The 72,089-nt window shown below is 45.1% G+C and overlaps 1 long non-coding RNA gene across 1 annotated transcript; it reads left to right on the top strand.

The window, feature by feature from the left end:
- Positions 1-43,713: 43,713 nt before the first annotated feature.
- Positions 43,714-61,608, top strand: LOC112061474 (uncharacterized). Its single transcript, XR_002890267.3, has 3 exons — positions 43,714-43,826; positions 47,436-47,532; positions 57,420-61,608. It is a non-coding gene; the product is annotated as an uncharacterized LOC112061474 (long non-coding RNA).
- The last annotated feature ends 10,481 nt before the right edge of the window (positions 61,609-72,089 follow it).

The following is a 72,089-nucleotide window of genomic DNA, read 5'->3' as shown; positions in this document are numbered from 1 at the left end:
CTCTACCATAGTTGTCTCTTTTAGTTGTCTCTTTTCTAAGCTGAACAGTCCCCGTCTTTCTACTGGTGCTGGAGTTAGGTGTAACTGCCAGGATCGCCTCTGGAGCCTCTCTTAAAAATTGGCATTCCATTAACTAACATCCAGTCATCTAGTATAGAGGCTGATTTAAGCAATAGGTTATATGCCAGACCACAGTTAGTAGTTCTGCAATTTTATATTTCAGTTCCTTCAGAGCTCTTCGGTGAATACTATCTGGTCCTGACTTATTACTGTTTAATTTATTAATGTGTTCCAAAACCTCCTCTACTGATACCTCAACCTGGGACAGTTTCTCAGATTTGTCATCTAAAAAGAATGGCCCAGGTGTGGGATTTCCCTCCCATTTTCTGCAATGAAGACCGATGCAAAGAATTCAGTAGGCTTCTCCGCAACGGCCCTATCTTCCTTGAGAACCGCCCTTTAGCACCTCGATCGTCCAGTGGCCCCACTGATTGTTTTGCAGGTGCCCGGCTTCTGATGTACTTAAAAGAAAATTGCTGTTATCAAATGACACAAAAGCGCATTGCTCTTCAAATTCTCGTCTGGCCTGCCTAATTAAATTAGGAACTTAAAGTTGCTACCATCTGACAGATGGCAGATGTTCAGTGGTGTGGATGGAATGATATGGTGTTATCAGTCCAGTCCCTAGTGGACAAAGCCATCAGCACTAATTGGCACCCTCAGCAAGATTTTGCATTTTTTAATGGAGACGGAACAAACCTTTGAGCTACAGAAATGGTGTCTTCAGGTTGGCACCGAGGCACATTGACAGGAGCCGGCAGGAGCTGCGCTCTAGTTAAATAGAACGTTTGATTCTCTAAGCGTTGCCAATCTTGCACCTTCCATGAACTGTGAAACTTCAAAGTAATAATCTTTGTCCTATCAGTACAATTACCTTTCCTTGCATTTCACTGGCTTTGAGCAGAGGTGGAATTATTTTACCTCCATAGTCAACAGCAAAAACTTGCTTTTGTGAGCACAATGCCTTAATCAGCCACCTCAAAGTATGTTTTCATATATATAGTTATATATAGTTATATATATATATTTAGAGAGAGAGAGAGAGAGAGCGAGCGAGCGCAAGAGTTCCCAAACTTTTTCATTGCACGGACAGCATTTAGATACAGAGATTGCCTGATGGACCACCTCTCGTCCCATTCACAATTGCACAGACCACCGCCTCTCATTCACAACTGCATTACAAATTTGTGGAAACTATTATCAATTTTTACATAGGAAAGGAACATTAGTAATGTATATAGAGCTATAGTTTAATCCAGGTTAAAGCAGATAAACCAGCACCTTGTGACCAGCTAGGTTTGCAGGCCTCCAGTAACTGCTCTATGGCCCACAAACGTAGATCCTTCCCCTACAGCTCATCATTGAAGGCAACCTATGTAGGAAAGGAAAGCATTTCTGTGCCCAACAAGTGTGACATCCTGCTGTCTACGGAGTCTTTAAGGCAGAGGATTATGTTGGGGATGGTGTAGTCCCATTGGAAGCACAAGGGAGCATTGTACCTCTGAGAGACAGCACACCTGCTAGAGGTCCCTGCTGTGCAGAAGGAGCATGTCAACTGCCCCCTTCCTCCTTAGGGGAGAGCCGTGTGCTCCATTGGCCAGAGCAGGAGGATGGATCTAATGCGGCTCCACAAGGGTCAATGCTGGGTCCAGCACCATTCAATATTTTCACTAATGACATGGATAATGGAGTGAAGCATATGCTTATGAAGTTTGCAGATGACCCCAAGCTGGGTCACTTTGGAGGACAGGATTAGAATCCAAAATGACCTTGACAAATTGGAGAATTGTTCCAAATTAAGAAAGATGAAAATCAGTAAAGATAAGTACAAAGCACTTCCCTTAGTAAGGAAAAATATCAAATACACAAACTCAAAAATGGGGAATAGCTGGTCAGGTGGTAGTATTGCTGAATAGAATCTGAGGGCTATAGTGGATCACAAATTGAATTTGAGTCAACAGTGCGACGCAGTTGCAAAAAAGGCTTCTGGGATGTGCTAACAGGAATGTTGTATATAAGACACAAGAAGTAATTATCCTGCTCTGCTCTGCACCACTGAGGTCTAAGCTGAAGTACTCTGTCCAATTCTGGATGTCACACTTTGGGAAAGATGTGGACAAACTGGAGAGAATCCAGAGGAGAGCAACAAAAAATGATAAAAGCCTTATAAAACCTGACCTAGGAGGAAAGGTTAACTCCCCGCCCCCCAAAACAAACAACAAACTAGGCATATTTAGTTTTGAGAAAAGAAGACTGAAGGGGGAATTGATAACAGTCTTCAAATATGTTGAGGACTGTTACAAAGAGGATGATGATCAATTATTCTCCATTTCCACTGAAGGTAGGAAAAGACAATGTGCTTAATCTGCAGCAGAGGAGTTTTAGGTTAGATATTAGGGAAAAACTTTTGAACTGTAAAGGTAATTAAGCTCTGGAACAGGCTTCCAAGGGTGGAAATCCCCATCACTGGAGGTTTTTAAGAACAAATTGGACAAACGTCTGTCAGGGGTGGTTTAGGTTTCTTTTATCCTGCCACAGCACAGGGGGCTGGACTTGAAGACTTTGAGGTCTTTCCAGCCCTACATTTCTATGATTTTATGACAGAGACTAGTTATTACCATCTAAGATATCCCCCCCCCCTTCTAAAGCCTCCTTCCAGCTAAAGGGAAAGAAACTAAGTGATGTTGTTAAAACGAATGCCTTATTTAATATTTTACATTTCAAATGCTTTAACTGTTTTCCCTTCTTTTTCCGTATCTTTACTAAAAGCCTAAAAGATTTTTAATGATGTTTGCATCATGGTACTGAGGTCTGTATACGAAACCTTGACCCTTGTTTAAAAACGTTGAATGTTGTACAATGACTGGGTTATATTAACACCTTCGACTCTTTGAGCCGACCTGAATAAATACAACTCGTACTGCAGAGTTATAGGTGACACCTCCAAATCCTAGAAGGGGCAAATTTGAATGGCTGATGGAGGGTGCTATTAGTCAATCATCTAATTAGCCAAACCTGCAACTGTTACACGTGTAACTCTTATTGAAGTCAAGTTCTTCATGCACAAGGTCTGTAGAATAAGGCCCCCAATGCTGCAATTCTATAGGTCAGGGGATCCGGAAATGTCAGCATTGAGAGCAGCAAGTTTAACCCACACAGCTTCTGGGTGTGGTGTTCTGTCCCATCTAATGGCACCGAGACCATATAGAGAAGGAGAGATAAAATGAGTCGACTCTACAGCCTTAGCTAAGAGCAAGCTAGCTTTTAGCTCATGTGGTAGAGGCTCATGCACTAAGCTCCACAGGTCCCAGGTTTGATCCTGCCCGCCGACGACCGGGGTCTGTCGGCGTTACATAAGCATCAGTCTCGGAGGATCCGTTCCTCCTACTGCAGCTTCTGCACCCAGTCAGTCTAATTACTCCTGATTTCTTGCCCAACAGATTATGAAATGCTTCAGAGAAAAAGATCAAAATACAGCCTAAACCTCAGGAGGAAGAAGGCATCTGTCAAGACAAGCTCCCACTAGAAATGGTATCAAGCATTCCTGTTCACTAAATCTTTCAGCTAGTTCAAAGACAATACAGAAGTCTCATTAGAAGAGAAAACAACTAAAAAGCCCTCAAAACAGCTAATTAAAAGAAATTGCTGGTGTTGTGGCTTAGCAGAACATAATACCTTATAAATCCTTAAACACCATAACCGGTGTAAGACAAACTTCGTTCAAGGTGATCATTTGGGCCCTATGTTAAGATGTCAAATGAACAAAATGAAACAGATTCTCTGTTTGCTTCTGAGTTGCTCTCATCACCTATAAAATATGTTACCATGCAGAAAACTGTAGACGTCAATATTCACAAGGAACACAGTCAGTTCTTAGGTGTGTTAACATGAGCTATAAAGATCTAAAAGCTCTAAGAAAGCGGTTTGGATTTAAAATAATACTAGCTCAAAAACATTCTGGATAAGTGTATGAGAAGAATTAAACTGGCATTGCAGTCTACTATGTATGAATTGGATATACACAACAATGCAAATCCCAGCTAAAGCCTAGAATTCGCATACATAGAATATCAGGGTTGGAAGGGAACCTCAGGAGGTCATCTAGTCCAGCACCCTGCTCAAAGCAGGACCAAGCCCCAGACAGATTTTTGCCCCCGATCCCTAAATGGCCCCTTTAAGGATTGAACTCACAACCCTAGGTTTAGCAGGCCAATGCTCAAACCACTGAGCTATCCCTCCCCCTCAGGATAACTGAAAATCAGAAACAAAGCAAGGATACAGAACTTGCCATGTTTTTTGGTATGAGTTTATCAAACAAGTGATCCAGACTATCTCCTTCTTTGGGAAAGCCAGTCAGAAGGGAATGGAGGAAAAAACAATCTGCAAGTCTTCCTGTAGGGGGCAATAGATTTTTGAAAGCTGCCAACTGCATGGATCCCAGAGGGCTTGATTCAAAATCTATTGATTTCAATGGGACTTGAGCTTTGGCTCAGGCTCAGAAAGCAGAACTATGTTGCAAGAACGGTCTAGGCCAGCTTGAAAGCAGAGCTCCTTCGGGATCTTTTTTACAGAATCCCGGCAAGAATTTCATCACAAACTCATACCCTCCATTCTCCCCCACCATACCCTCCATTCTCCCTTCCATCATCCACAATCTCCAGGGTTTCCCCAGGCCTCGCTTTTCTCCTGGATGGTCATTTGGAACCGGACTCTGTGCTCCGTGCTCAAGGCAAAACCTTGACACTCTGCTTGGGTTTAGAAATGCAAGGCTGGAGTCATTCTGCTGCAAAATCTTCCTCCCCACTCCCTGTGTTATTTTTCTTTAAAGCCCTTTCACCTTATACTCTGCAAATGATAAAAAAGCATTGCCATTTATAAAAAAAACCAGCTCCCATAACTTCACTTAACAACAGTGGCACAGAAATGATTACTACTGTATATAACGCCTCCTTGTCCCTAAGGGGACGGGACTGGGCAGAGAGAAAGGAAGAGGCTTCGCTATGGAACCTCAGTGTCATTCCCTTTGTGATCATACAAGAGATATCAGCATCTGTGGTCTAATACAAAAACCTCTTTGTCTAGAGCCTGAGAGTCGAGCCTACAGTTTCAAGCGCTTTTCAGAAACAGGCAACAGGCACTCCTTAAGAGCAATTGTTTGAGATGGACAGGAAGCAATGAAAAGAATGCATAGTTAAACCTTTGCCCATACATCTGGGCCTGTGCTCATCATGACCGGGTTACCTTTTGATAATAAATTAGTCAAGTACTTTGTGTGTTTTGCACTGCATTTATTTTTGTTTTGAACCCAATTATCAGCTACATATTTATTAAATATAATCCTAATTCTATGGAAACCCGTAGTTGTTAAGTCATAGGGTGACCAGATGTCCCAATTTTATAGGGCCAGTCCCGATTTTGGGGTCTTTTTCTTATATTAGATCCTATTACCCCCCCCGCCCCCCGTCCCAATTTTTCACACTTGCTGTTTGGTCACCCTATTAAGTCAGCTAAAGTGTTTTGTTTTTTTAAAAAGGCTTTAAAACATAGTTAGATCAGAGACTGAGAATAGTGGGTTTACACTGCCAGTTATCTACAGCAGTGCTTTCTTCCATGCCTATGGTTGCTATTAACTTTGCCCCGAGGTGCTAACCTGATATGTTAAAGGAAGTACATTTGGAGAAAGTGGTGCTCAATCAATCACAGAGAAGCCCAGAGAAAGCTCCCTACAGCCATCTCGGGAAGCTGGTCTGCAAAAGCGCACAAACTGATCTGCTGTTGCCATCTGCTGGATGCCTCCTTGCATATTATTAGTTCCTTATTATGAACACTCTCCCTTTTGCCACATTTGAACGTGGATCTCATCAGCACACGTGGTGTTTATATACGTGCACGTATATACACTGCTTGAAGCAGGTAGTATAGAAACTTCAGTGAAATGGCTTGTATTGCTGCTGTTCTTCCTGCTCATAGTAGTTACTGTACCAGTTCCTGACTCAGCAAAGTACTTAAGCAGATGCTTAACTTCAACAGCTGTGCAGAGTAGTAAACATAGCAACAATACCTTCATTATATGACCCTACTACCAATACTAACTCACTGCTAGATTCAAAAAAAATCTTCTCTGACCTGCTTTTACCCTCTATAAAAAAGGCTGGTTTCATTAAGTTGAATAGCTCTTGAATTGTGCCTTCAGGCATCCATAGTTGTTTGTTTTCCTCAGACACTCATCGTGACATAGCTAAGGCCCACAGAGAAGAGCTTGGAAGTACCAGTCAATCTGTTTTCAGGCTCCTGATTTGTGCTGGAATAACGATGTGTGCAAATTAATTCTGACTGGCTTTCAAAAATCTTCTCTCCGCTACCTTCCAAGAAGGTCTATTTCTTCTGGTTCAAGATCAATGAAAGGTTTTCAACTGAACTCTTAGCACTGGGTTACTAAAATGTGTAAGTGGAGAGCAGCCTTCAAGCTTCCGTGAATAGAAAAAAGTCTCTTGAGTTTGCTGTGTAAGGATAGAGGCCCCACTTCCAAAAAGCTCTTAGGCACATGCTTCAGTGTTTTGCTGCATATGGATGATATAAGCATGTGTTTAAAAGTTAATCATGTCCATAAACACATTGTTGAATCAAAACCATAATCTGCAAACATGTCAGACAGTGCAAACGTATAAGACAGGAGGCAGAGTCATTCTTCTTGCACTTCTGAAGATGTGCTGATACAAGAGCGGTTTGCAAGCACTGATTTATTCCTTTATGTGTTTATTTGTCAATTGTGCCCCTCAGTCATTTTTGCCCCATTTATAACCAATCTAACTGTGCCTATGTATGATTTATAACAATAAACCCATCAAGATGATATGCCAACTACATAAGAAATGATTCATGTAACAACTTGACTCCTGAACCAACCAAGACTTGTCCCACTCCATCAAATACTCCACTCAGGAAGACTGGGTAAATAAATAAAAGTTTTCATCCACCCATACATTAGCATCAGCCTTGGCTACTCCACCAGCAGCATGGAGAGGCACTTGGTCACTTCAACCAAGACAGGGTGGCCCATACAGAAGCACCATGTAGAGTGGGAGACTCTTACATGTAAGATCAGATGTGGCCAGCTCCACCACATCACCTCCCTGATGCTCCCACCTTTCTGACTGACTGACTGCAACATCACCCAGTCAGGTGCTAGCCAAGGACATCATCCATGATCAAACCACAGATGGTGGTAACTTTCTTAATCCGGTCATGAGTGCAGGGGATTGGCCTAGATGACCTCTCAAGGTTCCTTCCAGTCCTATGACTCTGATTCTCAGCGCAGTGTTATAGATATCCAAGATAAGATCAGTGAGACTGGTGTAAACACCATACACCTAGTCTATGCTTTAAATAGAACTTTCCTTGTGTCTACCCTCCCTTGCCCATCACAAAAGGGACCAAAGAACACAAGGCCCTGCAGCTAGTCCTTCCACCAAGCTCCATATCTCCAGCTCATGGCAGTATTGGGCAATCGTCTTAGCAGTCCTAAGGTGACCACCGAGTAAACAAAACCATCGCAGCGGGTTGTATGAGGAAGGCCATCTGTAAACTAAAACAAAGACAGCCTTACAAAAAATTAAAGTCCCCAACAAGCCCTCGACACAAACCCAAATCCCACCCAAAAAATAAAACCACTGGTCCACCTAGCAGTCCACAGTCCAATCAGAGTGCTGACATGAACGTTATCCACGAAGATCCTAGATTCCTGCAGATTTTTTACACCGGAAGCCTTGCTGACCAAAGTGTGTAGCTTTAAATTGCTTTAGCATTGGTCCTTCACTAACCTGCTGTTCAATAGAATCTGCTATTAGAACTTTATACCATTGACTTATAATGTCTTTCCATTTACTTCAATAGGCTTTGGATCAGAGCTGTAGGGCCATGTGGGAGGAGATGCTTGAGTCCTTCTGAGGGCAATGCTGAAAAAGCCCAGTCTGTTTGCATGTGCTGGAATTCTTATTACAGAAAAGGATTTTCTTGTTCTTGCTGCTAGTCTGACCCACCAATTGAGCCAGGCTGATTAAGCACTGTCTGAAGCTATACCTTTTTGCATCCAGTGCACAGGTGCGTGGCCTGTAGGAGGATGTCACTGGCATGGTGAGATGGAAGCACAGGTAAACTAGTTACAACCACCTACAAGGACAGGGGTAGTGATAGGCACTTCATCCTGCATATCCTGTTCCTATTTGCAGGTTGTTCCTACTGAAAGTAAAACTGAAGTTTAGCCTTTGTGGCACGGAGAAGTCTGCATCTCCATTCATCAGAATTTCATGACATTTCAGCCCCGCTTTGGAGCAACGAGGTACATGGGGCAAGCGAATGGCTGTAGTATCTCATGCTGAGGAGAATGTCAGACTGCAGTACCCTCTGAGCCACCAACATCTCCTGGGATCTCTTGTCAGGTTTAAGCAATCCAAGGCCAGCTAAAGGTACTTAGTTTATCACTACTAGAACTGGCCAAATAATGAAAGAAACCTGGGTCTTGAATACATTTGCAAATAAATGACATGCATGCCATTCACTATGATTTGTGGGGGATCTTTACTCACAGATATTGGGATAATCACTCCATGTTCACAAAGCATTCCTGGATCTGAAATGTTTCACTTATTTCTTACTGCGTTACTTGTTATTCTTTAGTTAAAATTAGACTTCAGTGAAATTCCACATTTCCATCCCATCGTAATGAATGACATTTCAACATTTGTTTTCATCCCAAATTGTGACAAGTTGAGATTTTGAAAGTTTTCAAAGGAACAAAACATTCCATTTTGAGTGAATTCAGTGTTAAACATTATTTCTGTATTAGCACATTGCCTTATGGGAGTTGCAGTTCTGGTCCTGTTCTCCCCATGAGCCAGGCTACATCTCCCATTCTGCACCCATAATCATGTGACTCATGATGCGCCACACATAGACCAGAGGGAAATCCACAATGCACTGTGGGAGATGTAGTACTTCAGGGAACCTGGCCCATAGGAAAGAATGGGGCCCTGCATCACAATGCCAATAATGCACTGAGACAGGGAAATGCAGTTGATTGTTATATTGAATTGATACAAAACAAAACATTTTGGGACAGTAAAAAAAACCAAGCAAACAACAAAACCCCCAAAACAAAACAAAAAAACAAATACACTTCCCCCCCCCCCCCCCGAATGAAATGTTTCCATTTTATTTTCTTGATGGAAAATCAAAATTTTTCAGTACAATCATAATTTTCCCCTGGAAAATTTCAATTTTGCAGCAATTGCATTTCCATTGAAAAATCGTTCCATCAGAAAATTTCCGACCAGCTTTAGTTCAAATGTTTGTCAGCCAATCAGGGATCCAAAAGAAATACCATGTCACCAGACTCTGCAAACAGGGCTCAGTCGTGCTCTCATTGAAGTCCATGGCAAAATTCCCATTGGCTTCAGCAGAAGCAGGCCTGTAGTGAACTGGCAAGTGCACAACGTAGTCTGAAAATTATCTGGCCTGATACTTATGAATATTAAATATAGTGTGTGTCTGTCTGTCTCTCTCTCTCTCTCACACACACACACACGCACACACCCCTTTGCTTGACTAGCTATGGGGTTTGCTTTAAGATTTTAAAGCAAATGCCAGAAACATTTCTCTTATCCTTGATTTTCTTCCCTTGGCTGCATCTCATCACAATAGTACGATGCACTGGAGAATCAGACCAACTCTTGTGTTTGTGCCACTGAAAAGGTAAAAGCCATAATTCTTCCCAGTCTCCCAACCTCTGCCCATTGTGCCTATTTAGATTGTAAGCTCTTTGGGACAGAGACTGTCTCTTAGGATATGTCTATATGCCAGATCGGCGGGCAGCGATCGATCCAGCGGGGGTCGATTTATCACGTCTAGTCGACTCCCGAGTGCTCTCCCGTTGACTCCACCGATGCAAGAGACGCAGGCAGAGTCGACGAGGGAGCAGCAGCAGTTGACTTACCGCAGCGAAGACACCGTGGTGAGTAGATCTAAGTACGTCGACTTCAGCGATGTTATTCACTTGGCTGAAGTTGCGTAACTTAGATCGATCCCCCCCCCCACCGGGTAGACCAGGCCTTACTATTTGTATGTACAGCACCTAGCACAATAAGGCTCCAATTTCATTTGGGGCCTGTAGGCACTGATGGAATAAAAAGAATTCCTCTCTCACATATTATATAACTCACCACATCCAGCACGCGAGACATGAATGCCCTTTCCATAGAAAGGCTAAACTAAAAAAAAAAATCTCTGGCAGGAACACGAGAACAATGAGAAACCAAAACAACTCAGTTATCCAAGCAGAATTAGGGAGGAACCGTAGGACGAGCAGCAGCACTGGATCCGTGCCAGGTCTGTGCATGCTGCGGAGATGTAGGAGCAGAGATAACACATCTGTTTGGCTGAGGGTTTTTAAGACTTAAAAATAAAAGTTACACAAAGATACTCCTTAGACGGCCAAAGGCAGCTGTTCTCTTGGGGCAAGGAGTCAGGAAGAGGCAAAGCAGACCAAAAGCATCAGATAACGCCAGGAAAAAGAAGGGGCTAACCCATTCTCTCTTCACCCGTTGTCCCTCCCATTCCTCCACCCCCCCCCCCCCCAATAGCTTTAACAGCCAAGTTAGAAATGCTCTGCAAAGTTCTGTCTCGGAGGAAGTCCAGAGCCAACCAACTAAAAATGATACCCCCCCTCCAAGCAGGGCCACTTCACTGGTTTGATTTCAATAACAACTTCATAGTTCCCATTCCCTGCCTAGTGGCACTACTTCCCTGCTCAGCCAAGTTGCACTGAGGTCTATCAGAAGAAGGTGAATCACCCCATGGGTATCTACTAGTTAGTGAGGGGATGCTCAGATGGTCACAAGATTGCTCTGGAGAATAGGGCCCAGGGAACCTGACTGCAGGGGCTTCCAAGAACCCGGCCAGAGAGGTGGCTCAGCAGGGGAGAGAACCCAGTCCCGTGCTCCCTGGGGGCAGGACCCAAGGCAGGGGTGGGGGGCTAAGAGGGTGCTAAGCCTCTGCCCGGGGGCTGCTGTGAAGCCTGCAGGGCCAGGGCACGAACAGGCTAGAAATTCCAGAGCTTAGCTGAGGGGCAGAGAGGCTTCCCCGTGCCAGCGCTGTGCGGGGCCTTGGCACATGCAGGGCTCAGCTCCTCCTGGCCAGCAGCCCGGCCTGGAGCATCTTGGGCTTTCCTGGGGCACGGGCCCAGCCAGAGGCAGTGGCTGGGGGAAGGAAGGAGCCTGCCAGCCAGGCTGTTGGTGAGCTGAGTGCTCCAATCAGGGGCTGGTTCTCTGCACAGCGCTGGGGGGTGAGGGGGAGATATGGAGGAGCAGCGAGGCTGGGGGGTGAAGGGGCAAAGCAGGGAGAGGACAGCGAGAGGGGGAGTACATAAAGGGCCAATGGGTGGGCAGCAGAGGCAACGTGTAACTGGCCACCTCCTGGCACCTGTCTGCATTCACCAGTCACTGCAGTGCGCAGCCAGTGCCGGCCGGAAACAGTCCCACGCACTGCATCTTTGCCCTGCCACCAGCCTTACTTACCCACCCCGCGTCGTCGGCCACTGGACCCCCACCCCCACTGACCCCTGGTGGGCAGGTGATTAGCGAGCCAGGATCCGGCCAGCAGGAGAACCCACCAGTACTGATAGGGAGAGACATAAAATAGAGGACAATTTGCCCGTTTTTAAGAAAAAGTCGGTACATCTGCATGAGGGCTTAAATACGGGACTGTCCTTTAAAAATGGGATATCTGGTCACCCTAGCCAAAGCAGCAATTGGTGAGAGGGAAAAAAAGCTTTAACAGGCTTTGTGGTGGGTTGGGGTCACCCCGTGGGTCCCCACCAAGACATGGTTTAAGTTTTTTGCAATGTCCTTCTGTTCATCACACACAAGGGGTTCTCCAAACAAAACCAAACAAAGGTCCTTTCCTCTCTCTTCCCCTTGAGAGAGAGGGGAATCAGAGTAAAAGAAGAGAAAGGCCGAGGTATCTATTAGGCAGTTGTTTGGGTTGTCCCTTTGGGGCTTGTCTTATCAGCAGATATAGTATCCAATAATTATTAGGATCTGCCACCAGCCCCTCCTCTTGGGTTCCGTTGCTTTATACCAGGTCCATGCAGTCTCAGGGGTAGTGAGATCAGTGACTGTCTCCCTCGTGGCTGATCTGTCTCTGGGGTACAGCAGTTTTCTTCCTGTTCACCCCCCTTCCTGGGCCAGGCCTTCCCTTTTTAAGCTTCACCCCCTCCAGGCAGAGCAGGACTTACAGGTGTGCCTGGTTAGTGCTGGCTGAGCCCAGAAAAGCTTGTTAGCCTCCTCTTTACTGGAATGAGGGTGTGCGCCCTCACAGGGTCCTATGTCCACAGTACCTTTCCAATTGCAAAACAAACCCACGTTCTACCCAGTATGCAGTAGAAGTTCATTTTTGTTGTCTTTCCCCCCCTTAACTATGATTATTTATGTAACAGAAGGGTAAAGTAAACACATGAAATAAAAATCAGGATTGTCGACATGAGAACTAGGCTGATCCGTCAGCGGGTGGGTCGCGGAATTCACATTAGCTCTGTCTCTAGGGCTCTGGCTACACCCAAACTTGCACAATTTTCACTAAACACAGGCTTGAAAGTGATCTAGCTAAGCCAGTGCAAGTGTGTGGGGTAGCCTCCTTGATTTGGGTTTAACTTAACCCTTGAAATCAAGGTCAACCAGCGGCACAAAAGTTTGCAGGGGCCTTTAAAAAAAGGGGGGCTTGCCATTTCAGTGATCTGCCACAAGGTGGCAAGGAGGTGATGCTTTCTCCTACGCTCAGACCACCCTCTTCCCCCTGCCCCCGCAAGGTGCAGTCTGTTAAAAGTCTCTGCGCTTGCCTTATTCTTATCTAAAAATACAAGAGTACCAACAGGAAAGAGTTATTTTCTTTTAAACGGTCCTGGGGTGCAACTCAAAAGGGAGACATTATTTTGTTGCTTAAATCTCTTATTGATTCACAAATAAAATAAAATAAAATAAAATAAAATAAATAGAAATGGTTTTCTTGCCATATGGCCTGGAAGTAATGCTGCCATTAGAGAGGGGGGAGATTTGGCTCTGTCTATCCTATATGAAGTTGGATACGCAATACATTTTTACCCACCGCTGTTGTTTGGCTCTCACTCCACTTGCTTTCCTATGTCACAGCCAAGCGCCATGATGTCTAAGATGCAGTCAGACTTTCCATCTGCATTTGGAGGGGTCACACAGCAGCATGGGGTGGATAATTTCCCCTCTTCCCCCTACCCCTGGATGAAGCCTGAGGAGTAATTAATTTTTGTAGCTTTAAGAAACCCTCTCCCTTCGGTAATGCAAAAGATGGTCTCAAAAATAAATGAGCCGGACCATTTATGCTCTAGAATGAATTTACTGCATTGAGTTTATATAAGGAAATGTCTGCACACATGGACAGGACCATTTCCTCAACAAATACTTCCCTAAGGGTGAGTTCTTGCAATTTTATGGTACCCAGTCTGAGAAACCACAGGTTACCTGGGTCTGATCTACAGTCCATTGAAGTCAATGGGAGGTTTTCATTTAACATTTTCAAACCAAAATCTAATTAGCAAAAGTATATACATATTTAGTTGAACTTATATACTAACAACATGGTAATAATTAGCTGTTAATTACTTTGTCACGAGTGTTGAAGCAGATCAGTCGTTCATGGGGTGGTTTACCTGACTATTGAAAGACACAAACATGTTTTAATTTGTATTATTGGAAGAATGAATACAAACGTCATAGGAGATGAATTAGGTAACATTCTGTATCTGTAGATGTTGAACCCCTGTAAAGCACCAGGAGTACAGAAAGAATGGCTGACATGCCAAGTTAGCTTAGCATAAATGGCTTTGCAAAATGCTGGCAACTCTCTAAATAGTAACCAGCCCCCCAAGAACTGATGGGATTTTATAAGGAAGATGATGGTATCAATGACACGTGGAAAATGCCTCAGAGCAGGGTAGAGTATGATCTCTAAATGTGTGGTCATTGCAAAGCATTCCACTCACTGAGCACCAGGCAGTGTCTGAGAAGGACACGTTTTGTGCTTCGGCTGTATTCTCCTCCTGTTGCATAACTGGGCTCAGAGATGGGTAAGGAATAATTTGAAGTAGGATGAAATTTGCCCCAGTATACTACCTTGCTGCTGGATGGAAAAATTATGTGAAGCCCAAGTCTGGTAAACCCCATATGCCTTTTGTGGAGACTCCAATTAGGAATGAACCCTCCCTCCCCCCCCCCCCCCCCCACAAAAAATCCTGCACTTTGACAGGGGATTAGATTAGATCACTCTTGCAGTCCCTTCTAACCCTATGATTCTAACATTTCAAGTTCTCCAGGAAGGCGAATGGAGTCCTGAGGCAGCCGCCACCCTGCGATGCCTGACTCTGGGGAAGTCCAAGTGCCCCAGAACTGTGGACCCTGGAAGTTCAGGCACCCCAGTAGCCCACCAGGTAGGCTCCTGTCGGGAAAAGGAGGGGGGGGGGTGAGCTGGCAGAAAACCAGGCAAGGAACTTTGGTGAAATCAGGTTACATCTGCAAAACATTGCTCTACTTAGCTTGTGTTATGCACAAGGTCAGACTATGCTGGTGCACTGCAGGCTTCACAGTATTAAAATAAAATCATCTCTGAAATTCCATGTGTGGCTTTGTCTCTAGAGTTTGTAATTAGACTGTGGAACTCACCGCCACTTGGTGTTATTGAGGCCAAAAGCTTAACCAGATTCAGAGAGCAGCTGGACATTTTAGGTGGATAACAAGAATAGTCAGCACTTAACTGTTAAGTTAAAAATGTTTTTGAATGGATACTAAACTTCTTCAGGGCCTAATCCAATCTCTGACTATTTGGATTTAGGATGAGGCCTTCCTGGGGCCCAAGTTATCCCACATCTGCTGCTGTGGAGGTTCTTGCACCTTCCTCTAAAGCATCTGGCACAGGCACAGGGACAGAACAATATAACTGGAAGTACCTTGGGTCTGATTCAGTCTGGCAATTCCAGTGTTGCTATGGCTACCACATAGAGGCCTCCCTGGTGGTTTAATGCGATATCTCATGGGTTCCCACTAAAGGGATTACACTTCTGAAGAAATCACTCAAGTTGACCTTTGAAATCTACTTCCTCCTATACACCGGGCAGACAGGTGGGAAACCCTCCAGTGATGCATGGGAGTGGCCTTCAGAGGCCATGAAAGGCTAAGATAAGGAGAAGTAAAAGGCCACTTATAACTTCCCTGCCGAATGCCGATGGACTTTTTGGGGAAGCACAGGTCTATGAAGACTCCCAGCTCTTGAGACATATTTTGAATATCAAAAACTCTTCCCAATTCAACTCAGATTTGATTTCTTCTTTATGACCGAACGTCAACATGCCCTGGTGTTTGTTCCTACTGCCCTTCTCCCTCAATGCAATTTCCAGCCATATGAATTCAGACCCAAAGACTAAGTCACTGCCCCATATTAGATACTCCTCCCTCTGCGTGACCCATTACCCAGAATAATTGATTTGTTTCTCTGAACCAGTGTTCTACCCTACAACCAAATGTCTTTATCTGGTTCATACAGATTGGTAGCACAGTCTGTGAGGCCATGAACAAGCAGACCCCACAGAAGTGAAAGCATCAGATTTCACCAGCCAGTAAAGGGAGCAGATATGACAGAGACGAGCAGGAAAATCTAAACCCTGCCCTGACAAAATCCCATTTTTAATGGGGAGATTTTCCACTAGAAGACAGAGATAAGAGGTGGAGACAGCAGCAGATTCGGCATTGTGGTTTGCCTTGGTGTCCTGTGACATAAGCCCTCCTCACCTTCTCCCCCACATTTCACGTCAGATTTTTGCAGATACCTATACAATTGAGAATTCCTCTAGCAAACTCCGTGACCGGCACAGACAAGCAGCAGAGAACTGTTCGTTGACTTCCACGTAACATGTTGTCAAGTTAACAAAGATAGCCGTGCAAAGCTGAGAAAGATATGCCATTTTAGAAGAAAAAAATGATAGATAGATACACACACACACACACACACACATACACACAGAGCACACTGGGAAAGATTGCATTGCTCTTTTCCTTTGACAGTGTACGTACAATATGTTTCTTTACTTTCACACTTCCAAAGCTATGTTAAAATAATCTTGAGGGTCAGACACAAACTCACAATACTAAGGAAATTCAGTCTGTCTGCCTCGTCTCAGTTACACAAGTGCTGAAAAAGCATCTTTAACAGCAGTCTGCAGCTTTTTACATCTACATCATACAAAAAAAAGGGGGGGGCAAAAAAGATTTCTCATTAAATCTAGGGAAATTAAAACGCACTCTTTAGCTGAGATCATATTGCCAAGTTTCAGCCTATGGCTATTTGCAACTGGGAAATAAAGCTCTAAACTATATGGTTGAGTCTGTCAGCATTTCCATTATAAATTTTTGCTTCCCCTCCTCCCCCCCCCCCACACCTTTTTAAGGGATACATATGTCTAATTCACTTTGTGCAGTCTACACCTGGGCAAACTGAGTATAAAGTGCTCCCAATTCAGTTTGGTACTGGTTTACACCCATGTTGCACTCGTGTGAGTGGCTACACAAGGAGCAAGTGTAACCCACTGGTACAAGTGCCCAAGCCACAGAGGACATGAGCCTGCTGCTGCTCTTAGCTAGCAAACCTGGTTCGTTAACTCAGGCTTTTACCTCTGGAAACCTCCAGTTCAATCCCAGATGCAGCTGTCACACAAAGCCATAGTGAATTTCCTAAGCTAAAGCCGACTAATGTCAGTGGAAAGGTTTTATTTGGATCAGGCCCATGATACTTTGGAAAAATGCTGGATGGGCAGCTCTGGAAACCATTGTCTGCTCAAGGATAGATACAGTAGGGGCATGTGACAGGGTCCCCCGGTGCAACCAGGTGGGACTGCTGAGCCCTCTGTCCCAGCAACCTGGACTGGCCCTCACACTGTGTTGCTGATGTCAAGTTACAAACTTCTGGCAGGTACTGTCCTTAGGCCTCGTCTACACTACAGAGTTTTGTCAACAAAAGTTATGCCGCTTTAATTAAAGCGCTGTTGCGTGTCCACACTATGCTCCTTGTGTCGGCCGAGTGCATGCACACTAACAGCTGTGGCATCGACACAGAGCAGTGCACTGTGGGTAGCTATCCCACTGTGCAACTGCCCGCAGGGTGCTTTGGGAAGGGTTTGCAATGCCTCGTGGGGCAGGTACAGCGTCACAGGATGCAGGTGTCTCAATCCCATCATTCCATGGGCATCCAACTAGACTGTCAGCTGCTTTTCAACTGTGGGGGAGGGAGGGAGAGAGAGAATGTGTGACAGGGAGTGTGGGGGAGAGATAGAAACAGTGTGTGTGTGTTGGGGAAGTGAGAGAAAGATTGGGTGGGGGAGTGTATGTGTGAGAGAGAGATAGCGTGTGTGTTGGGGGAGTGTGTGTTGGCATGTGGTCTCTAATTTCAGACAGCAGCCTGAGCAACCAATCCTGAGGCAGGGGGAGGGAGAGACGACCCCACATCATTCCCCAGCTCTCCCTCAGCACAGGTCTCCCCCCTCCTCACCCACCCAGTAGCAGCCCACACTGCCTGCTTGCCATCCACACTGATGGTTTGCTGAGCTTTGAAAGGTGAGGAGCGCATGCCTACATAGCTTGATGCAGGGCAGCAGAGTTCAAAACAGTGAGCTGAGCGGTCACCGGAGGCCAGTTATGTCAACATAGACTGCAGCGTCTACACTGATGCTTTGTCACTAACTTTGCTGCGAAAAGCTTTATGCCTTTCGTCAAGGTGGTTTTACTTTGTCAGCAAAGCAGCAGAGTTTTGCTATCAACCGTAGCTTTGTAGTGTGTATACCTCCACTGTTTTGTCAGCAAAACCATATAGACAAGGCCTTACATGGCTATCCACAGGCAGGGACACACCCAACTGAGTTACATGAATGATCTCCCAGCCACTCATGAACCAACAAGAGAGAGTCTCCAGCCAATTCCCCCAGAGATCCCCAGTCTTGCACCCCAGAACTGTACCATCCTGCTTTGGTCAGAAGCCTGACCAGCATAAGTTCATTACCCAGTTCACCTCTCCCTCAATATGGAGTGGACACACACTAGATTCTGTAAACTGAGCGGATTTCCCCCAAGCACTTCAAGCAAAACACATTGTTTTAGGTAAAACATAAAATCTATCTTTCTGTAGTTAAAAACAGGTTTATTAAGTGATTATAAATAGCAGGCATAGAGATTAGCGTTGGGTACTTAGACTGCACATTTATTTTTGTTTCTTAAGTTCTACAAACTAAACAGGTTTGGATTCAAGCAATGTCTCGCCCCGACAGATGGGTACAAGCAGGTTACAGATAGAGGTGAAAGTAAGCCAGTATGGCCCGGCAAGAGCCAGTACGCCGGGCCAGACCAGACCGGTTGGTGATTTAAAGGGCCCGGGGCTCCCCGCAGCAGCCAGACCCCCCTGGCCCTTGAAATCACAGCCGGAGCCCTGCTGCCACTACCCCAGGACTCAGGAGCCCCAGACCCTTTAAAGCACCACCCAAGCCCCGCCGCCGGAGCCCTGGGGTAGCGGCGGCCGGGCTCCCATGGTGATTTAAAGGGCCCGGAGCTCTGCTGTGGTAGCGGCAGGAGCCCCAGGCCCTTTAAATTGCCCCTGAGCCCCGGGACTCCCAGTCGCCTCTGCAGCTGGGAGCTCCGGGGTGATTTAAAGGGCCTGGGGAATTTAAAGGCCCCGCCTCTTCCGGTTGAGGCCCCGCCCCCTGCTCAGGACTCCAGAGTACCGGTAAGTCCTTTAAGTTACTTTCACCCCCTGGTTACAGATCCTCAATACACAGACTGGACTCCCTTTTCCAGCTTGGAACCACCCTTCGACAGTTCAAAGGATTTATCCTGCAGATGTTCTGCCAGGTGTTGAGTTGGGGCAGGAGAGAGGCCAAGTGATTAGGTCACTTCCCCTCTTTTATATTTTCTTCCAGGTTGCTGGGAAGATCTTTGCTGTGACATGGGAATCAGGTAGTCCCCCATTGGTCAAGCAGTCTCCATTGCATAAGTGCTTTCTCTGAGAAGTCTCTGGGATGGCCATTGGGAGAGTGGCTTCTCTTTAATGTGCCATCAGCACATCTGGCTGGTCCTTTGTTGCAATTGAAAGGTTGGCTGTGGGCATCTCCCAAACTCAGAACGTATTTCAATATTGCATAGAGCAATGCTTCATAACTTCACATATAATGACAGCACATACAATCCAACAGGATATAAATGTTCAACAGATCAAGACATATCAGAGGATACCTCACAAAGCATACTTCATACAAAACATATCATTACATCACCATGGTGATTATGAGGATTCCAGGGTGCTACTTTGAGGTGCAGAGTGTCACAGGGCAGTAGCAGGATAAGGTACCCTGGTGCTGTCCCATCAAAGCACTTCGTCCCGGATGGTAGGTTCCATCTTCATGCCCATTCAGTCATTGTCCTCTCTGCAGACACACATTTGTGGGTGCCAGTTGTGATGGAGATTTCTGTTATGTAGTCAGAAAATAAGCTCTGCTCCTACCCTGAACAACCAATCCCAATGTTATAGAATGCAACCGTTATGGGCATTGACTTGCTTTAGAATAGCAATTGACATGGAAATCAGGTAGTCCCCATTGGTCACTGTTTCCACGGTTTCCTATTCCTTCTGTCACTTGAAGTTTGCAAAATCAAGTTTGGATTAAATTGGTCTAGATGGATATTCTGCTGCCATTTCTTATTATTCTCTACTCTGGCTGTACAATATTTTTATGCCAGACATGTTCCATCTTTGTATGTTATACGAGATTTCAACCCAAATGATCCCAGTTGCTGTAAATGATCCCACGGCATAAAAGAGCCGTGATCCTGCCACAAACAAGTAGCCTTTTTAAAGAGGGATGTGAAGAAAGGGCATTTTCATAGATTCAGGGACTGGAAGGGACCTCGAGAGGTCATCGAGTCCAGTCCCCTGCCCTCATGGCAGGACCAAGTACTGTCTAGACCATCCCTGATAGACATTTATCTAACCTACTCTTAAATATCTCCAGAGATGGAGATTCCACAACCTCCCTAGGCAATTTATTCCAGTGTTTAACCACCCTGACAGTTAGGAACTTTTTCCTAATGGCCAACCTAAACCTCCCTTGCTGCAGTTTAAGCCCATTGCTTCTTGTTCTATCCTTAGAGGCTAAGGTGAACAAGTTTTCTCCCTCCTCCTCATTTTCGTGGGTATGTCAGCAAAAGGGGAATCAGGGTCCTATCCCCAGCACTGCCACAAGCTTCTTATGTGACCGTGGGCAAATCACTTACTCACTATATGGCATAGGTTCCCCATCTTCAAAAAATATGGGGAGAACAACTACTTAGCTTCTCCAAGGGGGCGCTGCAAGGCTTGATTACGGTTTGTGAAGTGCTAAAAGATCCTTTGTTAATAGGCACAATAGAAGTGCAACCTAGTAAATTAGCAGCATACATATTAGGAACATTTTTTAAAAATTCTATATTGCTCATGAACAGTGTCAAATTAAAAGCCACGAGAATCTTTTCATCTGCAAAATTGATGCTATCTTAGCAACAGCAGCTTCTCCTAGCTGATCTGCTAACATAATTATTATTAGTAGTACTGAAATAGCACCTACGGGACCCCATCATGGATCAAAGCCCCACCGCGTATAGGCACTGTACACGTATATAACAAAAAGATAAGCTCTTTGGAGTGGGGCCTACAAGCCACATATAAGATGAATAAAATATCTCAACCCTGATCTGGAGAAATCACCTTTAAAATGAGAAAGAAATTCAGTCTCCTATTCAGCCCTTTAACTGAGATGGACAATAAGGATTTCAACTGTGGTGTGTTTTCTGTCTCTCTATGTAAGGTACTTGCATGGCCCCATTGCTGTGGAATCAGAGCACCTCACAATCTGCAAAGCATTTACTCACAATCTGCCTGTGAGGTAGGGCAATCCTATTATCCCCATTGTACAGATGGGAACCTGAGACACGGAGAGACTAAGTGACTTCCCCAAGGTCATACAGGTAATCTGTGGCGGAGCAGTTTTGTGATGCAAATACTTGCCTATTCAGAATGGAGATCAGATCAGATCATTTCACCTGGGCCACTGAACACTTACCAGAATGCAACATATTTTAGCTGCTACTATTGTTTCATTAGTAAACGTATTAAGGTAGCACCCAAAGGCCAACCAAATTGTGCCGCTTGTGCTAGGTACAGTTCAAACATATAGGAGAGCTTCTCCTGTTGGCATAGTTAATCCACCTCCCTCAGAGGTGGTAGCTATATTGACGGGAGAAACTCTCCCACTGACATAGTGCTGTCTACATGGGTGATTAGGTCGGTTTAACTATGTTGCTCGGGAAGGGTGTGGATTTTTCACACCCCTGAGCATTGGAGTTATACCAATATAGGTCTGTAATGTAGACTGGGCCTTAGCCAATCAGGAGTGGTGATCATAACTGGCCACGCCCTAGCCTTTATCAGATTGCCATTGGTTGTGAGTCTTACAGCAAAGGAGAGTTCTGAGGAATGACCTGAAGGAAGACAAGGTGGTGGCTCTTATAGATTTTGACTGGGAGTTTTCTCCTGGGAGTTACTACCAACCTGGACTGCACTTAAAACACTGAGCAAGAGGCAAAAGCCATCATTTTCCCATTGCCTACGCCTTGGGCTATCCCAGTCCTCTATTCTGACACAAGCCAATTTAATATTTTTTAAAAATGAATTGGCTGTGGTTCTCATTTTAAAACACACCAGTCAGTTCATACAATTTACTCCTGTTATCGCATTAGTGGGGATCTTCTTGGGCTCATTTTGACTAGCTGTATTTCCCATATCACCTTTATCTGTCTGATAGTTCAAACCCCAATGTGATTAGTGCCATTACTTCTTATTCGCTAAGTGCCCACAGCATTCCTTGCCTTGTCCCCGTCACAGAATTCATATGGATCCTTTCTTGCTGTGCGGCCTGCCTGGCTGTTTTGTCTCAGACACTTTGCTACTGTCTCTCCTCAGCACTTATCATATGTTGCAGTCTGATGGCGTATAAGGTACAGTTTTCACAGCTTGTCTTTGAACAAGACAATGGTTTTACAATGTGCCAGGGTCTGTGTTTCAAATGCTCTTCTGCTTTTACAGCTAATGAAGTCTGACAGATTATGTAGAGGTTTTCAGGATACTGTATCTGAGGGACATTTTGACTGAATATACCTTTAAATATGGAAACATCAAAAAGAATTATAAAAGGGTGATGTTCATTTACAAAAGTAAGCAAGCGTACACTACAGGCAACACAAAACTACATAGAACATGTAAAAAGCAACAAAGAGAGTCCTGTGGCACCTTATAGACTAACAGATGTGTTGGAGCATAAGCTTTCGTGGGTGAATACCCACTTCGTCAGACATTCACCCAGGAAAGCTTATGCTCCAATACATCTGTTAGTCTATAAGGTGCCACAGGACTCTGTCGCTTTTTACAGATCCAGACTAACACGGCTACCCCTCTGATACATAGAACATGTGACTTCATCTTGCTTATGTAGAGTAACAGTGTTGTTAAACTAGGATTGTATTCCTGTTGTCGGAGTGCTTTGCCGAGGAGAAAGATAAACTCAATCAAACTTACCCAAACCAGTCTAGAGAGTTACCTCTCTGAGCCCTGATGTCTCAGGCAGCTGGGGGCAAGAGTGTGAGTGAAATTGTACCCCCTTTTCTCTCACCTAGCATAGGATGAAATTTAATAGTGAAAAGTGTAAGGTGATGCATTTAGGGATGACTAACAACAATTTTAGCTACAAGCTGGGGACGCATTGGTTAGAAGTAACGGAAGAGGAGAAGGACCTAGGGGTTCTTGTAGACTGCAGGATGACTATGAGTCGACAATGTGACGCGGCGGTGAAAAAAGCCAATGCGGTCTTGGGATGCATTAGGCGAGGTATATCTAGTAGGGATAAGGAAGTGCTGCTTCCGTTGTATAAGGCACTGGTGAGACCTCATTTGGAGTACTGTGTGCAGTTCTGGTCTCCCATGTTTAAAAAAGATGAACTTAAATTGGAACGGGTGCAGAGAAGGGCCACTAGGATGATCAGAGGAATGGAAAACCTGTCGTATGAAAGGAGACTGGAGGAGCTCGGGTTGTTTAGTCTGACAAAACGAAGGTTGAGGGGGGATATGATTGCTCTCTTTAAATATATCAGAGGGATAAATACAAGGGAGGGAGAGGAATTATTCCAGCTTAGTACTAATGTGGACACGAGAACGAATGGATATAAACTGGCCGTGGGGAAGTTTAGGCTTGAAATTAGACGAAGGTTTCTGACAGTCAGAGGGGTGAAATATTGGAACGGCCTTCCGAGGGAAACGGTGGGGGCGAGGGACCTGTCTGGTTTTAAGATTAAGTTAGACAAGTTTATGGAGGGAAGGGTTTAATGGTAAAACATATTAGCTGTGGAATACCAAGCAATGGTAGGTAAACAGTATAATGGCTAACAAGGGTCAGGCTGGAGACTCTTGCCTACATGCTCGGGGTCTTACTGATCGCCATATTTGGGGTCGGGAAGGAATTTTCCTCCAGGGTAGATTGGCTGAGGCCCTGGAGGTTTTTCGCCTTCCTCCGCAGCATGGGGCAGGGATCTCTAGCAGGAGGGTTCTCTGCCAATTGAAGTCACTAAGACACAGGATTTGGGGACTTCATCAGCAGAGTCAAGGAAAGGGTAGGGATGGTTTTGTGGCCTGCAGCATGCAGGGGGTCAGACCAGATGATCATAATGGTCCCTTCTGACCTTAAAGTCTATGAGTCTATGAGTCTATGAATCACACCAGCCACCCAACTTGTGTAGAGTGCTCAATCAGTGCAGGAGTGAGCACCCTTTGGACCAGTGGTTACAAACAACAACAACAACAACAATCAGTACTCACAAGGGGACCATTGAGGTAAGCTCTTTTCTTTGCATCTTTGAAAATGATTTCCTGAGATGGTAAACTCAAAAGAGCTATTTATCTATTCCTATTATTTGTATTACAGTAGCATCTAGGAGCCCGTCATTGACTAGGCCCCATTGTGGTAGGTGCGGTACAGACAGAGAACACAGATGGCCCCTACCCCATACAGCTTCCAATCTATACAGAATTGTAGGTGTGCATGGGGCTTTCCCAACAAAGAAAATATTAGCACCTTGCTCGAAGGCCCATATAAACAAGATTCCCCTAACCGAAAAATCTATTTGCTTCTGAAGGTAGAAAATATTAAAAAGGAAGAGTCACAGAGGCCTCAATTCAGCAAGCATGCACATAAGTTGAAACACACGAGTAGACCCATTGAAATCACTGCAACTACTCTGTTTAAAGTTATATATATGCTTATGGACCCAATCCAAAGCCCACTGGAAGAGAAGAGATGACTCGTGTTGATATTTTGCTATAGGATGGATGGCTCTCTACTGCAGACTGCAGTTGGAGTGATCTTCAGTTTGGATTTTTCAGGAGTTTATTCTAAGTGACAGTGATTTACAAACCTGTTTTGCAATCTAGTGATGGGTGAATACACTTTGAATGTTCTTTGCCCCCAGCCTCCTCCTTCCCACCCAGCTGCCCCAGTACACAAAGCTTTTCAAAAAGTGAAACCTGGAAATACTCTCTCAACATAGCGAAGTCATTTGGAAAAGGCATAGAGGGAGGGAGGTCACAAGCAAGAGTCAGTTGTGGTAAAATGATCTCTAATGCATCAAGACATTTTGATACTGTCATCAATGCTGGTGGCAGTGAAAGTGAACAAGCATCTCGAAAACAGATGTGGTGGTCTTAATACCAGTGCCAGAGTTCATTGCACAAATGACTCAATCGGTCATTGAAATAGGAGTCTGGAAATGCTGTTCATGTCAAAAGAAATGTACATATTTATGTCCCCACCACCCCATTTTAAAAAGCAGCATGTGGTAAGTGAGCTACTGACATCTCAGTAATTCAAATAAGAGTTTGGCATCTCTGTCATGACTCTGAATGACAACATAATATATAATTTAAAAAAAAAAAAAAAAAAGGACTTAATCCCGGGTCTTCTACACTTTATATTTCCTGAGTACCGCTTCAGACAACCTTGATTTTACATCAGAGTTCTCAATGGCAGATGAAGGCAGTTAAATGCCATTTATACATGATTGGAATTATTGGGATTGCTCAAACACAGTTTTGGAAAGGGTTCAGCAGAGCTGGCAAATAAACATTGTAAAGAGCGTTAGCATAATTGAAAAAAAAGCAAAATATTTTTTCTGCAAGTAGCTTTTCAGTTATTCAAAATTATCAAAAACATTTTGTTTTGAAAATTTAAGGGGCTTGGGTCCCCTCCCACTTCTTCCAATTTACCACTGGGGGGAGGGGGGAGAATGGGGAAGAGAGGAAAATGGGGGGAAAAAAACAGGTTTTATAGAAAAATCATTTTGAAAAATATGAAAAAAATATTGGCAAAAACTCCCATTTTCAAAAAAGGGGCCATATTTTAATGAAATTTTTTTCATTTAAAACATTTCAGCCAGCTCTATTCAAGAAGCAACACAGTGCAAAATGCTTCACATCAAACAAAGACACACTTTGCCTCCACAAACATTGCTTTGTTACTTTAATCAAACCTTTCAAGGGTTGGGATACGTTGGATTACACACACACAAGGAATATCTGTGCACGCGTGTGTATATGGTCCCCTGTGGCCCTATTCTCCCATTGTACCACCACACAGAACTCCAAGCCATAACTGCTTGTAGAAAACAACCCCAAATTACTAGATGTACCTCAGGAGCCACAAATGACCATGTTCTCATTCAGTAATCTCATAACATACAAACGTCAACCAACTGCAAGTCACCTCCCAACTCTGTAACAAGTAAAACATGGAAATCACTGGACCAGATGTCTCTGCTTACAGAAAAGATAGACTTGAAAATTGGCTTTGGAATTTGCTTCCCTCCTTGGCACACCACAATCTCAATCTGGTGACCTTTAGGGCACCCACCACGCTGCATCTTGTTTTCTTAACCTTTCCCAGCTTGGCAAGGAGGAAGGGTTAGTGGTGGATGAGTGAGGGATGGCTAGCGCATACTGAGATGAGACATGTTGCTGGAGCTGGTATGTCAGGTGGACTATCTTTCTTGGTATTTGTGACAATAGTCTATTGTTATGAAGGTAGACATCTTATAGACTTTTGAGCTATGGAATTGTACTGGATGATCACTTTATAAGTGTGGTCATTAGTCATATTTAAACTAGAAGGCTTTAAATACCTTCTGCTCAAGCAGGGAGAGTGATTGTAATGCCTTTGCTCTTATGCTATGAAGATTATCTTGCAAATGATATGGGAGACACAAAGCTAAAACCCCACTAAGAACCGCTACTGATGGTCATTCAAACAGTACCATGAGCAGTCCCAACACATGTTGCTCTACCATATGTCATTCTCTTATTTTTGCCAAGCAAGTACTTTTAGCATTGCAGTGAAAATTCACCAGCTGAAACTACTGTCATGAAACTTTCCATTGTGAGGGACACTATCATCCTCAACTAATCATGTTACTCAGGCAACTCTACTTGGCTAAATAAGATCGATTCAGCATTTCAGTGAATCCTGGAAGGATTTAACTTCTATATTTAGAAATTAATTTTCTATATTTAGAAAATACAGAAACTGGGTTTAGAGCTGGCTGTGAGAATAACTGATTTTTTTGGTTTGCTGGATGATCCGAGGGCGGGGGGGGGGAAATTTCAGGATCATTCAAAGTGAAAATTTATTTTCTTTCAGTAACCACAAAAATAAAAAGAAAATTCATTTTTGGCCAGACAGAACATTTCTGGTGGCCCAAAATGAAATATTTCATTTTGTTTGATTCTTAACATTTTCTTTAAATAAAATTGAATTAAAATTCAAAAGGAAAAGTTGTTCTGAATCAAAAATCAAAATATTTCATTTTGAAAATGAAATGAAATGTTTCAATTGTTTTCATAATTTTTTTTGGGGGGTGGGGGCAGTGGGAGGTTATGATTGAAACTAATTTAGCAACTTCAACATGAATTTGCAAAATGTTTCAGTTGACCCAAATCTGCATTTTTCAGTGAAAAAAGTTTTGAATTAAATTTTTGCCCAGCTCTACTTGATGTTTATACATGTCACAGATTGCAAAACACAGAAACTGCAGGATAATTACTAACCTGGTAAAGTAAATATTGTGCCATCACAAGGTAATAATTATCTGGTTATAGCTGTCAACTCCACTATAGCATTATCATGAGATTTGAAAGCTCCCAGAAACATTTAGCAATGTCAAGTATGAGTGCCAGTCTTCTGCCAAAAATCACACATAGTGTTTACATGGAATTGTCACGTTCCTCCAGTACAGGTTATTTATAAGATGTCCCCTTTGAAACAATGAAACCCATCATTTATTTATAAATTATAATGATTAAAGGTATTGTTAATCTCTTGAGCTGTTTTTAAAACAAACTCTTAATCCACAGCTGGGAAGAATAGTGGGAGTACCATTTATAGGCTTGAGGACTAAAATTGGGAATAATAGAATATGAGGGTTGGAAGGGACCTCAGGAGGTCATCTCAAAGCAGGACCAATCCCCAACTATTTTTTTTGCCCCAGATCCCTAAATAGTCCCCTCAAGGAGTGAACTCACAACCCTGGCCAATGCTCAAACCACTGAGCTATCCAGGAGATCTGGTTCAATTTCCGGCTGTGTCACAGTCTTCCTGTGAAACTTTGAACAAATTACCTGTTCCTCTTTTCCCCTCACCCCCCATCTATCAAATGATGAGAACACCAAACATTGATGTGGTTGAATTGGGAAGCTCATGTTAAAAAGCTTTAAAAACCTTGGTTGAAAGTGCTAGAGAGGCGCAAAGCATTAGTATTAGAGCTAGTTAAAACAATTTTTTTTTTGGTGAGAAATGTTGGGGAAAAATTGGTTTCTCCCTTGTTTTTTAAAAAAGTGGGAAACCTTTTTTTTGTTTGTTTTTCAGAAAAAAAAAAGTTTTTTGGGGGAAAAAATTGGGGTTTGGTGAAAAACTGGGACACTTTGACCAAATGTACTTATTTATTTCATGCCCAAATGAAAGTAATCGACCAGCTTTCAGAGCTGTTGAATAGCATTAGGACTACCCCACCCCTATCTGTGGAGCTGTGCTGAACTCTCCTCAGCCTCAGATCAGCCAAAATATATTGTATCTAATGCTGGTTGGAAGTTTGTCAAAACACAAATTTATTTTTTATTTTCTTTTACAAAACCTGCTGCTTTTGCTGAAATCCAAACACTTCGAAAAACCATATCCATTTGCATGGCAACTGCCACCAAAATAAAAATATCAATTTTGAAATTAGAGCAAAATTTGTTTCAGAAAAATTCTGGAATTTCATTTTGGAATTTCAAAATTCATACGTGAAAATTTTCCTAAATCAAAATTTCAAGAATTCCACTTGGTGGGGAATTTTGAAAGTGTTCATTTTCATTCCGAATGGGAACAAAAGGATTTCCAAATGTCACGGTTTCCCAGAAACCGTAACATCCAACTTTCAACCAGCTCTAATTGTATCCCACATCTAATCCCCTGAACTAGTCATATCCCCAGGAACTTGCCTCCTGGGCCTGCCAATAGTATGTTTCTCAGATGTCTCTGAGAATGCTTTGTAAGTCATTAAATGCTCACTGCAAGCAAAAGAAAAATCGACATTAAGCAAAAGTTACATCCCTGCTTTGCATTCACTTATGCTGTCAGGGCCATGGGGTGGAGACTCACGACCTCCTGTGTGATGCGTGCGTAAGTGGCAAGTGCATTACACACAGCTGCATGCTCAGAGCAGGCAATTGTTGCACTTGGCCAACAATTGCTCTTCCTGGGTGCAGTTCCCTTGACCCCCAGTCGCAGGCAAATGCAGCTGCACAGTTGTGTGCGCATTTTGGCTCTTCCACTAACATCAAAAAAGTGCAGGGTCAAGCTCTTTCCCACATGGCCTTCCCATGAAGGCTACCAAAGTACTGTATTTGGATCTTTTGAAAATGGTGCTTATGGAGCCTCAAATCAGCAAAGTACTTTAGCGCAGGCCTAACTTTAAGCAAGCAATGAATTCATTGACTTTGCATGCTTGACGTGAGGCCCATTGTGCTGGATCAGGGCGTCAGTCCTCCAGTTTAAAACATGGCCTTGAGCAGTAACACAGGTTAGCCACCCACTGCTGTGAATATTCGCCTTTTCTATTTAAACGCTATCGAAAATACAAAGGGGGAATTCTATTAAACGTGGTGTTTGCAGTGGGTATTTTCAAGAAAAAAAAAATCTCCACAATTTCTTTTCAAGGGTGTTGACAAAACTTCAAAAACTAATGGAAAGTTCCATTCTCACAGAACACCCCACAAGACCAAAGCAAGTGGTACTTCTGGCTTTGCTTGAACATTTGGCTTTATTTTTTTTTTCCAGCTGAAATTCTTATTTCATCTTGCAAATACAAGAGCCATAATTAGCAGCAGACTTGTTATTTTTTTTATGCATAACCACAAGCTGTTAATTAAGCAACCATAGCAGAACAATAATTGAAAGTGTAGGAGGGGGAAGAAAACGAGAAGATTAGTATTCATGTTTTGTTGTTATCCTTGTGTCTTTCCAGTTAGCTAGGGGGGGAAAAAATGGAATTAAAGGGCATGACAGCTAGGTTTCCATCAGTTACAGATGTATTAATTAGCTCTGCTTGGCATCAATAAACAGAAGGATGTGTTTATTGGCTCATGGATGCCACCATAACATGGCCTCCAGGTGCGAATATGGAACTTGGTCACTTCCCATACATTGGGGAAAAGGATGGCCTTCCGATTAAAGAAGTCAGAAGACATGGATTCAATTCCCAGCTCTGCCAATGACTTTCTGTGTGGCCCCGAGCAAGTCATTAGCCTTTGTGCCTCACTTCTTTACCTTAATGATTCTGAAGTGCTCCTATCCTGTGGTGATGATGGCCTTATAAATGACATTGTTTTGGAACCAGCCAGGAGAAGATCCTGCTAGCAGCATACATACTCCCAATCCCCAGCAGCCAAAGATTGCCCATTCCTTTTCCCAACCCCCATCTCTCTAAGTCTGTTCCCACAATTGCCTGAGTGTATCTGAGAGGGAGGGAAGTGTGACACCCTGGCACCCCAATATTCACTGTCATGTAATTAGGATATGTTTTGTACAAAGTGTGCCTTGTGAGGTATCATTTTAAAAGTCTTGATCTGCTAGAGAGTAATATCTCGTTGGATTGGATGTGCTATCGCCGTATGTGAAGTTATGAAGTTTGGCTATATGTGTTACTAGAACATGTTGTGAGGTTGAAAACACCCACAAGCAGCCTTTCAGGTACAGCAGCAAAAAAGGTCAAATAATGTTAATGGCTTATTAAGGAAATACACACAAGCACAAGGATTACCCCTGGAACTGTGTACAATGCAAAAGAGCTTTCCAGCAAGTGGAAAGAAGATATAAAATGGGGGGAAACGACATCAAGCTGGGACCTCACTCTCTCTACAACACCACACCTGGAAACACCCGAGGAATAAATACTGAACTGGGGGGAAAGTGCTAAATCCCATGCTAAAGGGATTTCTATCTGGTGCATATAAACCTGGGAAACCCAAGCTAAAGCCAAGTCAGTTTGTGCCTTAAGAATCTGCCAGCCAGTTTATCACTCAGGGTGAGAACTACGTTAAGCTCAGTTTGCAATTTTGTTTATTTACTAGGTAATCTGCTTTGATCATTTATAATCACTTAAAATCTACCCTTTTGAGTGAATAAACTAGTTTTAATCCAAACCAGTGTGCATTTGGCTAAGGTATCTGGGGAAAATCTCAGCTTGATTACCACAAGTGTGCATGGTCCTCTTCACATTGAGGGAGAGGCGGACTGGGTGTTAAACCCATATACTGGCCAGATTTGACCAGGGCAAGACGTATTGCTCTGGGGTCTTAGGCTGGGAGGTCGATGGTTCGAGAGCCTGCGTATGACTGCAGCTGGGTGTGTCCCTACCTGTGTGAATGCTGGTGAAAGTGCAAGTGTGGGGGGCTTTGCAACTTGTCACAGCAGCACAGTGAGTGGGAGCCCAGGCTGGTGGGTCAGGGGGCTCAGTGGTACCTCAGTTCCAGGTGCCACCCCAAGGGGAACCAGTCACAGGAAGGATGCATGATTTTTTCCCAGTTAAAAATAAAAATAATGTTCACAATTTGTATTAATAAATACATGTAAAGAAAGAAGGTGTCAAAAATGAAAAGACGTAGGTCCACAAATGCCCACATCCTTTAAACACTCAGAGGAAACTATTATTATTCATTACTGTAGCCTCAATAAAAATCAGGGCCCTGTAGGTGCTAAGCACTGTAGAAACATTTAGTAAGAAACAGTCCCTGCCCTGAGAAATTGAATCAAGATAGATAAAAGGATGGGGAAAAGAAGCATGAACATCCCCACTTTACAGGGCAGGACCAGAAGTACAGAGAAATTAAATGACAGGTCCACAGTGAGACTGTGGAAGCCAAAAATTCAACTGAGATCTTCTACCTCCTGTCCTGTGCTTAATCACTAGGTCACCCATCTACCCATGGTAATAGATGTTCACTTCTCAGTTTTCACCTGATAACTGAGCTCTAGAGAAAAATTCCTGCCTATATACTGTGGGGGTAAAATTCCTCCAGGATTCCAAATCAGAACTACCCCGGTGGCAAGCACTCCTGACAGTAGTCAGTGTTTGCATAAGCTGTGCTATAGGGATCATTTCCGCAAAGCGCACCAGGGCTTGGATAACAAGCATTACATTTGTCAGCAGTTTGATATACTCTAATTTCATTTGCAACTAAAAGAATGAAAAGAACAAAAACAGCTGCTCTCTAGTGATGTGGAAGCAGGGATCACAAAGCGTTGCACTCAGTGAACTTTTAACTCAGACCCATTAACAGATGGCAGATACCATTCTGAAAACAAGAAATGGAATAAAATGAATTTCATCTAACATCGCACTGAACCTACAATGGGTTTTTGCAGATTTGCACTGATGAGACATATTCGGTCACATCAGCTATGTTAAAAGTTGCAATTTTCCCTGCCCCATCCACAAAAAAAAAACCAACACAAAAACACACACACACACACACGAGACAGGAGGGAAGAACTACAGAAATGGGGTTAGTAATACTTGATACCTGGAGGGGGTATTTTGAATTTTAATTTCTATTTGTAAAGTGCTTTGCAATCCTCAGATGACGGCATGAAGTCTGTTAATAAAGAACCTGGCAAAGGTTTTGCTTTGGAAGTGTGCCAGCTGAAGCATTTTCGCTGATTAGCTGGTTCTGGTTATCCGCAAGAAGCAACATCTGTGTTACAGCAGCCGCTACCAGTGCGAATATATCCCCACCCTACTTCAGCTAAGCCTTCAGCTGATATTTTCAATTGCTTCTTCACCTATATATTTATGTAACTGACATATAGTCTATGTCTACACTGCAATCCTAACCCCCCTTCCATCTATACAGAAGTCACGCTAATCCAGGGCTCGAACCCTGGGTCCTAGGACCCCATGGGGTGGAAGGCCCTAGCCTGGGTCAAACTGGAAGCAGGGTTAGAGCCCTAGTGGTTTGCAGCATCGATACAGCCCTCCTGGACTCATGCTCTGGGAGTCTGCCAAAAATATCCCTCGGTCTCACAGGCCAGCTTTCTTTGCCCTCTGGACAATCAAAATTTCCCTCACTGCACCACAAACAAAGGGCTAGAGTACCCACGTTTTGGGAGGGCACTAGCAAATCTGGGATATGGGTGGTTGGACTTGGGCCCTCATAAAGCAGTGTAGACCCTGGAGCCCCAGGTAGATATCCAGAGTTCAACAATTCATAACCTGGATTTACAAACGAGTATGGAAGCTCAAGCCCTAGGTTAACAAATCCAGGGTCTGCTAACTTGAGCGTAGACATACCCACAGGGTCTGATTCTGCTCGCACACTGCTGAGGTTCCTTTGGACTGCCGCTAACGGGGTCTCCTGGCAGAGGAACTGGTGCATACGTGCTGGGATTGTGGAAGGACACGTTGAGGCTGAGAGAGAGAGTGAATGCACGCGCTGCAGAAGATACTTCAGCCAAGAAGATGCCTCCTTTCCCATAGGCCTATGCCCAAGCACCTAGCTGGGCTAAGCAAACATATGGAGTCCAAGGTATTCTGGAACTCAGCAATAATCTCAATGACATTTTTCGATTTGGGCTATTAATAAAAACCCAGTAACCCCAATTGCTCTAATGAGATGCTAAGGTTTGCCTTAATTATACAAAGATTGTGCCTTCATGTCAGAAGTCACCAGATAGTGCTGCTATACATAGTTCGATAAGTAGGCCCAACAAGAATAGCTTCCTAGGACTTAGCATTGGCGTGTCAGCTGAAAGAGGGGCTTGCCTATGTGCTCCTTGTGACTGCCTCCCTTCCAGGAGAGGGATGTGTGCCAGTAAAGCAGGTTACACTAGAGCGTACCCAGACTCAGTGTCACTGATCTCAGCACAGGGAAGCTGACTGGCAAGACCCCAGAATTCTGTTTCTAGGCTGCAGAGGATGATGCCCATGTCAAAATGGGACACTGGTGTCAGAAGGGGCAACACTATATTTCTCTGGCACTGAGCTTGGTTCATTTGCCCATGTTGTGCCTTTGATTAAAAATTTCCCCTGTTCTAGCGTGTTAAGCGTCCACCTTCTCTTCCATCACTCAACAATTTTTCCTGCACCCTCTTAGCCGTAATGCACCTAGGAAAACATTCAAACAAAAACCCCATGCAGTTTTAAGATTGACTTTTACTTAAGAAGACATGATACATGCTTGAGGTGGACTGGTTGTATATTTATATTGAAGCTCTTTGGGACAAGGACCACTTCTTTTCTGCATTGTATAGTGTCAGCCACATGCAGAGTGCTCGATAAATACAAACAAGTAGATCAGGATAAAACTCCATCCTTAATCCATCTCATTGTGCTTAAAAATTGCAGCTGTCTCCCACCATTCTGCCATCTGTATGTCATGACACAAACAGGATGAGAGAAAGACAAGGGTTTCAGACAGAAGATATGATTCTTAGTTTTTGTGGGATCAGACGTTACCTTAGCTTCTGGGGGGGGGGGGGGAAAGAGTGTTGTTGGTGATTTAACTAGAATATAGACACAGGCGAAGCAGATTGTTATATTGCTTGTATTACAATGCCACCTAGAGGTTTCAACCAAGACTCAAGCTCCATTGTACTGGGTACAGTCCCAAACAGCTTACAATCTAAGCAGACAAAGGATGATGGTGGGCAAGCAGAGGCACATAGAAATGAAGTCATTGGGATTTGGCCCAGGGTCATACAGCCGGTCAGTGGCAGAGCTGGGAATAAAATCCCTATTTCCTGATTCCAGTGCCCTATCCCCTAGCCCACACTGCCTCCCAAGTGGCCGTATGGTTGGCAGTCACCCCAAGATAATAGGAGCCTATGGTTGCATTTCCTTTCATGTACTGCAGTGGGCATAATGGCTCACCATAATGCAACCCACTGCAAAAAAAAAAAAAAAAAAAAATCACCGAGCAATTGGTAAACATCAACGCAAATCATGAAAGCGGCCCCAGTAGTGCAGACATTGGCCTTGCTACAAAAAGAATACAGAGACTGCCAGAGATCCCTTCCACCCCCCTCTCTCCCTCTGCAATTTAAAGTCACATCTCATCTCTGTCTCCAAACCATTGAGACATGGACAGCTCCTGGGCTTTCTACACCTTCCTGCAAATGAAAGTGAACTGACCATTTGTGAAAGGCAGATTGAGTTCTGCTGCTAGAGAACAATTCAGACAGATACAGTCAATAACACCAGCTCTATAGTGATTTGGGCATCTAGCCAAACTGTGCTGTTGCTTAACTTTTCTATAATGAACATGCTGTTGGCAGGCTACCAAATGCCGTATCTTCTAAGGAAACAATTCCTAGGGAAGCTAGTCCACAGGCCCAGCTAGGTCTGTGATAACGTCTCCTGGCAAACTTAGCAAGCGGAGATGACAGTCTCATTCATTTTTTGGGAGCGCGTGCGCGCGCACACACACACACACACACAAAACTGCTGGGTAGCAAGTTAGCCAAGGGATGTTTTCTGCTATCTGTCTTAATTAGGGTTTAATAAACTGTAACATTGACTCTCCCCTACATATATCCGTATGCGTTAATGGTATTTCAATCAATCATTCTCCTTCCAGTATAGCTGAAAGACTATGGGCCTGTCCAATTCCCATTGATGTCAATGGGAGTCTTTCCAATAGCTTCAATAGAAGTTGGATCCAGTCTATTATATTGTTGCTCCTCAGAAGCAGAACTGTTCCATAGGTGCAAATTCTGCAATACCTAGTCCCCACTCAGGCAAAATTGTCACTGACTTAAGTATATATGCATGTACCTACAAAGCAATATTTCTGCACAGAAATCAATTGCATCAGTATCTCCACATACATTTCCAAAGGCAAACCAGTATTTGGGGACTGTAAGTGGAGATCACTCTCGCCCTTTGGAATTTCTGGCAAGCCTGTCATGTTAACTGAGATGTAGACATGAGTCCACTAGGACCAAGACTGACACAGATCGGATGAGTCACTGAGTAACTTCTGCAGAGTTACAAATAGAGATTGGCCCAGACGGGAGGAAAGTGGGGGGGGGGGGGGGCGGGAACCACCACACACACCCAACCACACCCCTCTGGATCTCAAGACTCCTATCTCTTAGTGGGGGAATGGATTCAAAGTGAAGACCCAGACTCAAAAGGTATGCCCATTTCTACTGGCAACTTTGGGCTTCTATTAATCTGGATCACTTTTGAACCAGTCTTCTAGAGATGCAGGACTCATTCACTGAAATATTTTTGTGGTAATGTGACCTCCTTGTCTCTCCTGGCATTATGCATAGTAGGAAGAAAAAGAAACTGAATTTCCACAGTTATACAACTGTCAGTGTACAGTTGTATAAAAAAAAAAACACCAACACAACCGCTGGTCTTTGGTAAAGCCTGTAAAAAGTCATATTAATGGAAACCCAAAGTGTTGTGTAGTTGATCCTAGGTGCAAATCTGTACATTCTTTTACCAGTTACATATGTCTTATGTTTCCTGATCTAGGAAAACTAGAGTAATGTTGAGTAGAAGCAGAGATGTGTTATTGTCACACACACAGCTTTAGCAAGGCCATAATCAAAATATCCTGTCTAGTTCTGTTGTCTACAGTGTAACAAGATTGTTGATAAGTTGGATAAGGTTCATATTATGCAACAAGAATAATATGAGATATGGAAAACCTGACTTACTAGGGGAGACTCAATCTATTTAGTTTATCCAAGAGGTGATTTGATTTTGGTCAATATATTCCTTTGTGGGGAGAATCTTTCTAATAGGAGAAGGCTCTTTGCTAAATTAAAGGCATAACAAGATCCAATAACTGGAAGCTGAGGCTAGATAAATACAATTTGTAATAAGGTGCAAACGAGGATAAATAAACCATTGGAATTTACAAAAGGATACAGTGGACTCTCCATCATTTGAAGTCTTTAAATGAAGACTGGATGCCTAAGAGATAAGGGTGTGATGCTGAATTACTTTGTGTACTTCTATGGCCTATCTGATGCAGGAGGTCAGACTAAATAATCACAATAATCCCTTCTAGACTTTTAATAATAATAATAAAAAAAATAAACACACCTCTATAAAACTCCAAAACCAAAAGGCAGTTCTTGCTGATGAAACCCTACTGTTAAATAAACAGTACAAAAACGGTGCCCCTGAGCAGTATGAAGAAGTTGGTCAGCGGCAAAGTTTTGTCATGCTGATCAGAAGAAATAGTGACATATCCCTCCAGGCTAAGGGGAAGATGTTCAAAAGCAAAAATGGGAGTTAAACATCCAACTGCCTTTTGTGTCGGTGAAGTATCTTCATGAAGGTCTTATCCAGTGCTCGTTTGTCATACAGTGAATGAAAGTTCAGGTGTTTCAGGATCATTTACAAGACTTTGCAAATGTAGAGCCAGAATTAATGGGTACCTTTCCATTGGCTTTAATGGACAATCGGTGGTTTCCCATAGCTGGTGCTGGTAACTCTGCTGATGTTCTCATACACTGCATTTCTAGATGTGCCTACCTCAATATAAGACACTAAAAGGAGCTCCATGATTTAGTCCCATGGCTGTATGTGAGGTTTATTGCCAAGCACATGAATTATTGCTGCGTTTACCTGTACAGCCCCTACCTCAGCAGTATCTGCATCCTCATTTTGTAATGTTTCTGGTGTGTCCAAAGCACTATGTAAAATTAAAATGATTTCATTTCACATGGGGAATATCCCTCTTGGATAACAGTGCTTGGATGAATGATAACTTGCTTGCTTTCATTTGCACAGAAGTGAGATTTTATTCAGCAGACTGGCTTTGCAAACTTCAACTTCCGAACTGAAGTTGAAACCAGTTTCATTACCCAAAAGTTAATACTCTATTACTTAATGCTTTACTTAAGTCTCTTCTTAAAATGCTTATACAAGCAAACTAAAGACACAAACTGCTAATGTAATTCGTAATAAATAATTGCAAATAACAATGACCTTAATATGCACTGAAGTACAAGTTACACAAAAGCAAGTGTGCTCACTGGCAGGGGCGGCTCTATGTTTTTTGCCGCCCCAAGCACAGCAGGCAGGCGGCCTTCGGCGGCGCGCCTGCAGGCGGCCCGTTGGGTACGCGGATTCGGTGGCATGCCTGCGGGAGGTCTGCTGGTGCCACACCATCGGCGTCCCCGCCGCTGAATTGCCGCCGAAGCCACGGGACTGGCAGACCTCCTGCAGGTGCACCACCAAAAGCCGCCTACCTGCCGCCCTCACAGTGACCAGCAGGCCGACCCCCTGCGGCTTGCCGCCGCAGGCACGCGCTTGCTGCGCTGGTGCCTGGAGCCGCCCCTGCTCACTGGTTCAAAGCTGGTGCAACAGTGTTAATGGCATTGGAAGGTTATTTTAAGACACTCAGATTCATTGACTTTAGATGATCACGATGGTCCCTTCTGACTTTAGTCTGATCTCCTGCACACTTTAGTCTGATCTCCTGCACATCACAGGCCACAGAACCTCACCCACCCATTCCTGTAATAGACCCCTAACCTCTTGCTGAAATACTCAAATCATGATTTAAAGATGAAGTTACAGATAGTCCACTGTTCTAGTTTATACCAGCAAGTGACCTGTACCCCATGCTGCAGAGAATGGTGAAAAAAAACCCAGGGTCTTTGCCAATCTGACCTGGGAAAAAATTCCTTCCCAACCCCAAATATGGCAATCAGTTGGATGGCAAGACACACCAACCAGACACTTGGGAAAGAATTCTCTATAGTAACTCAGAGCCCTCTCCATCTCTGTCCACGGGGACACGTGCTACTAGCAGTCTAAGATTGTCTACAATGGCACGTGACCCATTGCATCATACCATCCCCTCCATAAACTTATTACGCTCAGTCTTAAACAAGTTAGGTTTTTTACACCCACAACTCCTGTCACAGTACGACCCCCAAGTTTATGGATTCATTAAAAAGTCCTTCCTATTGGGCTTGCCATTTCATGAGCCAGTTTGTTTATATTTTGAATGGAGATTATCCAGGCCCTCCAGTTTGGTCCCATTACACTGTTTGACTTGGACTTCCGCCTAAGATGAAGTAATTTCTACTTCCATATCCTCATTTCCATTAGCCACCCTGAACTCCTCATTACCCTTATTAAAAACGGAGGCAGAGTATGTGTTGTTGGGCCAATCTTTCATCTCCACCCCATCTTCACTGCTTAATGGTCCCACTTCATCTTTCCTGGTTTTCTTTTTATTTATGTGGCTGTAACGATGCTGGTTCCGGCGGGATCCAACTGAGAGTGCCAATTCAGGACAAATTGCTTAAAGCAGGGCAGTTACAGTCCAAGGCTGGGGTTTTTCCACCTCTAAGGCAAACCAAACCAGCCAAACAGAGAGGACTTTGGTTTTACCCCACTAGCTAACCAGAAATCACACAAGCAATTCCCTTAGACACTCCAGTTTCCCAGTATCACCACCAGTGCCACTCGTTATGGGGACAAATGGTTATGAAAACCAATACCCCAGTAAAAGATAAAAGGCTATCCTGATCCCAAAGGACCAAGCCCCAGGTCAATATACAAATCAGATCTTACTCACAAATCACGATGTTGCCAACCCTTTAGAATCTAAAATCTAAAGGTTTATTCATAAAAGGAAAAAAGATATAGATGAGAGATATGTAATTGATTCCATTTAACCAATTCTATACAGTAATGGCAAAGTTCTTGGTTCAGGCTTGTAGCAGTGAGGATTTGAACCTGCAATTTATTTTAAGTCTCTGGAGTACATCCCCCGCTGGGATGGGTCATCAGTCCTTTGCGTAGAGCTTCCGTTTGTAGCAAAGTCCCTCCAGAGGTAAGAAGCAGGATTGAAGACAAGATGGAGATGAGGCATCAGCCTTTTCCAGGTGTAAGAGCACTTCTTTGTTCTTACTGTGGAAAATTACAGCAAAATGGAGTTTGGAGTCACCTGGGCAAGTCCCTGCATACTTTGCTGAGTTACAAGGCATACAGGCCTTCTCTCAATGGGTCAATTGTATAGCTGATGGTCCTCAATGGGCCATCAAGCAGGCTAGGCAGAGCTGACTCCAACTTGTCTGGGGTGTCACCCAGAAGCATAGCATAAGTTTGAAATACAGACAGTATAGAGCCAATATTCATACTTCAACTACAAAAAGGATACACACACAGACAGCATAATCATAACCAGCAAACCATAACCTTGTCTTAGATACCTTATATAAAGGGGGTCAAATAAGATTTGGTGCCACTACAGGACTTTGGTTGCAATAATGATCTAAATGGTCCCAGTTTATGTCAATAACGTCACAATGGCTATTTGTTTTTTCCTGAACAGCACATACCCTTTAATACCTGTACTCTAGTCAGGACTACTGTTCCACCATATTTCTGTTATAAGGTTTCATTTCCTGCACCAGTAGTTCTAGTTCTTCCAATTTGTTACTTAGGCTCCTCACACTGGTGTACAGACAACTTAGTTGTTTCTGCTTGGCTTCAACCAGATTCCTTGCTCGATTAGGTACAGTCATTCTACTGCCAATATCACCTACCTGTTAGCCTCATTGGACATCAAGAGGAAAGACAGTGCCACTGCCATTCTTTACATTCTGTCATTCCTTTCTCCATTGCTGTATCCTTTTTTACTTGATGTTCCTCCTGCTCAATATCAGGAGACATGGAAATTACATAAGCGTCTCTCAACCATGTCCCTTGAATTCCTAGCTTAAAGTTTTTAGTCAGTTGTGCCAACCTCCATCCCAGAAGTTTATTTCCTTCCCTACGCAGGTGGAATCCATCCCATGAGAACAGTCCTCTGTCCGAGAACGCCTCCCGGTGGTCAAACATTCCAAAGTCCTCCTTATAGCACCACTGCCTGAGCCATCCGTTGATCATCATAATTTTGTCTCGCCTTCATTCTTGTCCTCCAGGCACAGGTAGAATCCCACTGAAGGTCAAGTGACCCTCTTTCTTTAAGAGTCTTCCCCAGCCTTGCGCAGTCTCCCTGGATGTACTCCAGTGAGAATCTGCCCTAAATGTAGGAACAAATGATACAGCTAATCAGTGGATTCTTTTGTGCGCCACATCCTATAGCTGAGCTCCTGGCAGACAGCACACCCTTCTGTTCTCTGGATCAGCTCTGGTGACAGGACTGTCTGTTCTTCTTAGCAGAGAATCCCCAATCATGGAGACCTGTCTCTTTGTTGGTGCGATTCTCCAACCTTCCTCCTGTTTTTTCTAGTTGCAAGTTCTTATCTTCTGTTCTTCCTTGCAATCTTCTGAGAGTCATCCTCTATCCTCCTGGGGCTCCGAACTCTGGCTATTTCCATTGATTTTCCCCCCCTCTTCCTGCAGGGCTAGCCACTCTTGTCTTCTTCCTTGCCCTCTCACCTCCTGTAACTGCCTGCAGGGCCCCTTCTTCATTTTCCAAGTCAGCAAACCTGTTCCTGAGCTCCATTTTTCCTTCACTAGCTGTTTTTTAAACTCTGCCTGGTTCTCATAGTCACATGCTTCCAGCGGCCACTTTCCTCTCCCATCAGTCTACCCTCACAGTTCTCCAGTCCAGCTTGCATCTGGGAGTTTTGAGTTTTCCCTTCCACCTCCTCTCACCTTCCCTCTATTATCTGCTCAAATCCCCTTCAAAACTGAACCATAGTTTCTACCTGCATCTCCAAACCTCATATCTTCTGGTCCATCAGGTGGCACTTCATACAAACAAAGCACTTTTTAGTACTCATTCCAGGATAATGTACACGCCTCAGTTTCCACATCCAATCACCTTCATTGTCTCTTTCATTCCTTGGGTCACTACCATGGCTGTTTCTGTAGCGGTCATAGGGCCCACTTCATAACAAATATATTTGGTTTTCACAAGCATCAAACCTAATTTTCAGGGCTTTGGTGATATTGAAGTGTTCTAGATTTGACAGAAAAATCTCAGTTCTGTGTAACACCAATAACTTTTCCTTATTATCAGAGTCTTTCCCATAGCCGAACATTTGACTGCTTCTTTTACACCACTGAAGTATTAACCAGATTCCCTGCCCCCGCCCCCTCCAGAAACAACTCCTGTCGGTCATCCTTGAAAGCAGTACTTTTTGGTGATGGCAGCATCCAGTAACTAAGCAACAAAAGATAATCCCTGAACAAGAATTCAAGGTGGATCGAGGTATAAGCCCTATTGCATAGATTCCGTTGCAATCCAATCCAATTTGCTGCATCATCATTTCTCACTTTGCAGTAATTTACTTAGTCTGCAACCTAAAAAAAAAAAAAAAATTAAGACTAATTGGAGCACAAACTAAGACCAAGGTTTTCTCGAACACCACAAACAGGTCCTAAAGCTGGCAGACAGACAGACCCCTGAAGGAACACTCAGTGAAAAGGGATCCTTTGTTTATATCAAGGCTCCTAATCCCTGCTCACTGCAATTGGGAAAAAATGGGCATGGTCAGAGCTTCCCTATGCCTTGGTAATCCTTGGCTACACCTTCCCCCTCCAAGATCATGGTGCACCCTGGGAGCCCAGCCTATGGAAGAGAATGGGGAGGTATGGCAACACTGAAAAAGAGCCCACCGCAGCAAGTCTCAGAGTCTGGGTCAACTGACTCAGGCTCACGCTCCAGGTCTAAAAATGGTAGTGTAAGCTTTCCCGCTTCGACTAGAGCTTGGGCTTGGAGACCCACCTCCCTTGGCTGGAGCCAGGGCTCTGATATCTGGCAAGGGAGGTGAGTCTCAGAGCGCAGACTCCAGCCAAGCAAGAATGTCTACACTAGGGAACTTGGTGTACACCAACAGTGTCTATTTTTAGTGCGGGCCCACATCTGTTGACCCAGGCTTTCAGAGTGGCTGCCCTGTTTGTCGTTTTGTTTTCTGTGGGGTCGGGGGGGGGGGGGCGGAGTGTACCCTGGGAGTATAAAATGAGGTGCTGCAACAACAGTTACAAACAAATCTTTTTGTATTCAGATTTTCACTGAAAAACTGAAGTTCCCCATGGAAAAGACACCAAACCATTTTGCCACCTTTGCACGACCTGGTCCTAACCTGCACTGGTCATTCCTTAGCTGAAGATCTGAGCCAATATATACATTCTTCTCGTAAGTGATCACTTCAAAGTCCAATACAATTTAACTTGGATTTAGTTAAGCATCTTTTTTTAAATTAGGCACGTGGTTTTAACTGGTCCCTGGGTGGTAGCTTAATATGGGATTCATTACACAGGCTACAGTAACCATTAGATACAGTGTACATTTTGTTTTTAATGCACTTGTTAGTGAATGTACATAAGCCCTGCCTTATGAATGTGGTAAGAGCCACCTAAGGAGCAGAACAAAATGCATAATCCAATGAGTAGATGTAAGGGCTAATATAACTGGAACATACAAATGGGTTATTTATACCTTTAGTAGTATCTCAGGATAGGTTCCCCCCCCCCCTCATTCTGTGGAAAATATGAAGATTCCGATTAGCAGGAGGCTGGGGTGTGAAAACACAATTAGCACTGATTTTCATTCTGGGGAGCTATCTTCAGAAACACAAAGGGAGTATGTTATTGACTGGATCAGCAGACAGGGTCACCCATAAGCCAGCAACATTTAAAGGGGACCCTGAATCAACAGACAGACTTTACAATCACCCAGGGACATACGTTCAATTCTGAACTTCAGTCTATGAAAAAGAGAGCCATAAATGAACTTGGTTTTTATGAAATGGCCTGGGTGTGAGATTCAGTCAGCAGAGTGTATTAAATACCATACTCAGCCAACACATTTATTAAAGGAGAGAAATGTCATTGAGAAATTGCATCTATACTGAAGAAAACTATATATGGAACAGCAAACATCTGTCAAGAGACAGTCGGCTTAATTGCTATGCTTTCCACAGTCTGACATTCCCCTCCTCCACTAACATGGGAGGAGGGAAGCAGACAAAGGGGAAGCCAGCCAGCAACTGCAGAAATGTGAGAGCAGCTGCTATGCAGCATGTTCCTCTCTCACCTGAGCTTGTGAGGGAGCAAGGTGAGAGGCATTTTCTATTCCTCGATACTGCAGGGACTTCTCTGTGGATGATAATACTGTGTTACCTGGGCACCCCTATCTGTGCGCTATAGGGTGCTGGAGTAACAGCCAGCCAGGAGGATAACCATAGAGACACTGTGGCCAAATTCTCCAGTGTCCCCAGTTTTTACCCTGGTGTAACTCCACTGACTTCAGTGAAGTGGTTCCCGATTTATACCAGAGGGAGAGGAGAATCAGGTCCTTTGGGTTACCCTGCCCTGTTCCTTTGCTTCTATAGGTTCTGGCTGTGAATTCTGCCCCTGCTTAAAACAAATTCAAAATCCCCGGCCTTTTATTGACAAACGCACAGCCCTTGTAAGAGACTGATAATGATAATCCACTGCTGAACATCAAGAACCACAGGGCTGTTAGCAAATGTACGTTGGCATTCAGGAAAGGAAACCTCCACCCCAGCGTGTGAACTTAGCGCAAACAACTCCATAGGGCACTCCACCCAGCCTCGCCCGGCGTCCACAGCCCTCTGGAATGCTCTCCCTCTCTGAAATCAAGCCCACCAGAACTATCCCCTTTGCTGGTGATGGTCTCACTGCCAATTCAGCCCTCACACAACAAATTAGACACGAGGTGCTTCCCCCCATTCATGGGAGATCTGTTCTCAGGGACCCTTCAACCAAGGCACAGAGATGTCAGAATCCCAATTCCTGGCCTAAAATGAGCCTCCTGAGAATTTGTCCCTTTCTTCCGCCCCACTCAGAGGCCTACTTCTGTGCTCCCCCCGTGAGGAGATGCTCATCCTATCACGTGGTCCTTCGTAGAGGACCAAATCCTGCTAGATCCACACATGGATCTAAGAACAGTCACGTGTATGGTGTGTTTTACCATATTTGCCAGAAGGAAACCCTGCCCTCCAGATGTAAATGGTGAAGGAAATACTGTGAATTAAAGCTAAGAGTTTCCTGGTCCCTACATGGACTTTTCCCCACATGGAGGCCCATAGACACTAGGTTCTTCTTAATTATGTTCCTAATGTTTTTGCTCTGGCAGTATTGATCCACTCTTAAATTTGTTACTTGGTTCTTCTGCACTCACGGTCATCTTGCAAAGCCAATTTGTGTGTGAGATCTTGAAATCAATAATAATAATAATAATAAAAAGAAGAGGCTGCTCACTTGACTGTGAGGAACCTACGTCACATTCGATACCCTTTGAGGGGCTGTTCTCCAGCCCTGTAATGAAGTACAGTCTGTTAAACAAGCTGGCCGCCCTTCCTTTCTCTGGGATGTTGTTGCTGGAAATTGAAACAAGGGTAGAGCCATTTTTTGCTGTGCAGAACCTTGTTCTCTATTCTTTTTAGGGCCAGAGCCTGAGCCAGTCCAACTGCTTGCCAATCAGTGGCTCTATGCCAATTTACACCAGATAACAATCCAGCCCTTCAAATATAAAAATAATTTAGAAAACTGGTTTCACCTCTAACAGGCTTTTTTTTCAAAACTTACTCAGCCCTTCACAGTTTCCAGTAGAGACAGAAAGTCACTTGTTTGCCTATGCACGAAGTAGCTTCTTATAGCAGAATGTTGCTGTGGTGTAAGTTTATCTTCTGTTTCCTTGCTGGATTATTTTGAAGGCTGTCTGGGGGATTTGTTAATACCAGGATTAGTGGCCAAATTCCAATTTGGAACACTCTATTTTAACTGCTTAAAATCCCCTTGTCGCTTCAACTGGATGATGCGTTCTTCACCATTTTATTGTCTTCAAACTACTAGAGAGTTATAATGGCTACTGTGGGCTTTCCCAGAGACTGCATTTCAGTGCTGGATGGAGTGAAGAGACTCCTCTGTAATTCTGTAGTGAACCTACCTGCTTGGGGAAAAAAAGCCTGTATAAACCAGAGCACACAATAAAAAACTATAATAATAAAAATAAAAATAATAAGAATACTCCCCCACTAGTAAAGACGTTCACCCTTATTTTCAGTTCCACCTGGCTACCAAGGACTCTTTAGCAAAGCTACTTTTCTCGTTCATGTGTGCATTGATGCCTTTGCTTTTATTACACTCTTATTTCATTGCTCTGCTCCCTTGGAAGCTCTTACTTAATTGTTCCCTGCAGCTCAGCAACCTGCAGTCACCTACAGAACGTGTGTGGCTGAGTCATGTAATATTTTCTTTCCCTACCCCTGCACTTTCTCACTTAATGAATTTGTTAAAGCTGCAGCACTTACAGGTCAAGAGACCAGCTTGGAAGTGAATTTGTCCTTGGATTTGGATCAGGACTTGGCAAACACTCAGTTGGCTTCTTACACAACTCCAACTGAAAAGTTACAATACTACTTTGCAAGCCTATTTAAGTCAATGGGAATCCGTTGACTTCAGTGGGTTTTGGATCAGGCCCTTAGTGAGTTCTGTTCAAGGATATCAAAGGGCCCCATTCAGCAAGGTACTTAAACATGTGCAGTCATTAACATCAATGGCACTCTTCGCATGGCTTAACAGAGGCCTTACAACACACTTGGAGGAAGGGAAGTACATTTTACAGTGGAGGGGGACACAGAGGCATAGACTAACATTTCTGAACTCGGGTGCCTGAAATTAAACACTTCATTTCATATTTAAGCACTTAAATAGTCTGATTTTCACAGGAGCCGACCAGACAGCTCCTGCAGAAGTGAAGAGCGACTAATGCAAAAACAGACCAGTCACTTGGGTGTCTAAATACGGATTTTGTTATCTAGCTTCCAGCACCCAAATTTGAAAGGAAAATAAATGACAGTCCTTGCCCCTCAAGAGTTTACAATTAAAGTAGACCAAAGGGTCTACAATTAAAACAGACAAAACGGTGGGGGGAAAAGGAAGCATAAAAGTGAGGAATCAAAACACAGAATAAGGGCTTGTCTACATGGAGTGGTAACAAGTGCCACTGAGATGAGAGTTCTAAAGCACACCAAAGTGTTACGTGCTAACCAGCCTATGTAGACCCTGCTATATTGAAACAGTTAATGCATATGGCATTAGTGTGCACTAGGGAACTTTTAGTGTGAGTCATTGGGCCTACACTGGCCAGTTAGCATGTAACACACTGGTGTGCTTTAGAACTCACATCTCAGTGGCCCTTGTTACCCACCATGTAGAGAAGCCCTGTGTGACTTGCCAAAGGCTACACAGAAAATCTGTGGCAGAGCCAGAACAGAACCCAGGTCCTGTAACCCTGTCCTGTATCTTACTTAGACCTGGTCAGAAAAGGGGGAGGGGGAAGGGGAAGAAAACATTCATGGAAAAATGTGTTTTTCTCATGGAAATTTTTGAAGAGTTTCTGATCAGCTCTAGTTCTAACTGCAAAACCATCCATCCAGGCAATTCTGCCTTTAAAAACAGACTTCTCCAGAATTTGTACCGACATGTTTCCATTTCACACCACTAGAGATTTGCAGCATTTCTGGTACATCTAACAACACACCAGAACATCCACTAAGTATGACCATTTTGCATTTTAAAAAACATGACTCATTTCTGATGCAACAGCATATGCTGTTTGCCCTGGGCCTTGGAAAGTGTGAGGATTGCTGCAAGGTGACATTTGAGGGAAATGTGCCAAAAAAGATTTTTCTTTCAGAAATATCTTGCTGCAGACCATTTTGCTCCATTCTGAGTGGACAGACAGCTCTTGTGCGCTAAGGTGATCTCCAGTTTCTCTTTCTACCGCAATAACAGTAAGTAATTTGCAAGATGGGGGAATGGGGGTGGAAAAGAAAGAAGTTTTTCCAGTGGGAGGTGGTGATGTCTTTCCCTGGGAAACCTCTCTGGACATTCAGGTCAGTTGGTGATTTGCAAATGCAGGGGGGGATGGAAGAGTGTTCAGTAATATCCTTATGAGCTGGGAATAAGTTCTCACTAGTAAGAGAAGGGTTTTCTTTTACTCTTAGCACAAAGAGACTCTGATCCTGACTGGGGGCACTCAACGCTAAAATAGTACAAATAAATAATAAGCCAGAGAAGGAAACAAATTGCAGTAGAAGCAGGAAATCCCCCTCCTACACTCCAACTTTACACTTCACTTCAAAGTCGTCTGAATATTAATAGCTATAGTCAAACATTATTTGGTTTTATTTCATGATTTTTTTAAAATGCATTGACTGCCATTTTCAAAGCCACATAAGGTACCTAAAAGGCCAGTTTGCATATAGTTGGGCACTTAAATGGAAGATCAATGGGAAGAGGAGTTTCCCTTCCCCAAGATGGGTCTCCTCCGCTCTCCACAGACTGGTTTGTGCTGGAGATGTGGCTTAGCCCTCCAGCTAAGCCGGAGACTAACTTGCTACTCCAGAAAAGGGTTAGGAGTCCCAACAAACAAAAAGGTTCTTCTGCCCCTCTGGGGCTTTTCTTCAGGCCATCCCTCTGCTGGGCCCTTTTCCCAACCCCTTCCTAGAGTACTTGTGTGAATTTGTCTGGCTCTGGTGCAGAGCACTAGGTCCCCAGGCACATCCCTCTGAAGCACCCAGCCTCAGGGCCTTCCACGGGAGCCTGTCCACTCCCCGTAGTTCCAACTCCACATTGGCCTCGTGCTCTCCTGGCCCTCCTTCCTCTCCCTGACCCAGGCTGGGAGGCAGCTAATCCATAAAGGCATAGGGTGTCTGACCCCCCCCCATCTCCCCTTAAAGGGGCCAGTCTCCATTATCACAGTATCTGAGCCCCTCACAATCTTTAGTGTATTTGTCCTCCAGACACACCCTTGAGGCTGGGAAGTGCTGTGAGCCTCATTTTACAGATAGTTAAATAGATTTGCCACAAGTTACAGAGTCCGTAGAAGAGCAGGGAATTGAACCTGAGTCTCCCAAATCTCAGGCTCGCACTCTAACCACCGGATCATCCTTCCTGCCCAATGAAAGACAGAGGGATGCATAGACCTTTCAAGTGTTATTCCTGGCATGCAGCAGGGTCATCTCGGAGGTAATGTGGTGGGGGACCATGCACACCTTGGCTAGTCAGGAATGAAGCCTGAAGTGTCTCTTACCCTTTGGCTGATGGGATGGGGGAGCCGGCTGAGCCCCACACAGCAGCTAGTGGAGGGCACTGATCCTTTGGGGTGTGTTGTGCGCAGGGAGTAGGGAGCCAGTTACAGGGAAGTGACTAATGCACCATAGTTTCTCCAAAGTAGCTAGGTGAGGTCAGCGCTATACGCCCGCCCGTGGCTGCCCTCACCTAGTTTACTTTGTGGTAATCACTACAGGGCCTTGTTGCCTCCACTAGGATGGCACAGCAGGACAGGTCACATACATCAGTCATTCCAGAGCAGCTGTCCCCCTTTTTTTCCTCCATTACATCTCCCCCACTCTGTTGCTTCCTGCATTGTCAAGGCCTAGGTCTAATATTCATATATGTTACTGCACGTCCTTACCGGAGCACTGCCTTGCAGCACTGTGTGGTACAGCATTCAGCTTCAGTTTTCCACCTGGTCTTCCGCTACTCCACACCACCTCCAATACCTTCTGGGCTGCACAGACTTAACCCTCCAGCTAAGCCTTACCTTTACGAGTGTGCACCTTCCAGGGCACTCAAAGTCCAAAACAAGCATGAAACAACACAAACTCTTCCCTTACCTCCAGGAAATCTGCTGGTCCTGGCCAGCCTTCCCTCCCACCGTGAAGGCCCCACATCCACTGTCTCTGCCTGCCCCCTCCACCTGAGCTGGGCTCTTCCTCTAAAGCATCTCAGTGAAAGCCTGGCTCCTGCCCCAGAGGTCCCCATTTGGACTGATAGGGCCTTCAGTAGCCCATTAACCAATTCCTGCCTTCCATGAATGGAAGTTGTGCCCCATAACACCGTACATTGAACTCTAAAGTTCAGGGTTTAAATTCTCAGAGTATTTCCTAGAGTCCCCTATATCACCCCCCTGCCACTTGGGGCTCCAGCCCCATGGGGCCCCACCGGTCCCCTGAAACCAGCTTGCAGCTCCTTGGGGGCCAAGGACTCCCAGTTGAAAACCAACAACATCGAACTGGAGTCAAGGGTTAAAACCATTTACCAGCCCTCTGCTCCAGCTGAATTAAAGCCCTGCTGAAGTTACACACAATCCTTCATTAAGAGGGAGACTGAAAAGATGGGAGAACCATTGTCTAACTGATTATGTTCAACCCTAAACACCTTACATTGGTCAAAATAGGTTTGTTGGCTAGTACATACAGGGATAGGGGGCTTAGCTACACAACACAGCCAATAAAATCAAGGGGGGAAACCTCCACAAAGCTAAAAATAATGCTTAACAAAAACCTGTTCTAACATATTAAACAATTACCAGTTTCCAGCAGCTTAGCTCTTCTCGGTTTTTGTCCTCCAGAGTTGGATATAAATGGACTCTCTCAACTCTGCAGCCATTCCTTTTGTGCTGGCAGCAGCTCTAATTATGGACCAATTAACCTTAATTAAACCAATTCTTGTATAACTGCACACACAGACAATTCGCTGAACAAACAGCTTGACAAATATTGTCATTTAAAAGACTTAAAAACAAGTCAAATCCTTAATTGGAAAAGTCAGGTTCTAAATTGCTGCATATTGCTAGCTCTTTGTCCTTACAATGATAGAAAAGGAGTGAAAAGCAACAGAGGGTCCTGTGGCACCTTTGAGACTAACAGATGTATTGGGAGCATAAGCTTTCGTGGGTAAGAACCTCACTTCTTCTGTTGCTTTTTACAGATTCAGACTAACACGGCTACCCCTCTGATACTTGACAGAAAAGGAGTGGTGGCTAATCACCTTCAATGCTCCCCAAACTTTAGCAGGAATTAACTAGTTCTGGCTGATGGGTCTGAAACTGATTATTCCCATAGGAAAGCAGGGTAATCAAATATACTTCATTATTGTAAGTGACAGGCTAGTGAGGTAGGCACTGGAGTAATTGTCTTGACACTGGACTAGGAGATTGAAGACCTTGATTTTATTCTCTGCTCTGTGACCTCAGGCAAATCACTTCATTTCTCTGTTTTCCCTCCTCAGCTTTGCCTGGCCTGTTTATTTAGACTGTAAGGTCTTTGGGGCTGGGCCTGTCCCCTGCCTAGCACCCTGGGTCCCTGATCTTGTTGGGGCCTGAAAACCCTACAGTAATACAATTAGGGCAAGAGTCACCAGATGGCGATGCTACAAATCACTTTACAGAGCAGGCGAACACAGTTCAGACTTTGAAGAAATGCTCTGTTAATTTTGGAGTGCAGGGTCTTTCTGAGGGAATTGTTGTGAGCAGCAGCTGAGTTTGCTCTCTGCCTTGTCTACACTACAGAATTTTGTCCACACAAGTTACGCCGACGTACAGCCCCCGCTGTTGCATGTCCACACTATGCTCCTTGTGTCAGTGGGAGCGCATCCACACTAGCAGCTCTTGCATCGACACAGAGAGCAGTGCACTGTGGGTTGCACTTTATATGATCAAACTGACAGTACTGAGCACTAACACAAGAATCCCACAGAAGTGGGGGGAGGGGGGGGAGAGTGTGTGTGTTGCGGGGCAGTGAGTGTGTTGGCACGCTGTCTCTTTAAGTTCAGATAGCAGATGTAATCAACCAATCCTGACGCAGAAGCTGGTGCACAGACAGCTAGTGTCCCCTTGCTCCCCTGTAGTCCAGGCAGGAGCCGGCATGCTCAGCTGGACAGTAGCTATGTGAGCTCTCCACGCGGCTTCAAAACTTCCTGGGGTTTTGAAAGGGGAGGGGTGCAGGCCTGTGTAGCTAGATGCAGGGCAGTGGAGTTCAAAAGAGCGGGCAGAGCAGTCACGGTGGGCATTGTGGGTAGGGTGACCAGATAGCAAGTGTGAAAAATCGGGACGGGGTGGGGGATAATAGGCCTCTATATAAGAAAAAGCCCCAAATATCGGGACTGTCCCTATAAAATCGGGACATCTGGTCATCCTAATTGTGGGATACCCCCTGGAGGCCAGTTACTGCGACTTACCGAATGCAGTGTCTACACTGAAGCTTTGTTGATCTAACTTTGCTGCAAAAAGCTCTAAGCCTCTCGTCAAGGTGGTTTTATTTTGTCAGCAAAGCTGGAGAGTTTTGTCAGTAGGAGAAGCATTGTAGTGTGTTCATCTCCACTATTCTGTCGACAAATGCTGCCTTTTGCCGACAAAACTGTGTAGTGTAGGTGAGGCCTTAATTTCTCTAATTAAATCAGTTTTTAGGGTAGAGGTGCTCCTTGGGAAACAGGCACTAGCATTTGGGCTGAATTTCCTGAAAGAAGGGATTGCCTATGTGCTGTTTGGCCACCTCTGGTCTAGGACTTGGTGTAAATAAAACAAGTTACACTAAAAAAAATCCCAGAGTCTGCATCACTGATTTCTTCTCTAATGGGAAATACAACTGCAAGTCCCCAAAATCTGTTACTGCAGGGATTGACAACCTTTGGCATGCGGTCCATCAGGGAAATCCGCTGGTGGGCCAGGACCGTTTGTTTACCTGCAGCGTCTGCAGGTTCAGCCAATCGCAGTCGCGGTTTGCCGTTCCAGGCCAATGGGAGCTGTGGGAAGCGGCGTGGGCTGAGGGATGTGGTTAGCAAAGGATTCTGGGAGGAGAACAGGGAAAAGAGAATGGCAAACCAGCTAGAGTCAAATGAGGCAACAATAGAAAATATACAAGAATGTGAGGAGGCCAGAATACATTGCATTAGACCAGAAAGACTTGTAGGAGTCTGAAAAAATCAGGCCTGGGCCAAAAATGTCCACAGGTTGGGAGGGGGAGTGTTCATAGATTCTTATACAGAATCCAGAGTCATCCTTAAGACCATGAATATTTTTTTCCAATACATCCATCTATGTGTGCTCCATGTACAGGAAGTGCCTTCGGTTTCCTGCTGCAAGACAGAACATGGCACCTCCATTGCAAGTCACAACAGTTGTTCCATCAGTGGCCATCGCCATCACTCATGTAGAAGTGTACCCTAGACAGAAAGTGCCTAAATGCTCTCAGAAATGCCCATTAACCTTCTCAGGAGTTCACTTGGCCTCTGGCCTATATAATATACCTGCAGTAGCTGGTCAGCATCACCCCTTCATTAACAGGGAAGGTTCAACACTTCAGACTTCAGACCCTGGGCCTGATAAATGAGCCTGGAAGCCCAATCACATGTCTCTGAGACACAACCAACAGACCAAAGCAAACACATGGCCTAATCAGAAACTCAAAAGCCGACACCCAAGATCCCCATAGAGACACAACACATAGACCAAATGCCCATCTTGCCAAGTCCTTACCCTCTAGCACAAGATCTGCAACTACTCCTCAAACGCTCCTTTCCCCCACCCCCATTAACCTACTCCCCATTCACCTGCCAGTAGGACAGGAGCTTCTAGACCTAGCTGATATCATGTTCACAGTCCTAGAGCAGTTTGATAGGAGTCTGTCTTACTGGAAATTGCTATTGGATTCCTAATAAACCTCCCTCACAAAAGCCCAGAATGGGGTCTACTGTTATTTCTCTTTTGAACTTCAGAGACTAAGGATCAAACTATGAAGCTGCCAGGGCCCAAAGGGATGGTGTGTTCAAGGGTCAACCAATCTTCCCCCTTCTTAAATTTCTGCTCTCTCTCCTGCATTTGTCCCACAAACAGATTTTCCATTGAGGCCCCTGGGAATTGTATACTCAGTTGTACACTTTACCATTCATACTGCGCTGGTGGCTTAGGATTTGATTCTGCTCTTAGAGCCGCTTGGGTGGATCCCTGTGCCAGTGTAGAGTTGGAATGAAGTCAATTTCATTGCAGGATCAGGGCGTTATGCAAGTCATTTAGCATTTTTTCTGTTCCTTCCACAGCACAAACTCAACATTGTTATTATTACAGTCAGCTCTACAATTTGCAACTCACGCTGTGCTTGTTAATTGCGAAAGTTACAGTTTTAGAGTGGCAGCCTTTCTCTGCTCCTCCTAGTCCTGCAATCACTGGCAAAACTCCCATTGACTTCAATGGGAGCAGAGGTAAGCCAGCGCTGAGCACTTTGGAAAATCCTATTATAGAATCATAGGAATGAAGGGCTAGAAAAGACCTTGTGAGTCATCTAGTCCAGCCCCCTGCACTGAGGCCAGACCAAGTAAACCTAGATTATCCCTGACGGGAGTTTGTCCAACCTGTTCTTAAAAACCTCCATTCTTTATTGTGAACAGTATATTCAGTGGTGTTTTTTTTTCCATTCAAATGATCTGCAGTCCCAAAATTACTAACTGAAAAATAATTCCGAATAGCAAATACACTCCAGATTTTTCCAAGCTATTCACAGACAGTTCAGGAAGGATGGTCCAGTAGTCAGGGTGCTAACCAGAGATCTGGGTTTAACTCCAAGCTCTGCCACAGACTTCCTGGGTGACCTTGGGCAAATCACTTAAGCTCTCTGTGTATCAGTTCTGCACCAGTAAAACGGGGATAATAGCCCTTTCCCATCTCACAGCAGTGCTGCAAGGATTAATATGTTAATGACTGTGAGGTGCTAAAATATTATTGTGATGGGGCCCTGATACGTACTTAAGATAGATAGAAAAGAGGAAATGTATTGAATACATTTGTTGGGAATTATCCCCTCTAATGTTTAATCGTCCCATTTTCTCCATCACTATAATGCACCACTTTTCAAATCTTCATTTGCATTCTCACCAGAGTTTGGTCCCTTTTCAATCCCTGCCTCATTTGAGCGACCGCTCAAGTTTCTCTGTCAGTGAATGGCAAGGATTATGCTACCCATCATCCCTCCTATAAGGCCTTGTCTACACGGTATGGTAGGTGTGATTTGTAAAGCACACTCATGTGCTGCACTCTAACTACCCACGTAGACTCTGCAGGCGCGATCTAAAAAGGTACCTACTTCATGTTAAGGCAGATTATGTTAACCTGAATTTAGCTTCCTTTCAGAGCAGGCGCGTAGGATCTACACAGAGTGAAGTGCTTGAGAGTACTTTTCAAATCACATCCCTGTAGTGCACTTTGCCAGCAGTGTGTAGACAAGCCCTAAGCCTCTCAAAGGAGAATTGCTCACACTCTCTGGGGAGAATAAGGGTTTCATGTGGGAGCTTGCAGAGCCTCCCTGAATAATTTCTCTTTGTTTTTTTCCAACCTGGTGACACACATATAACAGGGTCGCTCCAGACCTGCTGACACATCTCACAGTTTTTCACTTTGTATAGAAGCAGAGACAAAATGCCCTTCTTTTATCTCCCACCGTTTCAGTTTGGTCTCAGCACCCGCGCACGCACATGGCACGTCTCGTTCTTGCTGACACGACTGTTCTATTTTTCAGCAATGCAGCTGGCAAGCCTGCAAAGAGCAGAAACAAGACCCAAGGGCCTGCCATTGCACACTGCCTTACATGTGATAGCCAAAGCTGTTCTGCTTTTCACACCACTAGAAATTCAACAGGGATGTGTTACATTAGCACATGTAACAGTCCTGGCTGGTAGCAAGCCTACGGTTTCTTTGTGTATTTTTTTTTTCCTGCTGCTCTGCAGTCTTTGCAGAAGGTGACTTTTACGTTTTTATTTAGTGAGCTGTACTTCCATTTGAAGCAAATGTGCCACCCTTTCTTCCCGCCCCCACACAAAGGGAGGCTTGGGTTTTGTTTTGTTGTTGTTGTTGGCGATGGTTTGTTTTCAAAGTACAGCCTTCCTGATAATCTTACCAATAGGATTCTTTATAAATATATTAGCAAACAAACCCCCGTGCACATACAGATAAGTGTGCAAAATCCACATCATCTCCAATTTATTAGCTTGGGTCACATGATATTCTCAAGAATTGATGTTAACACTAAGTGGCATTAGCAGGACCTTCCTATCAGAACAACATTCATTGGCAGTTACACTCCTAGAGCAGCAGTTGTGCTACACGATAAAAAAATATATTATCCACATTCAACTTGTATCATTGTACACAATGGTATGCCGGTGCCATATCACACTTCATTCACACACTAGACAGGGTAGCTCCACAGAAATACATTTCCTGACACTTTTCATTTGAAATATTATTCTACTAATTAATATGCTGCAGATCAGAAATGACACATGCCAGGTAAAAAATAGCGTTCCTATATTAATAGAGCAAGAGCATTAATTAAAATCCATTGCGCTGAAAATGATCACTTTACAAACTTACAGAGAAGCTGTCAAGGTTGGTAAATCCCAGGTTTGACGCCCTTTGTTTTCCTGTCTCTCTCTGCAAAGTCCCTGTAATTCCTGTGTCTTTGACATCACAAAAGCATAATTGCTCTTTAAAAACAAATCAGCAACCTGGCATTTAAGAACAACCCTCGGATACCACATCAGTGTGATTATGGAATGGAGGTAACCAAAGAGGTCTTGTTCCTTTTTCCAGAGGGGAGGGGCAGGAAGTGGTTGCTACACTATTCATTATTATTTTTTTAATTATTGCGCCAGGTGCTGTACAAAACATGGAGGAAGGGGCACTCCCTGCTTCAAGTAGTTTACAATCTAAATGCCAGTAACGGCTTACAGCCCTAATGTTGCATATGCTTTAGTGTGGTAGCTAAGGAACCCCCTAGAAGTCCCCAGAAACCATACAGTAGATATTATGGGGTCAAACAGGTAGTGTGTGGCTGCTGAAAAGACCTAGGAAATTCCCTAACTACTCCATTAAGTTCCTCTGCACATATCAGAGCTAGCGATAAGGGTGCGTTACTGCCTTCTGGGTTGGGATTAGGTCACCTCCTGAGGCATACCCCCAAAAGGACACATCTCTTGATCTGGAGCAGGGGTGGCCAACTTGTGGCTCCGGAGCCACATGCGGCTCTTCAGAAGTTAATATGCGGCTCATAAGAACATAAGAATGGCCATACTGGGTCAGACCAAAGGTCCATCCAACCCAGTATCCTGTCTGCCGACAGTGGCCAATGCCAGGTGCCCCAGAGGGAGTGAACCTAACAGGTAATGATCAAGTGATCTCTCTCCTGCCATCCATCTCCTTGTATAGGCACTGATTCCGGGGCTGGAGCTACAGGTGCCAACTTTCTAATGTGCTGGGGGGGTGCTCACTGCTCAACCCCTGGCTCTGCCACAGGCCCTGCCCCCACTCCACCCCTTCCCGCCCCCTCCCCTGAGCCTGCCGTGCCCTCACTCCTCCTCCGCCCTCCCCCCCCCCCCCCCCCCCGAGCCTCCTGCATGCCATGAAACAGCTAATCAGGAGATGTGGGGAGGGAAGTGGAGGCGCTGATTGGCGGGGCTGCCGGTGGGTGGGAGGTGCTGGGAGCGGGAGGAGGGGAGCTGATGGGGGGCTGCTGATGTATTACTGTGGCTCTTTGGCAATGTACATTGGTAAATTCTGGCTCCTTCTCAGGCTCAGCTTGGCCACCCCTGATCTGGTGGGTTAGTTAGCCCTTACCTGGTGCCCCCCACCCCACAGTCAGTAGTAGATGGAGACAGAGATCCAACTGAGGACTCCAGCAACCAGCTCCAGGAGCAAGTCACTGCTCCTCTCCCCAAACATTCATGAGACATCTGAGAAGAGGCTGGAATAGGAACAGGGTGGTGTGTGTAGTGAGGGGTTCTCTTTGAAGGATGTCTGCATTATAGAAGGTGCAAAGGGCTATAATACGTTTTTTTTTCCCTCCAGGAGCAAGTGACCGAGCCACAGTTCACCACAGAGCTCCAGCCGGGGCAGTGCAGCTGTGCACAGCCACCTATATGGGACACCGAGCTCGGCCTAGCCCTAAATTCTGGATGTGACAATGAATTGGGAGATGGGAAGAGAGACATAGACAGTAGCAAGAGGGGAGTGGAAGCATGAGAGCTACTGTGATAGCTTTACATGGGCACTCAGTTTAGACCTGCGCCCCTCAGGAGAGTTCAGTCAGGTCGGTTGCTGGGAGCTGTTCGGTTGCACAATGAGATCTGCCTGGTGTGGAACTGCTACCCGCTGTATTCATGGAGCTGCACACAGTGCCCATCCTTGTAACTTCACACCAACCACCACATCAAAAACACTTCGGAGAAATTCACCAAAAAACCTTCAAACACCAAAAATTCAACGACTGAACTTCACAGTCAAAGTTGCCCCTCCCTTATGCCCCCTGAGGTATTTCAAGGAAGCTATGGGTATACTAAAAAGTGCTAATGGCTGGCCTCACGGGGGATTTGGATCCAAGGACAGTCATAGACTTCATCAAAGCAAATGGACGTGCCAACCACTCTCCTGTAGGCTCAGCAGGAGGAGCAATCATGCACCTTTATATAGTAAAAACAACTGAAGTCAATGGGGGCTACTGCCCAGGGCAAGAGGCCATATGGGCAGGACGGAGCTGTTCCCTGGTTACAAATGCAGGGGGTAGGATAGGGGTAGCAGGCGGCGTGTACAGAAGGAAACAAGTCAAAAGGAGTTATGAGCTGACCCTGAGAGCAAGCAGAGACACTGGTCTTCTTGGGCACACAGTTCGCTGGAGGGGCTGACTTGGGGCCTTTCTGAGCAAGGAAACTGCCTGCTGTTGTTTGTTTCTAGTGTGCGCAGGGAAGCAGGACTTGTGGGTCACAAAAATATTTGCAGCAATATAACTGATTTTTATGGCTGGATGCCTCATCCTAAAGGAAAAAACCTTGCAAGGCCAGGAAATTTGGCTAAATGCTTAGGCCAAAAGAGCAACAATGTGAAAACATCCACCTTTTCCTAGATATATTCAGGGCCAGATTCTCACCCACGTTGGGTAGTACCTTGCTCTGCAAGTAGTTCTATTGTTTTCAATAGGGCTACCTGCTGAGTAAAGTACTACCCAGCGCACGTGAGGCAGAAAGGACTAGACTGTGCCACCCCAACTCACAATGGTGAATCACCCCAGCTTGTGCTCACCAGTGTGATTACAGGGCACAATCTAGCCTTTGGAGAATATTTCGCCATGTTAAGAGTCAGCTCATACTGTCCAATTTTGTTGTGCCCTTAGTAGAGGGCTCTCTGAGAAACTTGTTTTGGAGCGGCTTTCTGCAATTTAGAGAGAAATATTATTAGAGGGGAAATTGGTTTGTAAACCTAAAGAACTTCGGAACTGATTTGGTGAAAAACAATTCAACAATCAGGCAGCAAGGGAGTGTTTAACTCCTGAGCATAGGAAGAGAAGACCACGCTAGAACACAGAGCTAATGTAACCTTAGAGACACATGACAGTGTCTCACCTAAAGCAGTCTCCCCGAGTCAGTAGCCCACATGCCAGGATCCAACTTTCATGACTGCAAAAATGTCCTTTTTGCTTCCTCAGTGAAGGAAAACAAAATGTCTTTTCGTTTCTCCTTATATTTCCCCCAATTCATTGTTTTGACCCCAGAGCCAGGATGGCACCCTGTTGTTTGTTCTCCAGTGTGCTGTCTTCAAATCCTCCTGTTGCCCTGAAATGCTAATATAGTCCCCATTGTATTTGGCTGAATTGCTTATTCTGCATAGGAACCTAGGTAGACATGAGAATATACATCCCTTGGTCTGGCAATACCAGTTTTTTCCACTTGTGCTGGGGAGTAACACCTTGATGCAAGCTATAAGGACGTATTTTTCAGTACAGAGACAGAACTTTTTAAATATAACATTTCACAGTGATATTAAGGACCAGCATGATTTTGGCTTTCATTTAAGATCTCACTATGGTACCAAAGTGTTCAGTGTAATGAGTTTGTCAGGCTTGGCACAAGCAGCTGTGACAGTACAGTGAACCTTTTGCCAGTTGGCAGTGAGGGATTATTAAATCACAATTACATCAAAGGACAATGGCTTCACAGTAGAATCAGATGCCCCACTCCACAGAGCCCAAGGACAGGAGCTAATACATCTCTAATTTGGACATGATGTTTAAAATAGTGATTAAGGAGCTAGCCAATACATCAAACTTCTCATAGTCCTCCCAGGAGATTGGGATTTAGAAGGTGGCTGAAGGATTTATCTAGTTACAAAGCTGTTTCTTAACCCTGTTCCTAGGAGTTCTGACTGAAGAGGGGCAAAGTTCAATAGGGCTTTAGTGAATGAACCTTGAATGATTCTTATAACCTTTCTATCACAGGGTTTACATGTTTTGGACATGTTAAAACAATTTAATATAGCTGCATTTAAGTTAACGCTATTTTTTTCTTTCCTAAGGTCCAGACTCTGATATGCTTTCAGAAGCTGAGTAGCATCATACACCAAGAGTAGTTAGTGGAACTGCTCTAGAGTAAGGTGTTACTCAACTTAAGTAAGAGAGGCAGAGTCTGGCTTTGTATATTTTTCTTATGGGCTAGGCAAATGTTTGTGAATATAAGAACATAAGAACAGCCACACAGGGTCAGACCAATGGTCCCAATATCCTGTCTTCCAACAGTGGCCAATGCCAGGTGCTTCAGAGAGGATGAATAGAACAGGCAATTGAGTGATCCTGTCGTCCACTCCCAGCTCCAGGCAAACAGAGGCTAGGGATACTTAGGCTAGGTCTATACTACCCGCCTGAATCGGCGGGTAGAAATCGACCTCCCGAATCGACGCTCTTACTCCACCAGCGGAGGTGGTAGTAAGCGCCGCCGACAGAAAGCCGCAGAAGTCGATTTTGCCGCCGTCCTCACAATGGGGTAAGTCGGCTGCGATACGTCGAATTCAGCTACGCTATTCACGTAGCTGAATTTGCGTATCTTAAATCGACTCCCCCCTGTAGTGTAGATGTACCCTTAGAGCCTGGTGTTGCATCCCGGCTAGTAGCCATTGATGGACTTAATATGTATATATTAAGTGTTGTACTCTTGATATATACCCTTTAGTTTGGACTGCACCTGAGTGATTCAGATGAAGTTCTGGCTGACTTGTTCTTAAAAACGTCCAATGACTGAGATTTCACAACCTCCCTAGGTAATTTGTTCCAGTACTTAACTACCTTTATTAGGAAGTTTTTCCTTAATGTCTAACCTAAATCTCCCTTGCTGCAATGTAAGCCCATTGCTTCTTGTCCTGTCCTCAGTGTTTAAAGAGACAATTTATCATGCTCCTCTTTATAGAATCTTTTACTTGAAGACTGTTATGTCCCCCTACCCAGTCTTCTCTTCTCCAGTTTTTTCAATCTTCCCTTATAGGTCATGTTTTCCAGACTTTTAATCATTTTTGTTTGTCTCCTCTGGATTTTCTCCAATGTTGTCCACATCTTTCCCAAATTGTGGTGCCCAGAATGGACACAATGCTTCAGTTGAGAAGGGACATTCCTCTTACAGAAGTAGGTGCCTTTGTAGATAGCTCCCAACTGAGAAATGGCTGAAAATGTCAACAAGCAGAGGTGGTACACACACACACACACAGGTAAGCAGCTAAGAGTCTGAGTGCAGCTCAGCTCCTTGTTTCATCAGATCAATTTACATTGATTTTCTTTTTCAAGGTTATCTATGCAAGGAGATGTGCTAGAAACATACATTTTCTCAACAGAAGCTGAGATTTCCCCTTTACAGAGCCCAGAAGCTGGATGTGTTAAGGCGTTCGTGTGTAGAACTGGATGAATTTTTGGGATGAATTTTTTCGGCAGATAAACACAGATTCAGCAACATGAAACACAAGCCCACCAGCTAAAGAAGTGCATCTGAAGAAGTGAGGTTCTTACCCACGAAAGCTTATGCTCCCAGTACTTCTGTTAGTCTTAAAGGTGCCACAGGACCCTCTGTTGCTTTTTACAGATTCAGACTAACACGGCTACCCCTCTGATACAAGTTCACCTCAGTATCCCCAAGATGTTTCAGTTGGAAAAACAGTCTGAAAGACTTTCGTAAAAAACAGAGGTGTTTTGTTTCAACATTTTTGAAATGAAATCTTTTGATTTTTAGGTTTGAAACAACTTTAAAAAAAAATTAAAGGAAATTTTGAAACAATCAAAAATGTTTTTAAATGGTCATAATCAAAACAAAGTTTATTTCAACCTCAAACAAAGTATTTTTTGACTTTTAACTTCACCAAAAATTTAGAAAAGTTTCAATTTCGATTCAACACGAACATTTTTCCCCTCTGGAATTATCAGCGAGCCAAAAATGGTCTTCCGGGGAAGAAGTCTGCACCTCCAGGGCCCACTGTAGCAGAGCTCCGGCCCACCAGCTAATTGTCCCTCCAGTCTTACTTTCCCTGGTGGGGGAGGAGAGTGGAGCCCCCAAAAGTTCCAAAATAAAAGCAAATCCAACTCAATATTGGACCAGCCCCCAGTCTTTCAGTGAGGCGCTTCCGTCTTCTCTTGCTCACGCATTGCTCGCTCCTGGCATCTGGCTGCTCCATCCCCCTTCCTGGCCCGCCAGTCCGCAACAGAGCCTGCCAGTCCGCAACAGAGCCAGGCTTTCTCTTTTTATTCCCCCTCCACGCCTGGCATTGGCTTCATGTATAGGGGCCTCTCTGCCCCTAACAAGGAAGTGGGAAAAAAATGAAACTTATGGGCCTAGTGAATATAGTGCTGTGATGTGCAACTTTGGCCTTTCACAGCCTAACAATCCTCTTCTATTTCATCTATAAGTCACTGGGAGAAAGGCCTGTCAGAAAGACAGTGGGAGATGAATGCCCATCCCCAAGAGGACCCAGCTGGTGAGAGCTGATTGCAGTCCGTGCCTGCCACCGAACAGTAACTGAGGCCATTTTCACGGTCTTTTAACAATTTATTTTCTGTTTACTCCCTTGCCTCCCTGTATCTCTTCGGGCACACGTGAGTGACACAGACAAGAAGCAGCAGTGTTTTCATGACAAATTGTCCCTGTTTTCCAGATGACTGGGGAAGCACTGTAGATTTTTCTACACCACAGAATTCTAGTTTGCCCTAAGAGGATGGCCATCTCTGAAAAAGCAGGTTTCTGAGAGGACTTTTTTATCTCCCCTTTACTACCTGTCTAGTTTGTCCCCTCCTCCACTTATCTTCATTAGCACACAATGAAGAAGAAGAAGTGGTCATGCCATGACCAAAGTTGCTTACATACGTAAGCAGGGGCTGAATGAACTCTCCCCTGGCAGCTAGCTGGGAGGGGGAGAAACTTCAGGAGCAAACTGTATTTACATGAACACACTTACTCTGCTTAGATATTTAGTAGATAGAATGGCATTTCTCAAAGTGATCAAGGTTGGCAGGTATTGGGTTACAAATCAGTTTAGTGCTGAATGCAGGGGTAGTGAAATGCTGTTATCAACATTGTTGTCTGTATTGTATGAATAAAGGGGAGCAGAACTGTGCTTAACCTGTCCCGAATGAGGGGATCACCCTCAGCGGATAGGACCTCGTTAAGCTAGGGGCTGGAATGCCAGACCCCTGTGAAAGTAAGATGGGGGTGGGGACAAATGTCCCAGGCAGGTGGTGTGAATTCTCCCTGTGTGTGTCTGGTCTGGTTTAACTTGTTCCTCCCCACTGTTCACAGATAGAACTAAATAAGCTTCATTAGGCAGCTTTTATTATGTTAAGTACTCAATGAGAGCCGAAATCACTCCTGGGGGGGCAGTGTTTCTGCCCAGCCTGCTGAGAGCTAAAAATCACTAAGAGACTGACCTACAGAGGTCACAGCAGAGAGGCAGATGGCAGCGGGAGGTGACTGATGGGTGACCGGGGAAGGTGGCGAGCAGTCAGCTGGTACGGCAGCCAGCCACAGCAAGTGCTCAGATGGCGGAGCAAGCCAGGTGTCTTCTTTCCCGGGTGGGAGGTGAACTCACAAAGAGGCACTTCTGAACCCTGTGTCCTCACTGAGCAAGGATAACCATTGTGAGTGGGGTGTGGTGAGGAAGCAGAGGGGAGCACAGTAAAGGAACTTTTGGTTGTATTACTGAAGAACATGGGGCAGAAGACTCTGCCCCATGCACTCTGGGGAGGATGTCCTGCTCACAGTTTATGAATCATGCTTGCAGCATTTTCCCTAATTAACATCGGGTGACTTCCCTCCTTTCATTAAAAGTTTCTATGCTATAGTCAGACTCTGTGCTTGCGAGTGGGGAAGTATTGCCGCTCAGAAGCACCCAGGGATGGTGTGTAATTTTCCCAGGTTACTGGGTGGGGGTTAGAGCCAGTTCTGTGTTGTCTTGTTGTAAAGTAACCCCTAGATATTGAACCCAGCCCTGGTTACGGCCGGCTCCACCTGGCCCAGGGGTTACACACAGCTAATGAAATTAGAGGCACATCTGATATATTCACATAATATTGACAGCCACACTAACGCTCTCATTGCCTGTCACTCCAGGTGAAGTCTTCCAGTCCCTGTGAAAGTCAGGCACTAGCTGTATTCACTAGCGTTTTTTGGCATATTAAACAGAGTCACCCCAGTGACCTGTGAGAGATTAGAATGAGTCTGAAGGGACTCAATATGCCATAAATATCCACGTGGGTGCATGTCATTAGAACAGACAGCTTCGTCGCAGTTTCGAGTAGGTTCAAATCTCAATGACAAACTGCTTTCGAAAATTCTCTCTGAACCTGAACTAACTGTCAGGCTAATCCCCATGCAGCAGGGCTAACATTTGCAATGAGAGAGACAGTTATACCCCAGTGAGAGTTGGTTGGTCACCCCCGGCGCCCCAGACCAGACCACGCTAGGACGTTTAGAATTTCGCTGCCAGAGGACTGGCATGGCCGGCTGACAAGACCCCGGCAGCCACAGCAAACATTCTGGGAGCACCTGTTCTTCGTTTGCTCCTGCGTCACCGCTTTCCTCTCGTTGTGCTGACTCCCCTTGTTTTGTTTGGATTTTGTATTCCCCCTTCACCAGCCTGCCAGCTGCTGCTGCGGCCTCTTTATTCACACCGGCAGGAGAAATTGGATGAGTGCTGTATCAATCTTACCTCACTGGGCCTGACTCCTGCCAGGGTAAATCAGGAGTGACTCCACTAGAGTGACACAGGTGGGAAAGCGGTGTGAGTGAGAAGAGAGTCAGACCCCCTGCCTCTTGCTTGAGCAGCGCTGTTGCCCTATTGGAGACCAGGCTGCAGCACTGTAACGCTGCCGTCTGTCCTGGGGCTGAACAACAACGATCCTAGTTATCAACCTCTCCAGCCGAACGTCGGCCATGTCTGTGGTTATGCAGTTTGGGATGAGCTGCAGCAGCCGTCTCCTATCCCCATTTAATTCCGCTGCCAATGTCCATCGCTGGCTGGGCCTCAGTCCTTTCTAACCAGGGTAACAAAATATTGTTCTAGCTGCAGCAAAAACAAAAACCACCACCACTTTCTGTGACAGGTCACTTACAGCTTCAGAGAGCAAGCCTGGCTGGCAAGCTGCCCTTTACTGGCTGTCGTGTTTGCTGCAAGATGAATGAAAGACAATTCATTTGCCGATCTCCTGCCGCCCGCCTGACAAAATGGGTTTTAATGGACTGATACGTTAGCTCAGCAGTGCAGAACAGTATTAAGATGCTGACTCTCTGGATCCTCACTGCACTTCTGCTACCCATTGTTAAACTTAAAAAAAAAAAAAAAAAAGAATGGAACTGAAGACTCATTGTTCTTTGGCTGAAGAAAAATAAATCAGTATATGGGCTTTGGGGCTCTGATCAGAGATATGGCTTTAGGATGCCCTTCATTTAATAGCATTTATACTTAATATTTTGCTCTTGTGTGTGTCTTTGCTAAAGGGGTGTTTCCAGTGGGGTCCCACTGGGATCAGTTCTCGGCCCTAGGCTATTTAACATTTTCATCCATGACCTGGAAGAAAACATAAAATCATCACTGATAAAGGTTGCAGATGACACAAAAACAGGGGGAGTGGTAAGCAATGAAGAGGATAGGTCACTGATTCAGAGCGAATTGGATCACTTGGTAAATTGGATGCAAGCAAACAACACATACTTAAATACTGCTAAATGTATGTATCTAGGACCAAAGAATGTAGGCCATACTTACAGGATGGGGGACTCTATCCTGGGAAGCAGTGACTCTGAAAGATTTGTGGGTTGTGGTGGATAATCAGCTGAACATGAGCTCCCAGTGTGACACTGTGGCCAAAAAGAACTTATGAAATCCTACGATGCATAAACAGGGGAGTAGATAAGGTGTTTTACCTCTTTAATTGGCCCTGGTGTGACTACTGGTGGAATACTATGTCGAGTTCTGGTCCCGGCCATTCTGGAAGGATATTGATACATTGGAGAGGGTTCAGAGGAGAGCTAGGAGAATGATTAAAGGATTAGAAAACCTGCCTTATAGTGATAGACTCAAGGACCTCTATCTGTTTTGTTTAACAAAGAGAAAGTTAAGGGGTGACTTGATTACGGTCTACAGATATCTAGTGCGGAACAAATATTTAATAATAGGCTCTTCAATCCAGCAGAGAAAGGTATAATATGATCCAATGGCTGGAAGTTAAAGCTAGACAAATTCAGACTGGAAATAAGCTGTAAATTTTTGACAGGGACCATTGGAGCAATTTAGCAAAGGTTGTGTGGTTTCTCCATCACTGGCAATTTCTAAATCAAGATTGGCTGTTTTTCTAAAAGATCTGCTCAAGGAATTATTTTAGGAAAGTTCTATAGCCTGTCACTCCAGGTGAAGTCTTTCAGACTCTAGGAGAGTCAGGCCCTACCTGTATTCACTAGCCTTTTGGGGCATTTTTAAACAGAATCACCCCAGTCTGACAAATGAAGATTCCAACCTGTGCATAGATTCCCTACGCTGGCTAGAACTCATTCGTTGCCTGCATAGTTATAAGCGTGTGAAGGCCAAAAGAAATCTTGAAGGCTATTTTCCCTACTTTTTCAGACCTGGAACGATATTAAAGATGATTGTGCATTTTGGAAACTTCCACTCAAGCAGCTAGGAGAGAACATTGGAGCAGATGCAGAAGAGGAGAGTGAGTGGGGTAGAAATGCCTATTGACAAAAGATTATAACATTTTTAAAACAGTCTTCCTGATGAGAGTAAATTTTTAAATGGAGACATTCTGAATTTTTTTTAAATTTCACCTCACAGGGTTACAGTATACTCAGATGTTGTAAATCAGCACAGCTCCTTCAATGGAAATAGTTCAATTTGTGAATGATTTTTTCATTCTTCAGATTGCTCCTTTTCTATCCAGTCAACATTTTTTTTGCAAAAATTAACTTTTTTTGATGTTCCTCCTTTTTGTCACTGAAAGAGGGGCAAAAATGAATGTGGTTTTCATTGGGGGTTTCATCAATTGGGGAATTCAACAATTTTCTTCATGAAAATATTTGCTTTTGAAAAGAGGCTTTTTGATTATTATTATTTTTTTTTTAAGTGTTTAATTCCGGAAGTTTCAGCCACCGCTACATAAAGTTGTTTAAACTTGCTGGGTAATGGGCAAGCCACGCTATACGTGGTTCTAACACAGGCTCATATGTGGACAGGAACCATGTTTGAGAGCTATGGTATCCACCAGAGTTAACCTGCTTCCCCTAGGCCTTAGCCATACTGAGGATTTTTGTGGAAGTCAAGCACTGCATTGAGAGGGGTGGCAGTGCAGAAAAGCCCCGGGAGCTTTACCCATTGTACCGTCTAGATCGGCTCTGAGCAGCAATAGTTGACAAGGTGGCAACTGCAGCAGAAGCTGAGCTACGCGATCACTGCTGCCAGCCCAAATATTTCATACAATGGGAAGAGATTTTCATAGAATACTTAGTGTAGCCCTTCTGTGTGATTTACTGCAGACAGTAACTGTATCAGAGGAGCCACTAGGCCGCATTCCTGTGCCAGTCTGACAGCTTTTATTATGCGCAGCTGCATGCTGCGAACCCATGCTGGGTGGCAGGAGCTATCTGTGTTCATCAAGATGGAAAAGTTTTCAAGCTTCAACAACTAGCGCTTTTTCACTGCGTATGGGAGAGGAGGCATCCCCTGCCCTCAGACCAGCCTGTTAGGCAGTGAAGCTATTAGGATGTCTACCTGAATGTAATTGTAGACAGGAGGTTACAAGCAGTGGCGTAGCCAGCTTCTAAGAGGAGGGGGAGCAAACATAAAAAAGGTGCCCCCCCTTGGCTCCTCCTCTGGCCACGCCCCCTTGGCTCCTCCTCCGGCCGCACCACCCCTCCTCCCCATGGGTCCTCCGGCCCTGCCGTGCCTCCCCCCTCGCTCCTCCGGCTACGGCTACCAGCCGCCATGCTGCTCCTCCCACTACTCCGGCCGCGCCCGCTGCCCCCCCATGGCTGCCGGCCGCGCTGCGGAGGTGGGCAACTGAGAGGGGGAAAGCGGAGGGCAGGAGGAGAAGGAGCTGACTAGACCCATGCTCTCCCCAGACAACCAGGAGGGAAGAGAGAGAGAAGCCGCCGCTGCCTCCCAGCATGGACCTAGCAAACTCCCCCAGCAGCAGCCGCAGGATGGCGGTGGGGTGGCTGCCCCCCTGGCCTGCCCTGGGAGTGGCCCGGAGAGCCTGCGGAACGGCTATGTGAAGAGCTGCGTGACCCTCCCTGAGGCAGGACCTCCCCTTGGGGCTTCCTCTCCCTGCTGCTGCTCCCCGCTGCCTCCCCCAGGGCTCTGCTCAGCCTGGGCGCCCTGGCCGCCTTTGTCCTCTCGCTCCTGCTCTCCTACGGCTGGAGCAGCCCCTGGGGCGCACCCTGCTGGGACTGTCCCACTGCCTCAGCCCCCTCTTCAGCATCGCCTGTGCCTTCTTCCTCCTCATCTGCTACCTGGCCCGGGACAAGCGCAAGGAGCCCGGTGGCGGCGGCGGCCCGCGGGCTGCCAGCCTGCGCTCCCCCTCGCTGCTCCGGCCGCGGCTGCCGGGCCACGCTGCAGGCCACATGTCACGCCCCCCCCTGCTCCTCTGGCCGCTTTTGGAAAGGCGGGGGAAGCGGCTGCTTTCCCTGCACCCCGCTAGCTACGCTACTGGTTACAAGGCCAAGAAAGCTGATGTCTCTCACCATAAAGTTCTTTTAGTTTAAACCAACTAACATCAGCCATGAGTAAGGCTATGATTTAGTCACAGGGATTTTTTTAGTAAAAGTCATGGACAGGTCACGGGCAGTAAACAAAAATTCATGGCCCTTGACCTGCCCATGTCTTCTACTATAAATACCCCGGCAGTCCAGGGTGCTGCCGCTGCAGAAGTCACAGAAAAACACAGGATCCATCACCTCCGTGAGAGAATCGCAGCCTTACCCATGAGCTGTCAGAAATTGGTAGCATAGGAGGGAGCCAGCCTGTGCCCCAACAAAGCTTCTGGAGGGCAGCCTCTGCAGAGCGGACACAATCCGGGTCATAGAAGATGGTCGCAAAGGCTTGCAGGAAGGCATCCCAGTCGGCAAACACTGGGCTGGTCTGCTCCAACCGTGGGGAGGCCCAATTGAGCGCTTCACCAGAGAGCCATCTGACCACTAGCACGGCCTTAGTCTGGTCTGTGGGACATGCAAGGGGGTGGAGCAGGAAGAGAAGCCTGCATTAGTCCAGGATACCTCAGGGGCTGGTTCAGGCGATGCATTGTCTGTTCGGGCATATGGCGTCACTGCTTCTCCCTGGGAGCTTGCAAGCGGCTCGCATACAATCTGTGCCTCGGCAGTCAGCTGCACCACTTGAGCCTGTGACCAGTCTAATTGCTCACACAAGTGCACACTGTATAGCGTGGGTCTGTAATGTGAGGTTCTCCGCCTGCAGAGGGGTGACGAGGTCCTGCAGATCCCAGGCCAGCTGGGAGCCCGTGGTTGGAGGGCAGCCCACCCCCTCCATCATCTGTGGAGGGGTTGGATGGATTTGTGGCAGACCAGAGCAAACTGTCACAACCAGGACATGGGCAGTCAGATCTATCTGGGCAGTCAGTCAGGAGTCAGGCCAGATCAGGTACTGGGAGGTCAGAGTTTGAGACAGGCCAAGGGCAAACCAATAGTCAGGTATCAGGAGGCAGGTGGGGTCAGGTTATCTGGAGATCAGAGTCAGGCATCAGATTACAGACAGCAATCAAATAGCCAAACTGAAGACAAACCAGAGTTAGAAACTGAAGCTTAAGGTCTCAAGCAGAGGTAGGCAGGCTGTATTGTTGCTCCCCAGACAGTCCCCCTTAATGGCTTCCTGGTTTATATACCGGTATCGGCCAATCAGGAAGCTCTGTGGAGACGTCACTCCAGCCCTGCTGGGCGGTACTTCCTGACCAGCCCCACCGCACAGGGTCCTCCTGTAGAAGTCTAGCCTAAGCCTCCTATAGTGATGTGGCAGCCTCAGCAGCCCAGAACCTCCCTAATAGCAGGTTCTAGCCCTGCAGAGATGGGTTGTTTCTGAACCAGAGATTCTAGCTCAGCCTATACTCCTGTATGATTTCCTAACCAGGAAGCTCCAGCACGGCTGGTAGATCTGGGGAAAGCGTCTTTTTTTATCCTGTTTCCTCAGAATCTAGTGGCCACACATGGGGGATTGCTTCCTGGCCTTCCCCCCCAGAACATGGTCCCAAACCCATCCCTAGCTACCTGTCCAGCTCTTCCTATCACTGAGATGCCATTGCTATGTTTCCCCCTACCATCTCTTTTGTATCTGAGCTGCAGGCTCAGGGTGCAAGGGAGTGGACTCACCCCTGCGGCGCCTCCTGCTGGTCATCTCAGGGAATTAGCTCTCCAGCCGTTGGAGCACCCTCTGCATGATGTCCCGCAACCGCTTGGTCCCTCCCGGACCCGGTGCCCTGTTATCCGGGGTGCTGGCCCCTGGCAGTAACCCCTCAGTCTTAGGGTCTCCCCTCCCTGGGGAACCCCCACCCACTATCCCCACCTCACCATATGGCTACTGCCAGTCATTGTCTCGCCCCCATACCCTGGGGCAGACTGCAGTACCAGCCTACTCATCACTGACAAGGTTGGGTTTGGACCTGCTGCCTTTGCCTACCCCTGGGCTGCCCTCTGCAACCCCCAGTACCTGTTAGCCTTCTACTAGGCCTCAGCCTGGGACTTTCCAAGCTGGAGCCTCCCCAGCTCCTCTGCCTTTCCCCAGCCCTGCTCCGCTCAGGTCCCTGCAGCCAGGTCCCCTCCTCTCAGAAGCTACAGGGAGTCTGTTTGCTTGAGCTCCTGGCTCAAGCCTTTATAGGGCCAGCTGGGCCCTAATTGGGGCGTGGCCCCAGCTGAGTGAGCTTCCCACTCAGCCTGGGCTGTTCTCCCAGCCCGCTCCCAGGGCTGGTTTTAACCCTGTCAGGGCTGGAGCGGGTAACCACGCTGCTACAAGGGGAATGCTAATTCTGCACCCACCTTAGGGTGACCAGATAGCAAATGTGAAAAATCAGGATAGGGAGTAATAGGTGCCTATTAAGACAAAGCCCCTAATAGCAGGACTGTCCCTAACCCACCTGCCCCTGGGTTTAATCAGTTGAGTGTGCACTAGCCCTGTCTAACTTTCAAGCACTTAAGCCTTTCCAGGTCGGTGAGGCCCCAAACTAACAGGTGTCACCCCCCCAAGACAGACAAGGAAACCCGCTACCCTGGGTACCACTAGTTGCTTAACTAAAATGAAAGATTTGGCAGATGTCTTGCTCGAGGGATGCAAACAGGGTTCCATTTCTTAAATCTTGGGATTCCTAGGACAGGTTCCTACCTGTCAGATTTCTCTTAGTCTGGCAAACGTAAACCTATTTTTTTTAAAAACGTCTTGCTTGTTAAGAAGCAAAATATGCAGTAACTAGATGGACATTTAATGAGAGAAGGCTGGACAGCAAAGCTGACAAAACAGCGACCTTTCATTTGCAGCTCTCAAGACAGAGTTTATCCAGAGGTGCTCAGCTTAATGAATTGGCTGGTTTCAGATAAAATCTAATGGGCATTATTCATATCATAGGACTAATATGTGGTGATGCAAATTTCATATGATTGAACTCCTTGCTTAAGAGAAGTCCTGAGCTGAGCTAGCATAAAGGATCATTGAATTATCTGCTATTCCTAGCAAGCAGACTCCTCAGGTCACAGCTGGAGAAATCCATCTGACATAATTTAGCAAATAACTCATCTAAGATGACTACCATTTTTTGTCCCATTTATTTGTATCCCAGGCACTGATGCATCAAATACATTTTAATCAGTTATATTGCCGTGCTAAAAAAACAATAACTGTTATGAGTTATGTCCCCCAAGGCACAGCTGGTAGCACTACATATATTTAAGGTTGATCAGCACCTCCCATTATACAACCTTATTTTTAGTTACTTATAACTTTTGACAATTTTTTATCATTTTGGCTGAAGTTTCCAATCCCGGGTGGCTGGCTCAGGCTTAAGGGGATTGCTACATAAAACTCAGCACAAGGACCACAATAGGCAGCAGGTTTAAAACCAATAAAAGGAAGTATTTCTTCACACAATGCACAGTCAACCTGTGGAACTCCTTGCCAGAGGATGTTGTGAAGGCCAAGACCATAACGGGGTTCAAAAAAGAACTAGATAAATTCATG

Source organism: Chrysemys picta, chromosome 3, assembly GCF_011386835.1.
Source record: "Chrysemys picta bellii isolate R12L10 chromosome 3, ASM1138683v2, whole genome shotgun sequence".
In the NCBI taxonomy this organism is placed as follows: Eukaryota; Metazoa; Chordata; order Testudines; family Emydidae; genus Chrysemys; species Chrysemys picta.
This window is presented reverse-complemented; position numbering and strand designations above follow the sequence as displayed.